The sequence below is a fragment of the Mytilus galloprovincialis genome, chromosome 13 (assembly GCF_965363235.1).
Source record: "Mytilus galloprovincialis chromosome 13, xbMytGall1.hap1.1, whole genome shotgun sequence".
In the NCBI taxonomy this organism is placed as follows: Eukaryota; Metazoa; Mollusca; class Bivalvia; order Mytilida; family Mytilidae; genus Mytilus; species Mytilus galloprovincialis.
In genome coordinates this window covers 46,969,744-47,041,832 of record NC_134850.1, presented here as the reverse complement: position 1 = coordinate 47,041,832, position 72,089 = coordinate 46,969,744, and the positions used below count along the sequence as shown (strand labels likewise).

Below are 72,089 nucleotides of genomic sequence, written 5' to 3'. Positions count from 1 at the left end.
GATGTTACATCCACGCGTATTTCAACAAGCCGAGCATACACTTTTAAAGATCAGCTCTTAGTGGCTCCTTATGTAGGACAGACATAAGGAAAATGACCGTCTACCCTTTACTCAATCGGGAATGTAACGCCTAACCCCTTACCATAAACACCACTGCGTGTTTTTGATAATGCAAGGCTCGGCTTTAAGGATAGCCAAAATTACTGTTTTTAAAGGGCACCTGTTTATAGGATTTTAGCTATCAAATATCTGTATATACTTAATTATTATTCTTGACTTAAAGCGGAACATAGTGGAAGAATATTTTGACAGTTTATTGTGGCCGCTGAACAGGGACAAGAAAATATGTGAAGAAGAATAAAATGAATATATATATCACATTTCTTTTATTAAAATGTGTCGATTTCGATGTCGAATGTGAACAGTGTGTTTTCTGTAGAATTATGATATAACCTCATGTTGCTCAATTTCGAAACAATTTTCAATGTTTTGATGAATGTTTTTTTATTGAAAGAGTTACTATCAAAAACGATGCAGAAGTGTGCTATCTCCTCTATTGTAGCTGCTCACAATGTGTCCTTTGCATGAACTATAATTTGAGACAGCAATGAATTAGTTGTTTGCATCATATTAGGTAACATGTCGAAACTTGGTATTGATAAGCATTGTAATAATAGATATGTGAAATAAAGAACAATTTCCGACGCTTCATGTACATTGTATGGTGTTCAGTCTGTTTGCTCTTTACAATGAAATAAATATTGATCAATTTCGTGCTTCCGAAGATTTTACTGAATTAACCTGCATTCGGAACGCTCAAGTAGTTGAAAGCCAGAGATGCCTAAATACGCTGAAACGTAAAAAAAAATATGTAACCAAAACGGGCATAAACAGAACAGCCAAACTGATCTGATGTCAAATTTGCCTTTACCTTTAATAATATCTTAATTTAAATTGATGTTATAAAATATGTCAGTACCGAAGCACTGATTACTGAGCTGATGATACCACCGGGGACTAAAAGTCCACCAGCAGTGGTATTGCTCCAGTGCTAGTAAATGAAATAAACACAATATATTTCGTGCATCCGAAGCGCTTTTCTGGATTAGCCTTCACACGAAATGTTTTAACCTAAACATTTAAAAGCCAGGGCTGCGTAAATACGCTGTAAGGTTTGAAACCCGACTTTTCTTTTCTGTTGAATTTCATTTGCGGTATTGATTGCTATGATAAAATTTATAAAAAAGTTAAAAGTAACCATTTGTCTGAAACAAAGTTTGATTAATTTATGAAGAACATTAATGTCAAATTGATTTTTTTTTTTCAGATTTCTAGAAAACAAAATACTAAAAGTTTTCATAATGCAAAGGGAAAATGCAAAACCATAAACGAATTTGTTCATGTCAAAAATGACAGAAATTCAAAACTGTATATATGAGACGTGACTAAATAGAATGAAAAACTGATGTTTTGTAAATGTTTGGTCATGGTTTATTGTTAAATAACCAGTCTGTAGTTGTAAGTTTACGCCTATCAATAACCAGTCTGTTGTTGTTCCTGTTGATGTTTTCTGTGTTGCCAATGCCTGACAATAAAAATAATAATTGTTAAGAAATTAGTGTGAGCTTTGCAGTTTTAAAAACGGACAATAAAAATCATGAGAGTTTTTTCAACTTAAAATTAAGACTTCATATTTTGGTGCTTATTATAAAAATAAGCTGTGGTATAATTGCTATTGAGATGACGACACTCCATCAGAGACCGTATGAGGTGACGACACTCCATCAGAGACCGTATGAAGTGACGACACTCCATCAGAAACCGTATGAAGTGACGACACTCCATCAGAGACCGTATGACACAGAAGTTAACGACTAGACTATAATACATTTTCTAAATAAAGTAAGATTTTTTATAATTGACATAATTTTTTTTATAAAAGATTGGAGGCCATTAATGTTTCGTTGTGTAAATGTTCTTTATAACGACATATCACAAGGAATCGTCGGAAATATTAAAACTGTGTGCGATTATACTTAAACCGTATACATTTTATCGATATATGTGTTATATATTTATATCAAAAGTATATATTACATTATAATAGTAGACGTCCATTCCATATTTCAAAATAGTTATATGACCAGCGTTTTCCAGTTATGGATAAAAAGAGATGAGGAAGAGAGTCAATGAATGATTGTTTCTTAGCGTCCAGTGATGATGAGACAATGTTGAATAAAATAGTATGATTGTACATATTGTGTCGACTGGGTTCGCGAATGGGGGAACTTGGACAAACAAAGGATTGTATCCGTGGCGGACATTAATTTGTTTTGTGAAAGGTTACTTTCAGACCCCTTAAAAGGTATTGTTTAGAGTTCTTTAAATGTGCAAAATGCCTAACATTCCAAAAATAGGTCTCTTAGGATTCAATTTAATATGACTTGGTTGCGTTTTATACATAAGGCACTCACTGCCAAACGAGCGTACGGCCTTAAATTTTGATAGCCTTTGTTTTGTCTCTCTCCTTCAGAATAGATCAAACACAAAGGTTTGACTCATTTCTCTTGTGGAGAGTTGTCATTGGCAATTATACCATATCTTCTTATTTTTATATCATCATAGATACCAGGATTAAAATTTTGTATGCCAGACATGTGTTTCGTCTACCCCCCCCCCTTCCCCCCCCCCAAAAAAAATAGTGACGCTCGAATCAAAAAAGTTAAAACGGAAGGTATATGGTCACCTGCGGTACAATCAAGGATACAAAATAACCAGAAAAAAGGAAAACAGTGACGGAGCAAAGAGTGATATTTCAGCAAGCAAGTGAAACATTTATTCTTCTACTTAAAAAAAAACATCAAAGATACCAGGCTTATAATTTTGTACGCCAGACGTGGAATCGAGGTATTTTTTTTTTATCGTTTTGAAAATTTACTGTGTTGTAAGCATTTTTTCCGAACAGAAGATGTCGAACAAACTATATATTTTATGTAATATGTACGAATAATCAATCAATGTTGAAAACTCAACGCCATCTTAAATCAAACTTGTAGTATGAATGCACGTAACAACGATCACAGGGGCGGATGCAGGAATTTTCGAAAGGGGGGTGCTAACCCAGGGCACCCAGGGCAAAGGGGGGGGTGCAAAACATATGTCCCGATACAAATGCATTGATCGGCAAAAATAAAGGGGGGTGCGCACCCCCGGAACCCCCCCCCCCCCCTGGATCCGCCACTGGATCAATACCTTTTACTTTCTAAATATCATTATATACATTGAAAATTGCACACAAAAGTATAAGTTTTATGCTATTTGTTACGTCTAAAGGAAATTATCTAATGTCTTTTATATAAGAAAAACCAAATAAATAACTGCCATTAAAACTTGGTTTCGGGAATCCAATTGCTATGCTTCATAGTTAATTTATGTTGAGTTTACACTTAATGTTAAAACAAAACAAATCTGAATAGGAACAATAAAATCATTAAACGCTTGATTAAGCAAACCACAACGACCGCATGTCCGACAATATAGTTGTTCTGATTGGTTTGGATAAAATATTTAATTTCGTTACAAATATAATCTTAATATTTTGTTAACTTTTATAACGATGTTTATGTAATGACGTAAAAAATGTAGGACAGACATATCCTAATTCTGAAAGTAATGATACATGGTGTTGGATATGGTATTTTTATACATAGGTGCACCGTGCGGGCAAATACATTTTGTACTGATTATTGGAGAATATAATATATGATGGCCATCTCTTTAACCATCTTAGACGGATAATAACTGTGATTGTCGTTTGTTGATGTCAATGTGGTTATTTATAAAGATTAGACCGTTGGTTTTCTTGTTTGAATGGTTTCACACTAGTAGTTTTGGGGCCCTTTATTACCTTTATAGCTTGCTGTTCGGTTTGAGCCAAGTTTTCGTGTTGAAGGTCGTACATTGACCTATATTGGTCTATTTTGCAAATTGTGACTTGGATGGAGAGATGCCTGCATGTGAACCTTCTTACGTCTATTGAATGAGAAAAAAGAGGTCATGTACATATCGTTCATATCAGCCGAATGAACAATCATTGCACTGTGAATAATATATACGCAATTTGTTTCATAACAAAATCGTATAAATGAAACTAATTATAAAATGTATACAAGTAATAGCTTTTCTAAAAAGCTTGCCGTATTTTAGCTGATTATATTGAGATCAGTGGTTTGTGAGTAGTTTTTTTTTAATTGGAATATTGCACTTCAAGCAATATGAAAACATAGCGCTTTTTTTCTACTAATTTGTCATTTTTGTTGTATTATTGGTGGACCCGTGTTATAATGGTAAGAGACTTTATAAAATTGAGAATGGAAATGGGGAATGATATTATAATAAAATGTATTCTGTGTCTATAATCAATGTGATAAAAATAGCATATAACCTACACGTACTTTTGAGGATTACTATTTGACAAAATGGACAATAACAGAAGGTAGTGGCGAATCCAGAGGGCGTACGCCCCATCCCCCCGCCCCCCATTTGCTCGTGTTTTTTTTGTTTTTTTTTAAATGATTAATCATACTAGACTATGTGAACTTTGCCATTTCCTGTGTACTCTATTATTTAATTTTTATGCGACAATTCTTTACTTATATAGACATTTTTCGCTGGAATTTACTGATTGTCAAAGTCATGTGATTCGCTATGGTGGAGTTGACCAGTGCTTCGAAAAATGTCGCTCAGTCATTTTGAAATTCAAATTACAGTAACACATTGCTTAAGCTGAGGATGACAATCATGACACCTTCAAAGCGACATAGGATTGAGCAAGAACGTATTGACTTCTATTTCACTATTCTACCAAACAAGAAGTAATACTCTATAGACTATAACACTCTCATGAAAAAAGTTCCATGGCAATATTATTTACCTACGAAAACATGTTTAACCCCAAACGCCATTGTCATGATTGATATGGACTATATAAAATTGCTGTTTGGTGTGAACCGAGCTTTGCGTTGAAGACCAAACTACAACCTTTAATAGTTTTCTTTTATAAATTGTGACTTGGATAGACAGTTGTCTTTGGTATTTACATGTATATGAGATCCTGTAATATCTAACTACAAGATTGAGAACACATTTTTTTGTAATAGATTTAAAACATATTTAATTCTGTAATATCTGATAATATGTATCAGTTATTTGTGTCATTTCATTTGATGTGTACTCTCTGGTAATGTCAGTATCAGCATGATCAGTTGAATGGTTGTGATAAAAAAAATGGGGCAGTTTGCAATTGTCATGTGCAGGTACACCACATGTGGATCTCCTTTCCCCTCTCATTTATAAAATTGTGCATGATATTTATCACAGAAACGCACCAGTATTTTGGTGAATGAAACACTTGTCATTAAATTAAAGTCAGAGGTGGAGTTTTGTTGTTTTTATAGGGAATCACTCAAGCATGACTGGAGTTGGTCCCTTTGTAGGCAGTCAGTGGGCTCCCGCTTATGAAAATTTCTTGATCCACCACTGAAAGTTTGAGTAAAGTTAGATAAGAATTTATGACAAATTATGTTGAAATTTGCACAGATAATGAATGAAATATCTAGTAAATTAAAAAATAGGCACTATTATTAAAAGCTTTCCTTGCTTATTCACAATCACATATAATATCCTCCATGCTATTCCGATCTGAGTGTTTATTCATACATACATGTAGTCTGGTGCTGTTCCAAGTAGTCTTCTTTTTTCTGTTTCTTGAGAAGTATTTGTTTTACCTGTTCAGTCACTGTAAAGTGTTACAATTTATATTTAAACGCAACACATAAATAGTGACCAAAAAGGTACGGCTACCACATGAGAGAAGCTAGAAAAAAGTAAAATGTAAACATTTTAAACATTTTTGTGGGACCATGAAAATGTGGTATATAGATAGATATTCATAGACCATAGAACAAATAGGCAAACAAATTCAAAGGAAATGTACATGTAAGATGAATTATGAAAAAATAGAGGCATGGACAATAAATATAGCCTTTGTTAGAGGTGACCCAGGTCGCCTTTCTCTAAATCAGCTATATTTTAAAAAGGTAACCACATATTTCTGGGCCGGGTTGAAAAATAAATGAAAATGACTTTGAAAAAAAGCTAATAGAAATACACCAAATTTGGGAGACATCTATTAAAATGTTTGAAATAATAAGAAAGTTGAGAAGAACTAAGCTTTTTCAGATAATATACAGACTATTGCAGTCAGCCTATAAAAGACTCTTTGCCTCCTGAAATGTTTGCTTAAACACTGTGCTTTCCTATAATGATTTAAAATCAGTGTGATAGTTTTCATGAAAAACACTGAGGTATTATGTCAAGATAAATGTTGTATAACATGTATCTACCCAAATAAGTAAAATATAAAAATTCTTGACTTCTAAAACCAGTGATTGATCTCCTGATTTATATCTCATCACTCTATGCAGATGCTGTGCGAAAAAAAAACAATTGACTTACCAGTATGCTTCTTTCCATTGAGTTGATTTATTATTAATTATTTTGCTTTGAATACACCTTATTGCTACAATATGTATATGTCCGCCATTACAAACTGTACATGTACATCACAAATATTTCATGTAAAATTTTGATGTTTTAATACAAAATATATGATGCCACAATGGAAAAGTAATTGTTGTATGACGTTAATGGTTAAAGAGGGACAGATTCTCAGGTCAGCTGGGACAATAAGGGGGGGGGGGGGCATCTCCACTCATGCTTCAGTGCTTCCCTACATAATCAACCAAATAGTAATGTTCATTACGAAAAAATATACTAAGCGTAAGACCTGAAGATGTGAATAAATTGAAATCAGACATATCAAATAGAGATTTCAGTGCTTTTGATATATCAATGGGCAATCTGATGAGTTAAGCCTTTTTTGACTGATTTTTATAGTTCGTTCTTATGCTGTACTGTTATACATGTACCACTGTCCAAGGTTAGGGGGAGGATCGGAATCCCGCTACAATGTTTTACCCCGCCACATTATTTATGTATGTGTCAGTCCCAAGTCAGGAGCCTGTAATTCAGTCACCGGTTGTCGTTTGTTTATATGTTACATATTTGTTTTTCGTTCATTTTTTCATATGAATAAGGCCGTTGGTTTTCTGGTTTGAATTGTTTTACATGTCATATCAGGGCCTTTTATAGCTGACTATGTTGTATAGGCTTTGATCATTGTTGAAGGCCGTACGGTGACCTATAGTTGTTTTAAAATGTCTATGTCATTTTGGTCACTTGTAGACAGTTGTCTCATTGGCAATCATACCACATCTTCTTTTTTATAATGACTGCTGATTACCACTGTGTCCATACTGGGACTATTATGGCCCAACAACCAGTGGCGAATCCAGAAATTTTCATTAGTTCAGACCAAATTTCCAAGAAAAGGATGGCACACCCCCTGGCCCCCTTCTAAATCAGACTCCTGACAACTCCAAAGAATAAAACATCATGTACGAGTACATCAAAGATCATCAAACTGTCTACCCCACATGAAAACATCTTTTTCGGAGTTCACTGAGTTGCAAGTTTTTTTGGTTTGAAGGATCGTATAAATGATTGCCTTGGGGGTCATTGTCAAATATAAAGCTAAATTATATAAGTTGCAACAGCTGACACTATAGTATCCTATAGTGCACTGAAACCCTTGCCAATAACAATACCGTGATGCTTGGTGTAGGCTTCTTTGCACATAAGAAACCATATTGCTCACCTTGTAATTTTTGTATTCTTCTAATCAGTAGCGTCGGGTTTGTTTATTTACACCAGAAATCAATGAAGCGATGAAAGTGCTGGAAACGAAATTACATCTTCGGTAAATTTCGTGATTTTAATATTTTCTAATCAATATGTCCAAGCAATGAAAAATAAATGGTTATTATTTTTATACATAGAGCATACGTGTATTCTAAGCTGACGAAGAAATCTAACACAAAAGTATCTCAATCATTTAACTAATCACTATAGCAAATGAACACTTTATCATAATATGTACCTATAACCTAGTATCATGATTTCAATCCGACCCCACTTACGGACGCGTAGAACATATAATGCATGCCACTCATTAATAGCCAATCAACGTTAAAATGACCTTCATTTCCCCCAGAATCATTCCGGAAACAGCCACGAAGCAGCCATTAGATAGTATTTATAACCAATGAAATAACAGAAATACCGTTAACAGATTTACCCGAACCTGACGTTTAGCCTCTGACTACTCAGACCGTATCACCATGTACTGTAATCAACCCTGGTGAAGCAAAAAGTAGATAATATATTAATTATTCAGTTCTTTATTTGATCCAACCAATATTTGAGGTTAATCAAGAAGAAAAGCATTTTTTTTTATCTTTCATAAACTATTATTTCAAATATAAAATCATTCTACCAAATCATTTGGAATCGCGATCTGTAAAATTTAACGATGTTTTTTTTTTTTTAAGTTTTCATTAAGATAAGTAATTACTTTTTATAAGTATCTGTTGCCAATTTCTGTTGAATTATCAAAGTGGAAAAATAACTGCAAAGAGATTATTTAATAAGAAAATTTAAATTGAAAAATATAATAAAATAATCAATAACTCTGACCTTGAAAAATACATGGGCCATATATGAGACAATATCTGAAAAAGTCTAGTTTTTGGCAATAAGAAAAAAAACAAAAAAAAAAATCTTTAGACCCGGTATTTTAATAACACAAATCGAAGAACACACATTGGGGATCTAGGAACTGTTGTCTGTAATTCAAATAATTGTTTAATAAGGAAACAATGGCAATTTAAAAAATGGTACACAAAAAATCCAGTTCTTTCCTGTTACCAAAGTGAATCAATTTTAAAAAGTTTCTAATGGGAATAAGGAATAAGTTTAAGACACTATTTGTGGTTTACTAGTATAACCTGCAATAGTTTATCAAATGCCAATTATTGATTTAAGCATTTGCAATACAAAAGGTTTAGAAATATACTTAAATATAGTCAGATATGTCGGTAACATGAAAGAATCTTGAGTAACAGGACAACGGTAACAGGACAGAGTTGGTAACAGAAAGGATTTTTCTGCTTTATTTTAAAGTTTAAGAAAAATAAATCATTTTAGATTGGTCACAATTGGAAGATAACAGCAAACAATGTCATTTATCCTTTGAAACTGTATTTGCAAGATGAAAAATCTGCCTAGGTAATGAAAAATTCTAAAATAAATTCCTTTCAGTTACTATCTACTATACTAGAATTGCACAATGTTCTCTGCTGTTATCAAAAGCAAAAAACCTATTTTTTTATTCAATATACTGTATATTATTTTGAAATTTATTTGATATGGTGGTGATAACTTATATTAAATGAAATGGTTGGCATATAGTAGATTAACTATTCGATTCTTCAGTGAAATTGTCTTGAACATCCTTCCTGTTACTGATGATGGTTATGCTGTTACTTTTGATCAGGTAACATGACAGAACGTAACAGAAAGGAATTACGCGATAGTTTTTGTCCTTTTTATCACATTAAATTTAAGTGTATTTCCTGTGACATATAACTTTTAAAAAGATGATATAAAAACACACTTAATGTTGTGGTGCACACTTAAAAATATTCTCAGAAAGTGTAAAAAAAAAGGCTATAACAGGATAGAACACAAATAAGTATTTTTCTATAAATTCTTACCTTGGATGGGCTTGAATTTTCAAACCTGGCCACCTTTCCAACTATTTCTTTGTACTAATACATTCAGGGAATGATGCTCTTCACAATACATAATGGGAAAATAACTCTTGGTCTTGTAAACGTTTCCACAGGTAAAAAAAACCAGTGGTAACAGGAGGGAAATCACCCCTGGGGACAAGTTTTTTTCTCTTAAAATTTGCAAAATTTTATTACCTGCTATAGTTATAATATAAAGACAAATTAGGGGCAAGTTTATTAAATAATATATCATATATGTGAGAATCGGACGCCTGTTTAATTAATTTGGATATTATTTGAATGATTTAGTTTTCAAAAAAACACAGGGGACAACATGATTTTAGGGGGTTGAACATTTAAATTACAATATTTTATTGGAAGAAATATAAGAATGAGTGTTTAATTGACAGGAGTTGGTACATTATATAATTTAGTTTATACTGAAACTTAAAATTTTCAAAAAAGATGGTTGAATAAAAAAATAATTGCTGGTGAAGTGAGGGACATGGAAATTAGACTTTTTCAGATATTGTCTCATATATATTTAAATAAGATTCACAAGATACTTTGCAAATTGTCTTGTCCTTACATTCTGGCTGTTAGATTGCAGAACTGAAACAAATCCATACCTAAATTTCTAAGAAACAGAATTAGCTACAGTTGGTTTCAACTTGACCTATTGGTGAATTTATGCTTCACTATTCTAATTTATGAATGTTTGTAATGATTGTATTATTGCGAATATTGAGGCTTGAATGCAAAAACAAAAATAACTACCAATTTTGATACATCAAATGTAGTTGACATTTTGTTTATGGTAATTGAAAAGAGACCAACAAACAAAAACAATGACATATGAATCATTAAAAATGTGATCAATGTCAGATGCCAGACAGACATGTACACCTTCTATTATTCCATACATTGAACATAGTGGACCAACTGCTTATGGTAATTGAAAGAAAAGACCAAAATACAAAACCTTACCTTTGACCCATGAAAATGAGTCAAAGGTCAGATGATACCTGCCAGACACCAAATATAATAAACCTACTGCTTATAGTACTTGGAACTCAGAGGAAAATCTAATCGGAAAGTCCATAATCACATGGCAAAATCAAATGACAAAACACATCAAAAACGATCATATTCCTGACTTGGTACAGGCATTTTCAAATGTAGAAAATGGTGGATTAAACCTGGTTTTATAGCGCTAAACCTCTCACTTGGTTGAGTCTTATCAAATTCAGTTAGATTTACAATGATGCGTGAATTAAACAGACATAAAAAATAAAATAGTCAAAATATGGGTACAGCAGTCATCATCGTGTAACAATTTTAAAAGGAACAATTTAACAGAACACAAAAACATCTAAAATCATGAAAATGAGGCCAGGCCACAGCCAGATCATTCCATTCACCACGTATTGTTGTCTTACAGTTTTACTGATTGTAGTATTTGAGAATTAGACATAATCACATAACCTTACTCTTAATCACTGATCCTCTGATAGACATGTAGATGTTACAAGGAACCAAATCTAGTTATCACCTTACTCATAAGTGAGAAATTAACATAACAAATAAAAACAATCATTTTTTTCAATCAGTCATTGAACCATCAAAATGAGATCAAGACAATGGACATATGACAGACAGAAACTTAATGTATCTGCATACAAGGTATGAAACAGCAAGGTCTTGTACCTTTGAAATAAAGCTCTATAAAATAATTTATGCTGCCTTCTGATAGTAATACATATATCTCGCATACTGAGACTTTTGTTGTAGGCGAGACAAAAATGTCAAAATTGAAAAGGATGACTAGTTACCTTTTCATTTGATTTGATTTAGTAATTTTCATTTCGAGGTATAGATATTTTCAGTGGGATGAGATATCTGAAAGTTTTTCTTTTCCTGCATTTCATTCCTAAATCTGAGAATGATTCTTAAAAGAAGTATTATTATGTTGACTTAAAATGTATTTTTGTGGGTGTATAAACAATGATGCTGTGCTATACATGATTGATTGTTGGTGTTAATGCCACTTCCAGCCCTATTCGCTATATCGTAGCCATCAGTTTTAATTAACGGAGGAATTTAAAGTGCCCTGAGAGAACCAACATCCTTTAGCAGAACTGACAATTCAAGTAAATAAATATTACGAGTTCTGTTGGATTCCAACTCTCAACCTCAGACTAAGTAACTCAGTGTTGACAGGCAGGAGAAACAGTAGATAAACTATTCAGAAACCAATATCCCCTGTGGTATACATCAAAACATCTAGTCAGTAAGCTAAATACTTTGAGATTGCTTTCAATAACTGAGTATTCCAGTCTTTTGTTTTGGTTAATTTTTTTTGTTGAATTGCTGTCTCATTGATCAATTGCTATATACAATGTATGCGTATCGAGAGATCAACGTTGGGTTTCAACAATGACAAGTGTCTTTACAATATTACAAACTATAAACCTGTATGTATGCATATTATCTATGTATATAATTATGAAAAACAAATATGAAAGTTATGCATCAATTATATATCTAAGTAATCTGACAGTTGTTGTTTATTACCACTTTAATCAATGTTAACTATATTGTGGCTGCGAGTTTTTATTGGTTGAGGAAACTGAAGTGCCGCTACAAGCCATTGGCAGAAAAACCCTACACGTGTATCAAAATACAAGCCTTTATTCAGTAAAAGGCTCTTCTGAACTAAAACTTTGTTGGAAAAAAAAATTTCAATAATAAAAAATCCCAGACTACTGTTACTACTTACTTGATGAGAATTCATTCATAATTTTTAATTGAACTTAAAAGAATTAGTTTTGGGAATATGCAGCCTCCTGTTTAAAAATAAATTGAATTTTAATACAAAATGTATTGCTATAAACCTATGATAAATATTCTGTCCAGAGAACACTTTGTGGAAAAGACAGATGGAATCTGGATTTATCTTTGAAAAGATAATATTTGCATACCTAACATTTGTCAAATCTTCAAATAAAAACTATTGGTCATAACTCAGATTGAGTCACAGCAAGTGTATGGCTTTCCTCTACATAAACATTTGGTTAAACAAGAATGCACAAATTGTTCTGCATAGCATACCCTCACTAGTTATTCAAAGTATCTGAAGACATGAAGCTAGTGTCTGACATATCCAAAAAGCAAACAGTTGTCACATCACTGTTAAACTACTAAACTGATTATCAAGTCATTCTGTTCAATACTTATTGGAGATGTAGTTGAAGAAAAATTAAAAGTTCATTTCAAATAACTGAAAATTTAAAAGAATTGAAAACTTGGTATAGATAGGAGATAAATAAAAAAAAAAGTGATCACATGTTCCAAGCCATCACTAACAAACAATCTGCTGACCTAATACAAAGTCATTCTGTTTATTAGTTTGTTACAAAAGTGTTATAAAAATATCTATTGTACAAACATACAAGGTGATTGCAGTACAATTCCTACTCCTAGATTTTGTGAAACAATATAGGGCCCATATTCGGACCCAAATATGAGGGTTGGAAAATCCCTGTAATTCTATTATAAATAAATATATATTGCATAATACAAAGTTCATATATATATATATATATTTATTGAGTATTACAATCATCAACTTTATATTTTGGTTCTGATGCTTTTTTTGTACAAACAGTTACTTTGCCATGAGAAGGTTTATCCCGAACAAGTCTTTTATAATTCTCATCATCTTTTAAAGATATTGTATTCATGTGTCCATCTGCATCAAAAACATCAACGTCATCTGACATTTTGACTGACCGTGACCTAATTTGATTTTTCTTTTTGTCTTCTTCTACCTTTTTTAATAGATTTAAAGCCCATTCTCTATCAGCACCTCTGTATTCGTTTTCACTTGTTGTTTTTTCTCGTAAAACTGACACATTTTTCTCTTTAATACCTTCTAGGCCTGTTGGTATCTGCTCTGTCCTTCCTACTGGCTTCTGTGCTTTTTTCATCTCTAAAAGAAAAGTGTAAACATAGAATAATTGACAGTTAATGCTAGATAAAGGCAACAGTAGTATACCGCTGTTCAAAACTCATAAATCCATGGACAAAAAACAAAATCGGGGTAACAAACCAAAACCGAGCGAAACGCATTAAATATAAGAGGAGAACAACGACACAACATGGAAACGCAACACACACAGAAACAGACCAATCATCAGACAAAACACCACGAGAATAACAAATGTAACATGAAAACCAAATACATGAATTTGGGATAGACAAGTACCGTGCCACGTCTTATCTCAATATCTCAAAAATAAGAGAAAACACAAACGACTCAACGTTAAAATGCAACACAAAGAGAAACGAACAATATATAACAATGACCATCTTCCTGACTTGGTACAGGACACTTTTAAAGGGGAATAAAAGTGGTGGGTTGAACCTGGTTTTAAGGCATGCCAAACCTCGCACTTTAATGGCAAAGTTAAATATAACATTGAAATGACAACATAATATTACAGGACTACAATACAAATAAATAGGAGAACATATTAGACACAGAAAAACATGATTAATAGATAACAAAAAGCATCAGGTTTAAAATTCAATACGCCAAAAACGCGCCTTGCCCACACAAGACTCACTAGTGACGCCAAGATATAAAAGATCTAAAGTGAAAAAAGTACAAAGTTGTACAGCACTGAAGATCAAAAGTTGAAAAGGTTTCGCAAAATACGGCATTGTTTTTATGCCCGGGATAAGAACATTCTTATTATATAGAACAATTCATGCTATTGCAAACAGTAAATTTAATCAAATGAATATGAAAGAGATATACACAAAGAAACTAAAGTATTAACTAATTACAGAAAACTAAACCTGAATACATAACGCCTAGATATAAAAGATCGAACGTGAAAAAGGTACAAAGTTGTACAGCACTGAAGATTAAAAGTTGAAAAGGTTTTGACAAATACGGCATTGTTTCTATGCACGGGATAAGAACATCCTTATTATATAGAATACTTAATGCTATTGCAAACAGTAAATGTTAACAAATGAATATGAAAGAGATATACATAATGAAACTGAAATATTAACTAATTACAGAAAACTAAACCCAAGTTTATCACAAAATAGACACACATCCGAATCAGTCCAAGCGTCAACGTAATTAAAAAAATTGTGACGTCACATACGATGGCGAAAAGGCAGAAACGTTATGCCACATTTGAATTTATGAAATTTAGAAACAGCATGACGTCACATATGAAAAACTATCATTCAAAAATGAGATAGAATTAGGATTGATTTAGAACTAAATACTGATAATTCATTTAAACAAAATGCATATTGCAATACTTATTAATAGCAATTAACTGTAATATATATATGTTCAGTTTGTTATGAATCCAACTTCAAACGTAAATAATCGTACAAAATTTAATATAATTAATAAAGAGGAGGTGGTTAATTTTTCTATACGTCATACCTAAATATATAATAAGAAGACGTCAACACATTTGACAAAATCTGATGAGAATTACAAATATAACATTAAACATGTAAACTAAATACATGAATTTGGGATAAACAAGTACAGAAACACGTCTTAGTTCATACCATAATTTTTTTATTATTGCGAAATAATGCGAAATAAATTCCAATAATTTGAACTCCCATTTACAAAAATGTATATGACTTGAACAGGATTTTTCTCAATATTACACAAATCGTGTTTTAGTCAAAAATGACAAAATCCTAATAATAAATGCACGCAATAATTTCTTAATTTACAGTAACTAAATACTCACAAGAGAATACACTCTGTCCCCATATAAATAAATGGGAATGTTTCTGACATGCTATCAGAAACCCATAAAATTCAGATAACCAAAGAGGGGTTTACAAACAATGTACAAAAAGAAATTTAATCAAAGTAGTCAAATGCATATCTGATCATGCTGATGGACATAACCCTCCTGTGAAAATCTGGATACACATTTATTTTTTTCTTCTCCTTAAACGTTTTTGAAAAAAAAGATTATTTAGATTTTTGTACATGGTTTCAATATTGCTGGTTTAAAGAAATGATACATTTTCATCATTTAATGTCATTACTCAATAAAAAAAGACATTTTTTGGACACATGTTTTGCTTAACCCGGCCACAATTAAAAATATTTTGGTTTGCCCAAACCCTACCTAAGTTTGAGACAGTGGGTAAGTAGGTAGGCATTTTTTTTTTCAAAAAGAGAAATTGAAGTATCGGGTGTTTATTATAGTCTTCATGCCTATCTGATTAAAATAAAACTTCTTCAAATCAGGACAATAAAAGAATTTGAGTAGGCAGCTTTTTTCTGGGTAGGTAGCGTTTGGGCAAACAAACCTATTCTTTTTTATGGCCCCGTAGTAATGGAAATTACAAGAGTAACGCTTTAGCAAATCAATTTTTCGAAACATCTTAATTGAAATAGGAAGATGTGGTATGATTGCTCATGAGACACCTCTCCACCAGAAACCAAATGGCCTAGTAAGCAACTATAAGTCATCATACAGCCTTCAACAAATTTCTTTGTTTAAAGCTCGTTTACTTAGATATCTTGATTTTGATCTCATATTTTTGTTGTTGCTAAGCTCTTATCTGGTTTCAGTTCTATTTCTAGTCCTTCTTTTTCCAGTTTTAACTGCTGAAACTTCCTCAACATTTCATCCTTCTTTGTCTCAGCTGCATACAATAATCTCTCTTTTTCCGTAACCTTATTTTTTTGGTCTAGTAAACACATGCTTTGTATACGTAATCTTCTTGACAAATCTTCTATCTCTCCTCTGTAAAGTAAAAACTCGACAGTGAAATCAAAATATGAAGATTGTTAAATCAAGAGTGGAAACATAATTCAAATTTTGTATAATTTTGTATAACTGTTTTGTCTTTTAAGCTTAGCTTGTGTATGTTTTACTGTCACAAAATGAGTTAACCTAGTGGCATGTAGAAGAGCCAATTTTATATTCACTCAAATTCAAATTCAAAACTTTTGAATTAGGGCTTGACTTAGTGTAAAAATCTCATTAAAAATTGAATTTTTCTAAAAAGAATATTTTGAAATGAGGCATCTGATAAGAATTTAAAGTATAAAAAAACACAAAAAACAATAAACCAGAATTCAAAATGGCTGTTTGACTTAGCAACAGACAGGTACAGATTTAATACCCTCAAAATATACAATGTTGTCGATTCAATTATTGTCATTAAGAACTCATGAAATGTTTGTTGTTACAGAGATTTGTCTCTTCAAGTACACTGTAATATAGAAGGTAATCAAACTTACTCTTTAGACTTCAACATATTGACCAAGTATTCAATGTAGTCCTTATCAACACCAGTTTGATTTGTTATCTGATGTGAAAATTCTGACAACTTTTCCGTCAACTTTTCTTTTGCCTGAAAAATATTGAATGAAAAGAAATATACTCATATACTTATATATGCCATCTAATCATAAATTGAGATTTATTAGTTTAGATTTTGTCAGAGGACAGGTTGCAATACAGGCCTTCTCTGGCCTAATATTTCACCGTTTTTATTCCTTTTTCTTAAGATTTCTATACAATGCCTGCAATGGTGGTAATTTTAAATGAAAACCAACAGTTCAGGAGCAATGATTACACAATACATAAGTGTTATTATGAAATCTACAAAAAGTCAAGAGGAAACAAGAATGTGTCGATAGTACATGGATGCCCCACTTGCACTATCATTTTCTATATTCAGTGGACCTTGAATTTTGAGTCAAAAATCTAATTTGGCATTTAAATTAGAAAGATCATATTATAGGGAACATGTGTACTAAGTTTCAAGTTGATTGGACTTCAACTTAATCAAAAACTACCTTGACCAAAAACTTTAACCTGAAACTTGCACTATCATTTTCTATATTCAGTGAACCTTGAAAATGGGGTCAAAAATCTAATAAGTCATTAAAATTAGAAAGATCATATCATAGGGAACATGTGTACTTCGTTTCAAGTTGATTGGACTTCAACTTCATCTACCTTGACCAAAAACTTAAACCTGAAGCAGGAAGGGCGAACAGACAAACAGACAAACGAACGCACAGACCAGAAAACATAATGTCCCAAACTTGATTGGACTTCAACTTCATTAAAATCTACCTTGTTGGCCAAACACTTTAACCCGAAGCGGGAGGGACGAACAGATACACAGACCAGAAACATAATGCCCCTCTATTATCGTAGGTGGGGCAAGAAAATCTTAATAATGTCACTTCTAATTTGATCAGGTATAACTAAAGTTGATTGGGTCATGATAAACTTCAGTTAATGGTAACATGAAATTTTGATATATTTGCTTTACAAAAGTACTATAACTAAATGTGTAAAGCAATATTTATCAATTTCAACTACATTAGTCCTTGCCTACTTATAGTTATTGAAGTGTAAATAAAAAGTCAGTTATTTCGGTAAAAAATGAAGGGGAATAAATCTGAAACATGTTATTCTAACCTGGCAACATACCTTAAATTTTGATAAATTAGTAGGCATCAACTTTTGCAAATATCACAATAGAATACACAAAATGCCATATAAAGGTAACATTTAATACTTTTGTTGTCAGTGATGGAATATAAATCCAAGTGCTACTGATATAAGAAAACTGAAATGATTTTAACATACAAGTATATTAGTGAAACTCCTAATTCTAAGATCATGCTGAACTAAATTTACCTGATTTTCCTCCAACTTATTAACTTTTTCTAATATCTTAGAGTGCCACGATTTTTGTTTGTACACTACCGTTGAGTGCCAAGGGGTAGGCCCTAGATTTGAAATTTCAACGGAAAATGTCACAAAGGAGGCGTAACAATGCATAACGTCATGCGATTGTTTCAGAGGGTTGGTGTTTGTCTGTTATATTTTTGTTAGGTAAATAGGTACGGAAACCGTAAATTTTACGGATGTATTTTGATATATGCAAAGTTGACATAACCATTAGAATAAAAAATATACAAAAAAAAAGGATTAAGTAAAATTCACAATTCTGGGGAAAGAACGAGATATTGTTTATAGTAGAAATCTTTTATATATAAAGACTTGGAGATAGAATTTGATGCACAATGCAGTCACTATGTTAACGCTTAATACTTTTACCGAGAAGAATATAAATATATCTTAAATGTGTAGTAAAATTTGAACGCGATAGCAAAAGATTATGAAGCAAGGAGGTGAAAAAAGGTTAACTGTGTTTTTTTTTTTTATTTTTATCAATTTTACCGTTCAATTCGACGCTTATTGTAGTGTATGAATGAATCGTATGAACGAATCGTGCATTGTTGAAGACCCTACATCAATTGTCAAGATGAAGAACAGGAATAAAAGCCCTGTTTATTGCTAATTTGATTTTCTAAGGGTGACTGGGGAAACGAAATATGGTCAATCGGTCTTCTCCCGACCAGTAAAACGCTTGCCGAAATGGTGCGTCCGTTTGGCTGTGCGGATGCATCAAGTTCGCAGTCACGTCCGATCAGAATGGGGACGTTAAATCCGATGCTTCGTATAAGAGAGTGCCACGCTCTTTGCACGTTGAGAACTCTTGCAACAACTCTTTAAGGGGTCCGTAGGTGGCCTGTTGCAAGACAAAATTTCTGTCCCTATCAAATATACCCTCATTTACTGTATTTATTGTAAACTTGTTCTCGTCCTGAACATGCATGAAATATTTGTTACTGGGCGTTAAGCAACCAACAATCAATCAATCAATTATATGTATTATGTGCGATTGTGTCAATTGTGCATTTAATCCATGTCCTTTTATTTTGTATACCTTTAAATAAAAGAAAAGGTTCGGTAACTTTAAAAGACTATATCAATAACACGGAAATTTCTATATCAAAAATCAAGAATGCACCATTTTTTAATAGAATTCATTAGACATGTTCTACCATCGTATTGCCAGTTTCTCTTGAACTTATGAGTTCTGTGTGATCCTGTGATATCTTGTTTTTCTTTTTCTTTCCATGTCATTCACATGCAGTTGCTGATCATTTATTAAAAGTTTGATATGATTACAAAATTTGTTAGAAAAAAAATCTTTTTAATGTCTTACCCTTTGCTTATTCTGGTAAGAAACAAATGTTTAGTTTTCAAATTGGGTTTAATCTTTGTGTAGTAGTAATCAAGTCCTACAATTTTTGGCACTGTTTTTCGACCCCTTTATATTTTTTTTTCATTTTTGAATCTTTGTTTGTTGTCTAGTGGTTGTCGTTTGTTTATGTGTTACAATGTACATTCCGGGGTATCTGTTTTCGTTCATTGTTTGTACATAATTAAGGCCGTTAATTTTCTCGTTTGATTGTTTTACATTGTCATTTCAGGGTATTTTTATAGCTGACTATGAGTCATGGGCTTTGCTCATTGTTGAAGGCCGTACGGAGACCTATCATAGTTGTTCATTTCTGTGTCATTTGGTCATTGTGGAGAGTTGTCTCATTGGCAATCATACCACATCTTTTTTTAAATGTACAGACACATTAAAGATAGTTTACGCATATGAATAACACTGTTTTGCACATAATAAATATTTATCTATTTATGTTAATTTGATTTAAAAAAACACTTCTCATTGATGATACTGTTCAACAAACATGTCTCCTCTTGCATTGATTATGCAACCCCTTCTTACATCGGACACATTCAGTTCTAGCCCTATGTCTAATCCCATTTTTTCGATCAGAGCACACAGTGCAGTCTTTTTGTTTGCCGCGTTGGAGTTTTCTGATACCTGGCTGAGGTGTTAAAGGATTACCTTTCTTTAGGAGATGTTCATTAGCTAAACTGTCAATTACACTTTGGATAAACTGAAGTCTTGTCAAAGGCGGACGTTCGTCGGTGTTTTGGTAGTATAGTATGTAAGAATTAAATAAAATGCGGTGAAATATATGAATTAGAACTTTTTTCCAAACTCTACAACTCTTTCTTTTATCATTGTATGTCACAATCATTTGATCTGCCAAATCAACACCTCCCATAAATGTGTTGTATGCGCACAGAACTTTTGGTTTGCCCGTATTTGAAAGTGCATTATAATTCGTTGAAACAACTATAACTGGTTTTCGACGACGTTCATTTTGTTTATAGGAACATATAAGGAGTGGTCCTTGCCTAACAAACACAGGCTCATCTACTTTAGGTTTGGCATCCTTTATCATTTTAGGAATTTTCCCAGATTTTCTAATGGTACCTGTGAGATACGTGTTATGTCTTAATAGGGTTTTAACCAGAGAAATCGAAGTGAAAAAACTATCAACAAATACGTGGTAACCTTTTCCTAATAGAGATGTAGAGCTCAAAAGGTTCATTACAACATTAGAACCTTGAAGTGTACCATTAGGAACAGGATCATATTTTTTGCCCTCGTAAACTTTCATATGTAATATGTAACCGGTTACGGCCTCGACCAACATCCAAAACTTTATTCCGAATCTAGAACGTTTACTAGGTATATATTGTAGCATAGCTGTTCTCCCTTTAGTACCTACAAGTGATTCGTCGATTGAAAGTTCCTTTCTTGGGCAATAATAAAACAGAAATTTGCGGTTTACAAAATCTATAAGTGGCTAAAATCTTTGTGCAGGACGATAGTTTTGGTTATTACGATTGGGGAGTCGGTTATCACAGACGAGTCGAAGAAATTTCAAGATGTTTTGAAAGCGGTTTCTTGAAAACATGCATTTGAACCAAGGTGTTGACTGCGATACTGATTTCGTATTCCAGTACTCGCTTATCGATACTTTTCGGATTAGACCCATATTGAAAAGGACCGAAAGAAAACCTTTAAATTCAAACATCGTAAGGTTTCCATTTCTCCTCCACCTAAGTTTTCTTGATTTTCTTCCAATATAGTGCCGAGCTGTGTTACACATATCATTGGCATAACTGAAAATAAATATAATAGAATTAATTATACTTGTATGTGTATCGTGTTTGAAACTTAATGTATTAATTTTATTTTCTGATCTATATTAAATTGTTTCTACTGTATTTTATATTTCAGTCGTGTTCTCACAGGAACTCGTTGCAGGACCGTTAAATTGGTTACAAAACTCTAATTTGACATTCATATCATAGGGAATATGTTTACTTAATTTCAAGTTGATTGGACTTCAACTTCATTAAAACTACTTTGGACAAAAACTTTAAATGGAGGCATCACAGACGGACGGACGAACGAACGAGCGAACAGACAGATCAACATCACACCCTCTGTTATCATTGGTGGGGGCATCAAAATGAAGTTATATAGATTTTTTTCTGAGACAAGTGCTTTACTGTAAATAGCCTTAATAATAATAAAAAAAAATAATAAGCACTCTGTTGTCACAATGTTGGTTTTTTTATTTCGTAATTAATCTTTTGCTATCTCTTTCAAATATTAACCCATTTTAGAATGTATTTTGGAGGCATTTACATTTTTATTTGAAAGAAAAAGTATTGTTTGAAGATTATTTGCAGATTTCAGAATTTACGCCTCAATTCTTTTGTGTGCTAGATTGTCAGATAGTTTGTTTTGTTAGGCTAATGAAACTATTTATATAAAATCATGCTACATTCAGTAAAGGTGTAGTGCATGGAGACCTAAAAATTGATATATATATCACGAGAAGACATCAAATATTTATAGGGAAATTTAAAGTTCTTGGTGCTTTTGTTAGTATAAATAAAAAAACAACCTTTCCAAAACTTAACAACGATCATGTTTCTTTTATAATCAGAAAATATAGAGTAAAACGAAGAGTTTCAAACATGTATCAAGCTATCAGGTGCTCTCTCTTGCTTTCAGCGCACGTTGTGTTAACCGATAAATCCTTCTTAGAATTTAAAAAAAAAGAAACTATTCCTTTTTGCGTTAGATTATTTCTGATAAAACTGATAAATTAGTTTTAATAATAAACATTATCAATATTTGTAGAAATACAGATTTTTCCTAAAACCAACCTGTTTGTTTGTCTCACAAACTCTTTCATCAGCTCAATGGAAAACAATAAATAAAAATACGCAATTGGCGGTGAGTTTGTATCTGGCATTCTTATTGGTCCTCGCTGATTTATATTAAATTCAGGTTCTTCGTCTTCCTCTGGTGGCAAAACCCGAAACCAAGGCGTTGGATTAGCGTTGACGCCGGCCATTTTCCTAATCGAGCACTCCGCTTTATGACGTCATACTTATTATTACGTAACGTCAAAATTCCGTTGGCCTTTGGGCCTCAGCGTGGCACTCAACGGTAGTGTTTTTGAATAGGCCGGATAGGCCGTATGGCAGAGAAAAGGTTAACCATCTTAGACGGATAATAACTGTGATTGTCGTTTGTTGATGTCAATGTGGTTATTTATAAAGATTAGACCGTTGTGTTTCCTGTTTGAATGGTTTCACACTAGTAGTTTTGAGGCCCTTTATTACCTTTATAGCTTGCTGTTCGGTTTGAGCCAAGTTTTCGTGTTGCAGGTCGTACATTGACCTATATTGGTCTATTTTGCAAATTGTGACTTGGATGGAGAGATGCCTGCATGTGAACCTTCTTACGTCTATTGAATGAGAAAAAGAGGTCATGTACATATCATTCATATCAGCCGAATGAACAATCATTGCACTGTGAATAATATATACGCAATTTGTTTCATAACAAAATCGTATAAATGAAACTAATTATAAAATGTATATCAACCCTGGTGAAGCAAAAAGTAGATAATATATGAATTATTCAGTTCTTCATTTGATCCAACCAATATTTGAGGTTAATCAAGAAGAAAAGCATTTTTTTTTATCTTTCATAAACTATCATTTCAAATATAAAATCATTCTACCAAATCATTTGGAATTGCGATCTGTAAAATTTAACGATGTTTTTTTTTTTTTTTTAAGTTTTCATTAAGATAAGTATCTACTTTTTATAAGTATCTGTTGCCAATTTCTGTTGAATTATCAAAGTGGAAAAATAACTGCAAAGAGATTATTTAATAAGAAAATTTAAATTGAAAAATATAATAAAATAATAACTCTGACCTTGAAAAATACATGGGCCATATGTATATTTAAATAAGATTCACAAGATACTTTGCAAATTGTCTTGTCCTTACATTCTGGCTGTTAGATTGCAGAACTGAAACAAATCCATACCTAAATTTCTAAGAAACAGAATTAACTACAGTTGGTTTCATCTTTACAAACAGAAAAGTGAAAGGCCAACTTTCACTGAATATATTCCACACCAGGATTTTTTTAAAACGTCTTTCTGTGTACATTTAGTCAAAAGTTGGTTTTGGTGTATTTAGGATAATATATACATAGGAATTGTACGATGTTAAATTGTAAATTGTAATAATGATAAAAATTGATAATATTTGTGATTTTTTATAATACAATCTGGCTTTAATCAAGAATGACGGGCTGTCGGACGGAAACTGCAATTACACAAATGCTGTGTATGTGATTAAAATCAACTTGACCTATTGGTGAATTTATACTTCACTATTCTAATTTATGAATGTTTGTAATGATTGTATTATTGCGAATATTGAGACTTGAATGCAAAAACAAAAATAACTACCAATTTTGATACATCAAATGTAGTTGACATTTTGTTTATGGTAATTGAAAAAGAGACCAACAAACAAAAACAATGACATATGAATCATTAAAAATGAGATCAATGTCAGATGCCAGACAGACATGTACACCTTCAATTATTCCATACACTGAACATAGTGGACCGACTGCTTATGGTAATTGAAAGAAAAGACCAAAATACAAAACTTTAACTTTGACCCATGAAAATGAGTCAAAGGTCAGATGATACCTGCCAGACACCAAATATACTAAACCTACTGCTTATAGTACTTGGAACTCAGAGGAAAATCTAATCGGAAAGTCCATAATCACATGGCAATATCAAATGACAAAACACATCAAAAACGAATGGACAAGAACTGTCATATTCCTGACTTGGTACAGGCATTTTCAAATGTAGAAAATGGTGGATTAAACCTGGTTTTATAGCGCTAAACCTCTCACTTTGTTGAGTCTTATCAAATTCCGTTATATTTACAATGATGCGTGAATTAAACAGACATAATAAATAAAATAGTCAAAATATGGGTGCAGCATCGTGTAACAATTTTAAAAGGAACAATTTAAGGGACGACATCAAAAGTTCAATGAAGGATAAAAAACTTAATTCACATAGTTAATTCACTGACCCACCCCCCTCGTAACTTAATTTGGAAAATTTTGATTGACCCATATGGATATATGTAAAAATCAATGTCGGATGACCAAATCTTGCAGCAATTCAACCCCCGCACCCCCAAACTATTTGAATTAAGTTTTTTATCTTACATTGATCTTTTGATGTCGTCCCTAACAGAACACAAACACATCTAAAATCATGAAAATGAGGCCAGGCCACAGCCAGATCATTCCATTCACCATGTATTGTTGTCTTACAGTTTTACTGCTTGTAGTATTTGAGAATTAGACATAATCACATAACCTTACTCTTAATCACTGATCCTCTGATAGACATGTAGATGTTACAAGGAATCATATCTAGTTATCACCTTACTCATAAGTGAGAAATTAACATAACAAATAAAAACAATCATTTTTTTCAATCAGTCATTGAACCATCAAAATGAAATCAAGACAATGGACATATGACAGACAGAAACTTAATGTATCTGCATACAAGGTATGAAACAGCAAGGTCTTGTACCTTTGAAATAAAGCTCTATAAAATAATTTATGCTGCCTTCTGATAGTAATACATATATCTCGCATACTGAGACTTTTGTTGTTGGTGAGACAAAAATGTCAAAATTGAACAGGAGATGACTAGTTACCTTTTCATTTGATTTGATTTAGTAATTTTCATTTCGAGGTATAGATATTTTCAGTGCGATGAGATATCTGAAAGTTTTTCTTTTCTTGCATTTCTTTTCTAAATCTGAGAATGATTCTTAAAACAAGTATTATTATGTTGACTTAAAATGTATTTTTGTGGTTGTATAAACAATGATGTTGTGCTATACATGATTGATTGTTGGTGATTAATGCCAATTCCAGCCCTATTCCCTATATCGTAGCCATCAGTTTTAATTAACAGAGGAATTTAAAGTGCCCTGAGAGAACCAACATCCTTTAGCAGAACTGACAATTCAAGTAAATTAATATTAGTCCTGTGGGGTTCCACTCTCAACCTCAGACTAAGTAACTCAGTGTTAACAGGCAAGAGAAACAGTAGATAAACTATTCAGAAACCAATATCCCCTGTGGTATACATCAAAACATCTAGTCAGTAAGCTAAATACTTTGAGATTGCTTTCAATAACTGAGTATTCCAGTCTTTTGTTTTGGTTAATTTTTTTGTTGTTGAATTGCTGTCTCATTCATCAATTGCTATATACAATGTATGCGTATCGAGAGATCAACATTGGGTTTCAACAATAGACAAGTGTCTTTACAATATTACAAACTATAAACCTGTATGTATGCATATTATCTATGTATATAATTATGAAAAACAAATATGAAAGTTATGCGTCAATTTTATATCTAAGTAATCTGACAGTTGTTGTTGTATTACCACTTAATCAATGTTAGCTATATTGTGGCTGCGAGTTTTTATTGGTTGAGGAAACTGAAGTGCCGCTACAAGCCATTGGCAGAAAAACCCTACATGTGTATCAAAATACAAGCCTTTATTCAATAAAAGGCTCTTCTTAACTAAAACTTTGTTGGAAAAAATAATTTTCAATAATAAAAAATCCCAGACTACTGTTACTACCGGTACTTACTGGATGAGAATTCATTCATAATTTTTAATTGAACTTAAAAGAATTAGTTTTGGGAATATGCAGCCTCCTGTTTAAAAATAAATTGAATTTTAATACAAAATGTATTGCTATAAACCTATGATAAATATTCTGTCCAGAGAACACTTTGTGGAAAAGACAGATGGAATCTGGATTTATCTTTGAAAAGATAATATTTGCATACCTAACATTTGTCAAATATTCAAATAAAAACTATTGATCATAACTCACATTGAGTCACAGCAAGTGTATGCCTTTCCTCTATATAAACATTTTGTTAAACAAGAATGCACAAATTGTTCTGCATAGCATACTCTCACTAGTTATTCAAAGTATCTGAAGACATGAAGCTAGTGTCTGACATATCCTAAAAGCAAACAGTTGTCACATCACTGTTGAACTACTAAACTGATTATCAAGTCATTCTGTTCAATACGTATTGGAGATGTAGTTGAAGAAAAATTAAAAGTTCATTTCAAATAACTGAAAATTTAAAAGAATTGAAAACTTGGTATAGATAGGAGATAAATAAAAAAAAAGTGATCACAGGTTCCAAGCCATCACTAACAAACAATCTGCTGACCTAATACAAAGTCATTCTGTTTATTAGTTTGTTACAAAAGTGTTACAAAAATATTTATTGTACAAACATACAAGGTGATTGCAGTACAATTCCTACTCCTAGATTTTGTAAAACAATATAGGGCCCATATTCGGACCCAAATATGAGGGTTGGAAAATCCCTGTAATTCTATAAATAAAAATATATTGCATAATACAAAGTTCACATATATATATATATTTATTGAGTATTACAATCATCAACTTTATATTTTGGTTCTGATGCTTTTTTTGTACAAACAGTTACTTTGCCATGAGAAGGTTTATCCCGAACAAGTCTTTTATAATTCTCATCATCTTTTAAAGATGTTGTATTCATGTGTCCATCTGCATCAAAAACATCAACGTCATCTGACATTTTGACTGACCGTGACCTAATTTGATTTTTCTTTTTGTCTTCTTCTACCTTTTTTAATAGATTTAAAGCCCATTCTCTATCAGCACCTCTGTATTCGTTTTCACTTGTTGTTTTTTCTCGTAAAACTGACACATTTTTCTCTTTAATACCTTCTAGGCCTGTTGGTATCTGCTCTGTCCTTCCTACTGGCTTCTGTGCTTTTTTCATCTCTAAAAGAAAAGTGTAAACATAGAATAATTGAAATCTAATGCTAGTTCATACCATAATTTTTTTATTATTGCGAAATAATGCGAAATAATGCAACAGGGTTAAAATTGCAATAATTTGAACTCCCATTTACAAAAATGTATATGACTTGAACAGGATTTTTCTCAATATTACACAAATCGTGTTTTAGTCAAAAATGACAAAATCGCAATAATAAATGCACGTAATAATTTACAGTAACTAAATACTCACAAGAGAATACACTCTGTCCCTATATAAATAAATGGGAAAGTTTCTGATATGCTATCAGAAACCCATAAAATTGAGATAAAAAAAGAGGGGTTTACAAACAATGTACAAAAAGGAATTTAATCAAAGTAGTCAATGCTGATGGACATAACCCTCCTGTGAAAATCTGGATACACATTTATTTTTTTCTTCTCCTTAAACGTTTTTGAAAAAATGATTATTTAGATTTTTGTACATGGTTTCAAATATTGCTGGTTTAAAGAAATGATACATTTTCATCATTTAATGTCATTACTCAATAAAAAAAGACATTTTTGGACACATGTTTTGCTTAACTGTAGTAATGGAAATTACAAGAGTAACGCTTTACCAAATCAATTTTTCGAAACATCTTAATTGAAATAGGAAGATGTGGTATGATTGCTAATGAGACACCTCTCCACCAGAAACCAAATGGCATAGAATTAAGCAACTATAAGTCATCATACAGCCTTCAACAAATTTCTTTGTTTAAAGTTCATTTACTTAGATATCTTGATTTTTTTATAGGCTTTGATCTCATATTTTTGTTGTTGCTAAGCTCTTACCTGGTTTCAGTTCTATTTCTAGTCCTTCTTTTTCCAGTTTTAACTGCTGAAACTTCCTCAACATTTCATCCTTCTTTGTCTCAGCTGCATACAATAATCTCTCTTTTTCTGTAACCTTATTTTTCTGGTCTAGTAAACACATGCTTTGTATACGCAATCTTCTTGACAAATCTTCTATCTCTCCTCTGTAAAGTAAAAACTCAACAGTGAAATCAAAATATGAAGATTGTTAAATCAAGAGTGGAAACATAATTCAAATTTTGTATAATTTTGTATAACTGTTTTGTCTTTTAAGCTTAGCTTGTGTATGTTTTACTGTCACAAAATGAGTTAACCTAGTGGCATGTAGAAGAGCCAATTTTATATTCACTCAAATTCAAATTCAAAACTTTTGAATTAGGGCTTGACTTAGTGTAAAAATCTCATTAAAAATTGAATTTTTCTAAAAAGAATATTTTGAAATGAGGCATCTGATAAGAATTTAAAGTATAAAAAAACACAAAAAACAATAAACCAGAATTCAAAATGGCTGTTTGACTTAGCAACAGACAGGTACAGATTTAATACCCTCAAAATATACAATGTTGTCGATTCAATTATTGTCATTAAGAACTCATGAAATGTTTGTTGTTACAGAGATTTGTCTCTTCAAGTACACTGTAATATAGAAGGTAATCAAACTTACTCTTTAGACTTCAACATATTGACCAAGTATTCAATGTAGTCCTTATCAACACCAGTTTGATTTGTTATCTGATGTGAAAATTCTGACAACTTTTCCGTCAACTTTTCTTTTGCCTGAAAAATATTGAATGAAAAGAAATATACTCATATACTTATATATGCCATCTAATCATAAATTGAGATTTATTAGTTTAGATGTTGTCAGAGGACAGGTTGCAATACAGGCCTTCTCTGGCCTAATATTTCACCGTTTTTATTCCTTTTTCTTAAGATTTCTATACAATGCCTGCAATGGTGGTAATTTTAAATGAAAACCAACAGTTGGCCCAAGGCCACAATTAATGACCCTGCTTTTCGTTGTCCACGAATATAGTTCCTTTTAATTAGAGTGTATTTTTCCTTAATTTTTTTTCTTTCCTTTCCTCACTCATTCCTTAAATCTTTTTGGGTGGAAATGAAAGAAGAGAGGTCAAATAAATTTTTGGAGGTTGTATTTTAACTGATTTTGATATGGAATGAGTGATTAGGTCAAGTGCAAAAAGGTGATATTTACAGTTTTCGGAACATCTCTTGACTTGTCAATAGGGGTATGGATGTGTATTGGCTAAATTTGTAAAAGTGATTGCTTCAATCTTTCTGAATTTTGGATATATATTTGGACTAGGACAATACATTACACACACAAAAAATTGGACAAAAGTGCATGGTGCAATTTTTTTAATGATGCAAAAGGTTATAAAGAACTGATAGAGGAATTAATTGTGGTCTGTGGCCATTTACAGTTTTCGGAACATCTCTTGACTTGTCAATAGGGGTATGGATGTGTATTGGCTAAATTTTAGTGGGAGATATTATGGACATAATTGTGCAAATCGTGATACAAGCATGAAATTTGGTATAAAGGTTGACTAAATGATAATTAAAAAAAATCCGCTGCTGGCCAGAAAAAAAAATCATTTTTTCAAGATGGCCACCACACATTTCGGAAATGGCGTCATTACAAATTGACAATAATTCGTTAATCCTTTAAAAGGTGTGTTATATGTAAAATCCATTGTTACATTTTATAAAAAGTAAAGGACAGCTCCTACATTACGACTAGACAATACATTAAAGAAACTAAAGGTGACTTCCGGTTTCAAAATGCTGGCAAAAAAGTCAAAAATTTCAATTTTTATACTTTCAAGCAACTTCACAAGGGATGTAAATCCTTGAAAGATGTGTTATAGGTATAATTCAATGTAAAAACGTTAAAAAAAAGTTCGTAAGTACGACAAAACAACACATAAATGAAGAAAAAAAGTGACTTCCGGTTCCAAAACGGCGGCAAATACGTAGAAAATATTTTTATAATTTCCATCAACTTAACAAGTGTTAACACTCTTTGTTAAGTTTAAATGCCTAGTTTGGTTAGAAAGACAGGTTGCTTATTTTATAATTATCTGATAGTTGCCTATCCAACAACCCGTACAAGGAAGACCAGAACGGTAGCATCTACAGTTACCAACACAGCTGGATTTTCGCCTCCGCATTTCAAAATTTTCTGACACGAGGATGCAACGGCAGCAGAGATGCAAACAGTTTTTTTTTTCCTGTCAGACAATGGGGCCTACAGGGTACCAAGTTTTGCCAGACCCATCAAATTTCTGCCAGACCCATATTTTCACTCAAAAATCAAATGAAATTATGCTATTGAACAAACGTTAATTTTGATTTTGTTGATATTATTATTATTTTAAAATAACCTGTGATTCATAACAATTGTAGTTTATTGAATAATACATTACATAATATTGATCTGATTAAAAGTTATTGTTCACAAGAGTACTTGGAAACAAGATAGTCATTGGTAGTTTCATTCTGTTCAAATTCAAAATCTGACTCATAGTTGTACAAAGACCGCTTTACAGCTTTATCAACTTGAATAGGTGACTGGTTTGGTCTTTTACCGGGTTTCGACCCACTTACAAATTTTATCGGCCATGACATATTTCCTGAACTTATCAACTATGCTTAATAGACCTCCTTCCTAGAGAGCGAATTTCTAAAACAAAAAACATGACGGAAATACGGAGAATTGTTCGGGGCGAGATGGACAAGGTACGAAAGACTATTACTGGGCGGAAATACTGGTTCCCGGAGTTAGAAAATGCGGGGGAACAGGACATTTACTTTTATTAAAGATGATCGCAATTTTATAAACAAAATACTCTGCCGGGGCCGACGGGGATTTCAGTTTTGGCGGACCCAAGCGGACTTAAATATTGCCGGCCATCAGGTCCTGCACAGCTACGAGTTTTGCCGGACCTGCATAAATTCTGCCCCTTAGGTCCGACGGGTCCGACGATTAGTTGCATCTCTGCGGCAGTCAAAAAAGTCCATTTTGGTTTCCAACTGTCATTGATTCTTTCTTTCATCCAACCCCAGTGTTCATGACATGGAACACGTACCTGTCGAATACATAAATCAGGCTAAGCTCAAACAACTCTTCTTGATATACTTCTGTTTTGATGTGCTCTGGAAAAGAACCTCTTGTAGGCGGAATTGCATTACAATGCCTCTGCTTCCTGGCAAATAATTCACATCGTGCCTCGCTTCATACTTAAGCCTAAACAAAAACGTCCTTTACACCTGAAAAACTTTCCATTGTTAGCCAAGCTGGCCTTTTGCCTTTTTCATGACAATTCGACAAAGTGCCACATCCACTAAATGAATAGACGAAAGGAAGAGCAGCTACACAAGGACCAAACGCATTTGATATGTCACGTGCAGGAAGCCATCAATTCGTTATTCCTTCCATAACCTATCCTCAATTTGTTCTACCTAATTTTGCGATTGCTGCAATTCTTGATACTATTACATCTGTGTCAGTACTACCTAAAATTACATTTTACAACACTTTTTATAATCATGCCGAACATGGACACACATTCGTGTATCTGCTGCTTCTTCATGATAACAAGGGAATAGATAGGAAGTATCTTTATTGAAATTGCAAAGGATATTTTCACCATGAGTAACATACACATTTTTATTAGTCTCTTAAGAAGCAATTTTGTCAAGCAATAAACTTGCACAATTTCGTTTTGTTGTCATCTTCACAGAGAAAACTACTCCATACCATTGGTGTTCTACTAGAACCAACACCTTTCCATCTGGCACAAGAACCTTGCCTTTGTCTTGTCACAGCCTTTAAATTATTCATTTAGTAAACATCAAATACAATGTCTACTTTTGAATACTTATCGATGCAAGATTTTATATAAGGCAGTATGACATCATTAGCATAATCATCAAATATTTTTGCCCAACTTTGTGACCTGGAATTAACCATTGCTGCCCCACCAACGATAAATGCGTCCAAATTTGGATCAGCAAATCGCAGAATGTTTCAAGTGAACCCATTTGCAGCGATTTAATGCCACTATTTCAAGTGACATCCTGAGATAAAGACGGAAGAGCAGTTTGGTTTCTATGGATAAAGAAATATTCCAAGTAAAACTGTCTACTGTGACAAAAAATTAAAAGTCTAGAAAAGATTTGCAATCACTTTTAAGGTTCTCTAGCTTTGTTTTTGTCAACGACGTTTCCAGTTTCATTTTGCGGCCAAAATAGGAAGTTGTTCTTTTTTATTTGGTTATAAAAAGCAGGTTCTGCTTCGTTTTGCATTTGCTTCAACAGATCTTCGTATTGTGTGGACCAATATCTTGGAGTTTATTTACATATCTTACTTGTTTCCGAATCAACAATTTCCAAATGGAGTATTTTTTCTTTACAAATCTGACGACTCTTTTAGAAATGAATTTCCAAACTCGTTTTGCAAAACCTTTAAAGCTGTTTAAAGAAATCTTTTTGTGTTTTCGTAGAGTCTTCATTATGTCGTTCGTCTGTTTTAGAATGACCCAAACCACTAGATCTTTCACATTAATCTTCTAGTATACTGACTCCTGGTCCAGCTATCATCCATTTGTATAAAAGGGAGCTTCGGTTAATCCTATGGCACCAACATTGCCCTCATCAATTGCATTATTCTGTTTTTGTGCCTGATCAATTGTGTAATAAGAAAGAAATTTGCTGGTCTTACGTACAGTGAAATTATCATTTTCAAATTCCATTGCCACCTGAGGGTGATGTTCGGGAAGGAAAGTCATATCTCGGAGATGAGTCGGTAACGATCGAGCATAATTTACATGATCAAGACCTAAAACAATCCGCTATCATGCTTTATACATGTTATATGGACTGTTTGAAAAGAAGGAAATCTCACTCATAAAATGAGCATAATACCAAAATCAGAAGAAGTCCTTAATTTATAATTGAACACCAGGAATTAAACTTTGGTCGAGATGACTCTATTTCCTTACACCAGTCTTTTAAATCGTTGAACGTCACAGAGTCATTACATAATTATATATTCTGAGTTTATCTTTCATAATCTAAAATTAACAATTTTTAAGCAAATACATGCAGTTGTCTGATGCGCCTGTCTAGTCCTAGGTACATTTGAACATACATAAAAAGAATCTGCCGTTCTTGGTGTTGCAATATTGGCTTCAGTAAGACATGTCTATCCCCTATCAAGCAATATAACCCAGAGTTTTATATTAAGTTATTTCAATGTGCAATCCACCAAACATGACGATACACTTATATATTTCCTTACAAATCAGGCCATTCCCACTGAATTTACTTAGGCATTTCCAAAAGTGGCTGATCTGCAGTTACAACTGATGTTTCTCCGGAATTAACCAAATTTTCGCCTTAACCATCGAATACCTGAGAATTGCCTGGTAGTGCATACAAATCGCTTTTGATGTCTATAAATAGTGTGCACATGCGCAAAAGTGTGAAACACATGTGTATCAAAACCTTGAAAAATGTTATTAAACCAATACATAATATCATTAGAAATCCAAAAACACTAAATATATGGTAAATAGTTCAAATATTTTTGAAAGAATTTTTTTACATTTTCGCGCATGCGCAAATACTGGATATGTCAAATATTCATTTTTGATAAATATGTGATGTAAGGAAGGTAGCCACCAAACCTGGTAATTGGTTTTTACTAAAAGAAGTTCAAAGAAAAGTTTTCGAGAAAAATCAGTATTTTCAAACTAAAGAAAACAGCCATTTTAGAAAATGGCCGTGGCCATCTTGAAAAAAATATTTTTTTTAATGGCCAGCAGTTATTTCTTACAAAGTATATAATAATGATGCTTTGTGGTAATTTTCATGCTTGTATCATCATTTGCACAATTCCCTCGATTTTGCTAGCTAATATCTTCCACTAATTTGTAAAAGTGATTGCTTCAATCTTTCTGAATTTTGGATATATATTTGGACTAGGACAATACATTACACACACAAAAAATTGGACAAAAGTGCATGGTGCAATTTTTTTAATGATGCAAAAGGTTATAAAGAACTGATAGAGGAATTAATTGTGGTCTGTGGCCAGTTCAGGAGCAATGATTACACAATACATAAGTGTTATTATGAAATCTACAAAAAATCAAGAGGAAACAAGAATGTGTCGATAGTACATGGATGCCCCACTTGCACTATCATTTTCTATATTCAGTGGACCTTGAATTTTGAGTCAAAAATCTAATTTGGCATTTAAATTAGAAAGATCATATTATAGGGAACATGTGTACTAAGTTTCAAGTTGATTGGACTTCAACTTCATCAAAAACTACCTTGACCAAAAACTTTAACCTGAAACTTGCACTATCATTTTCTATATTCAGTGAACCTTGAAAATGGGGTCAAAAAGCTAATAAGTTACTAAAATTAGAAAGATCATATCATAGGGAACATGTGTACTTCGTTTCAAGTTGATTGGACTTCAACTTCATCTACCTTGTCCAAAAACTTAAACCTGAAGCAGGAAGGGCGAACAGACAAACAGACAAACGAACGCACAGACCAGAAAACATAATGTCCCAAACTTGATTGGACCTCAACTTCATTAAAATCTACCTTGTTGGCCAAACACTTTAACCCGAAGCGGGAGGGACGAACAGATACACAGACCAGAAACATAATGCCCCTCTATTATCGTAGGTGGGGCAAGAAAATCTTAATAATGTCACTTCTAATTTGATCAGGTATAACTAAAGTTGATTGGGTCATGATAAACTTCAGTTAATGGTAACATGAAATTTTGATATATTTGCTTTACAAAAGTACTATAACTAAGTGTGTAAAGCAATATTTATCAATTTCAACTACATTAGTCCTTGCCTACTTATAGTTATTGAAGTGTAAATAAAAAGTCAGTAATTTCGGTAAAAAATGAAGGGGAATAAATCTGAAACATGTTATTCTAACCTGGAAACATACCTTAAATTTTGATAAATTAGTAGGCATCAACTTTTGCAAATATCACAATAGAATACACAAAATGCCATATAAAGGTAACATTTAATACTTTTGTTGTCAGTGATTGAATATAAATCCAAGTGCTACTGATATAAGAAAACTGAAATGATTTTAACATACAAGTATATTAGTGAAACTCCTAATTCTAAGATCACGCTGAACTAAATTTACCTGATTTTCCTCCAACTTATTAACTTTTTCTAATATCTGTTGTCTTTCTATTCTCTCCTGTTCCAGCTGTGCTTGCAGTTGTTGGACTCTCTCAGAATCATCATTTCCTCTACCCATAGCTGTAAATAACTGCATCTAGTTATAAAAAACAAATAAAAAATGTACAATTGTATATCTACAAGTTTATTATTACATTTGCATTTTATTGACGGAACATTAATTGAAATTATATGTATGTTAGTGTTTTAACTAAAGCAATTAAGTATGGTGCAATGCCCTGCCCATTTTTGTCCAAAAAAATTGACTCCATGTGCCCTTTTGTGTTATCTGTATCAAGATCGGGTCGTGGTATAGGTTTTTCACTGGTTGAAAAGCTACAACCACAATGAAGCATTGGCATTGGTTGCGTGTTATTTAATGAAGACGATTTTTATCACTTCTGCATGACGTAAGAGTGTACATCAAATCATTCCAACTTCTGCAAAATAAGTTTGTTACTGCATTAGAATGTGATGAAAGTTGCCAGAAGTAAACTTGTAATCTTTTTATTGCATTAAAAATGTCATTTTCCTTTCCATATTGAGTGCCAAACATGTGTATTTTGGTTTATTTTCTTCTTCCGCCATTGAAATAATTGATCGAACTACTAATCGGATTACAGATTAAGCAGAAACAGACAAGGTATGAACAAAATCCAGATTCTGAAAATAAATAGCCCAGCAATAAATTAACCAAAATCTTGTTTACCAACTCGCCTGTTATTTTGAAATAGTGTGAGCCCTGAATATGTGTTAATTATATTTTGTTGATCAGCCAGGGAGGGGACTTACTTAAATCAGTGATTTTATAAATCACTGATTCAAGTAACATTATGTCCATAAAGGTTGGAAGTAAGAGTTGTCTTTCTTTTACAATCACCTATTTAATCACTAGAAATAGAAGTGATTTTATTTTATTTTATTGCATCAAAGGCATAAACCTTGCTACTTAAAAAAAGAAAAAAAGTTATTTTTTTTTCAATTTTACTAATGAAAAGATATTATCTAAACCTATGTGTTTAAAATTTTGGTAAAAACTACAAATTCACAATTTGTGATAAAACTTCAAATTTGCTACTTTTAAAAAATAAGTGATTTAAAAATCACTTATTTCATTAAGTCCCCTGACTGTTTATGTGCCCTACTTGGTATAGTTGACACACAAAGTGCGTTTTTTGTAAAACAATATATGTGTATATATATGTAACAGTCTTCAACAAAAGCAGGCTTACGTCAAGTTACAATAATAAAGATGAATCCATTTAAAAATTAATCCACAATTCCAAGAACCTTAGTCGTTATGATGAGCCATAAAGTATTTATATACATCTTAAATTTTAAAAGGGTTGAGTCATCATCAATTTAAAAAATTACTATCCTATATTTGTGACATAAAAGTTAGCACTGATTCCACTAAAGAGCAGAAAATGTTGAAAGTCATGTTTTTAACCCAATTTTTACCCAGTATAAAAACATGTCTGAAAATGTGTAAAACAGTTTCATTGATAAATCTGGCAACTAAAAATATCTAAAAGAACGGTTTTGATTATTCAGTCTATAAATATATGTTTAGCTATCACTAACTTTCAGCTTCTGATTGTGTTGTTTTAACACCTCATTTTTCTTTTTCATTGTTTCAAATGTGTTCTTTTGGGACATAAGTGTCTTTTCTGCTTCCACTCTACGATCATCAAGCTGTGAATAGAGAAATAGAACATGTGAGGTACTGTCAGCATGCTTTAATCAACTGGTTATATTTTCTTAAATGTTATCATACATAATTTGTCTTTTTTCATGTTAGAGAAGCTGACCAAAATTGATAAACATGTGATTTGTGTTTTAGGTCTGTAAAATTTTGTAGTATGTTAGACCTTCATTTGTATCTTTTACTTATAATCAAAACTTCAATCGTCTTCCTTTTAGACAGTTAAAGAACATACATGTACATGGAGTCCATGCTTCTCTAAAATCATCATAGCGAACAATAATTGAGTTATGAGACAATTTTTATTGCAGACTTCAGTCAGAGTGTTGTTTTTTTTCTCTCGAATAAATTGTTTTTTGAAATTTTTAGTTTCTTATAATATGTAGTTTGTTTTAAGTGGATGTATTTTAAGGGTGTACACCTCTGAGGAGCCAAACATTTCTAGAACTAAACTTTTTTTCTTAACCTGATTTTTGGGTTTATATGACTGTAAACAAATAATTGGTGAAGAAAAAATCATATGGTGGTGCACTTATTTTTCTGCTACAGTCCTTTGAAAATACCAAATTTTGAAGATTTTCCCGTTTTTTATCAATTTTTCCTATTTTTGGGCTATAATCGCAAAAAAAAATTACAGTTCCACAATTAAACTTTTTTTCATCCTTTCAATAAAGATGAAGTGGACCAATCTGAATAAAATTAACTTAAAAAAAATACATATCTAAGAAATTTGAAGAGACAAAAATAATATGGGATGTACATGATTCTTGTAAAATCACTTTTTGTACCCTTCACCCATTTTCTCAAAATAATGGCTAAAAAGGCTGACTTGATTTGTCATAAAATTTGAAAACTGGATTACTAAAAAACAATTCATGTAAATACAGAGTTATGTTTGTTTATAATATTTATAAAATTCATTGATATTACCCACTTGTATCACATGTTTTTGAAATAATTCAAGAACGAGATTTCAACGAGACTGAAAAGTCAGAAGAATACATCCTTAAGGGAATTAAATAAAAGTTGTTTCTGCTGGAAATAAGCAAACAACATTAATTTAAAACAGATCATTCCTGTGTTTAAATGAATAAAAACAGTTTAATTTTTATTAATATTTGATTGAAATGAAAATGTAGTCTGGAAGAAAAAAACATGGTTAACTCTCATGCAAGGTTAGTTTGTGCCAGATTGAATCACAACAGTAAAACTTCTCAGTTTTTTTCCCCCAAAGTCATTGACATGAAAGTCTGACTAGCTGCTTAAATATAAAAAAATCTCTACTAATAACATTTCTTTAAAACTTTACTATAATTTTTTTTTTCAATGAGAAACCAAAGTCAGTTATTACCCCTGATAAGAATTCCAGGTGGCAGCACACTATAATACGGTCCTAGAGATTCTCTACTGATAAACAAATTATAAGAAAATTAAATATAGATATAAACAATGCCATCAACTTGCTGTTGTGTTCCAAATTGTTCCAATAGAGGAGGTCATATTTTTCCAAAAAATGAAAAAATAAAGAAGAAATGGATCAAAGCAATCAAAAGAAACATGGATGGAAATAGATATAGACTTTGGAAACCATCAAAAACAAGTGTTGTGTGTAAACTTCATTTTCTTCCATCAGATTACAAGTCAGAGACCACATGTGGTAAGTAATATTAATCTATCTAGATTATCTTGTAACTGTTTATAACATGCTGATAATATATTGATTAATTAGATTTTTAACATGCATGAGTTCTTTGTACATTTATATTATTATATTGCAGGATAAAATTTCTTACCAAAAATATGTAAACAAATCATTAATTTTAAAGAAATTTTGTTAAAACCTGTAAAAAGATATATTTATACAAAAAGTCATGCATATTTAGTAATCTTAAAATATTAATTTTGATTCTCCTTGGGATAGATATAAAAATGATATATGTAAATAATATGCTTTTTTTTCTTTTCTAAATTACAAAACCCCTCCCCCTTTTTTTGATAAAATTTAATAGAAAATCAAAAATATCCATTCATGTCTAACTGAAATTATAATATTATAAAAAAAATTGAATTTGTTATTTGTTTAATATGAAACTTTCGTTTTCAGGTACTGTTTCACTTGTAAAAAGATTGAAAAGTGATGCTTTTCCAAGTGTCTTCCCATGGATCAGTACTTCTACTTCTAATGACAGATCAGTACGACAGGCCAAATGAAGTGAGGCAAAAGTCAATGTTGACTCTGATAGTTCTGAAAGCAGTGAGGACATGCAGGCATATTTACCATGTGATGATTCTAATGTTGGAAATGAAATTTATTACACAGCTGAACCATGTGTAGATGCAGAAATGACTGTACCCAATGAAAGTATGAATGTTCCGTCTACTGACTCTTCACTTACACAAACTTTGACATGGCCATCACTTTGTGTGGAAAAGTTTATGTTTGACTCGCCTGGGATTATGTTTTATACAGGACTGCAGACATATGAAGATTTTACATTTGTCCTTGCAACTTTAGGAAATGCTGCTTATAAACTCAATTATTTGTACTATAGAAGTGATCAGCTTTCAGTTGAAAACCAGTTTTTTTTTAACACTGATTAAACTTCGGCAGCACAAAACTAATTTTGAACTCAGTCGTCTTTTTAATATTTCTGAAACAGCAGTTGTCAACATTTGGGTAACCTGGGTTAATTTCATGTCAAGACAGTGGCGAGAAGTAAAAACATTCCCTGAACGAGACATTGTTCGATTTTTCAGTCCGTGTGATTTTAAAACAAAATTTCCATCTACTAGAATTATAATTGATGGGACTGAATGCCCAGTGATGAAGCCAAAATCACCAATAGCTCAGCAGTCCACATTTTCAACTTATAAAAACAGGAATACTATCAAACTATTGGTTGGCGCAACTCCTGGTGGTTTGGTAAATTATGTTTCTCCAGCATACGGTGGTTCAACAAGTGATAGGCAAATAAGTGAAAGAAGTAATTTGTCCTCAATATGTGATAAAGGTGACTCGATAATGGCAGACAAAGGATTTAATGTACAAGATTTATTTGCACCATATGATGTATCAATTAATATTCCAACTTTTTTCCGAAAAAAGAACAGAATGACTGGCAAAACAGTTTTGAAAGACCGTGCTATTTCAAGCAAAAGGGTTCATATTGAAAGAATAATAGGGTTGGCAAAAACTTATAAAATCCTAAAAGCACCGTTGAATATTACTGAAACTAAACTAGCCAGTGAGATCACATTTGTATGTTTTATGTTGTGTAATTTCAAAACCTGCATCATCCCAGAAACAGCATGAATATGTAAACTTCAACAACATTCTAACCAACATTTTGAAATTTCATTTCAAGCCTTATTCAGCATTGCAGTATGAATCTCAGGATTTACAAACATGATAAACAAAGTACTAGATAGTGAAATATCATTATTTACGCATCATACTTAACATATATATATATATATATATATATCAATCAAATGTGTATTTGTTATATTCCTTGTAAAACAACCTTTGTAGAACAGCACTTTTGAAATAATTGTCATAGAATTCTTTTAATTTCTTCACCATGTTATCAATAAAGAAATCATCACGTTCAATACAAATACTTTTAAAGTCACAAAATGTATATATAACCAAGATGCATTTTTTAGCATTTGTACAAAATAATTGTCCCTGTATTTGGTAAAAATAATCATGGTTGTTATCTAGTATTAAAAGTCCATCTTTCTCCTTTAAGAATGGCACTGTTTTGGTTGTAATCATCTGGTTTCTTACTACAAATGGACATTTAATTTCAAGAAGGGTTTGGTCATCTATGACTGCATCTGGCGATGCCCCAATATATGGATGACTTGAACTGACAAAAATACCACACTGTCTGGTTCCACGGCCACATTCAGATTCATATTTTGCCAGTGCAATTGATTCATATTTTCTACCATGCAATATAGCAGAAGTTTTAATGTCCTTCATAACTGTCAGTGAATCAGCTAAATTATTGAAATTGGTTCTGTTTGTTGCTTTACAAATACGTCCGAAATTTGAAGCTGTAAGTCTTTTGCATCTCTCCTGTTTCCAAATCTTATTTTTAGATTGACCTGTTGTTGAAGATTCAATATATTTTACTCTATCTTCTGATATTTGTGAAATACTAGCATCTTTTAACCATCTATCTTCTGGATGTCCTTCAAGATAGTCATGATCTGATGCTACAGCATACACATTTGCAGGAGGATACAGTTGTGAAATTGGAAATTTGGAAACACCTCTGTGGTTCAAACAAACATTTCGAAAGTAATCATTATAATAAGCACAATTTCTGTATTTTTCTGGCCGTGGATCAAACTGAACTTCACTTCCCTTTTTGTTTGCCAGGGGCAGACTGTTTGCTTTTATAGGGGAGCCTTTATACGGTTTACTGTGGTGGAATGTCTGTAGCCTCTGTGTGCATGTTTCCTCAGATACAATTTCACCGTTGCTTGAAAAATTATGCAGTGCTAAAAGAAGGCAGCATACATGCTTGCAGTGTGCACTAGGTCCCATTCCCACTGCACATTCACATTGACACTCATCTACACTCCCATTTTCATTTATGGCAACATCTATTTTGTAGGACACTGTCCTTTTCATTTGAGCTCGGCATTCAGATTTAACAAAGAATGTATTATCATATTTGGCAAGACGAATATATCTTAAAAACTTTTCCTTGTACAAATATTTTGCATCCGAACCTAGAACCTTATCCATTGGTTTTAAATACACTTCTATAGTTTCCATTTTAAAGTCAACAAATTCAGTTCCACTATTAAAATCTTTGTAAAGGATAGAATCTGGAAGTGTCATTGAGTACTCCTCCCCAACTTCATCCTGATTTCCAAAATCTTTGTTTCTATCGTATGCCTCAAGCCTAAAAAAACATTTAAAATTTTGGTTCAGAAATTTTTACTTTTATTTATTAGGAGATATTTTTTAACTGTCAGACTGTAATGTATCTCATATCATGATTTTAATGGTTAAGATTTTAAATGAGAGTTTAGTATTCAAAGATTTAATGTAAATTTAAATAAGAAATGAAAAAATTATAAATATCTAATTAAATATAAAAGAGTAGATACTTCTATTTGCAAAATAATAATTCAAAGGATTAAATCTGATAATATTTCTATTTTATAAAAAAAATCAAAGGATAAAATCTGATAATCACCTTTCTATCAATTCATGTTTACGTCCAGAAATCCTTGCTTTCCTCTTTCTTAATTCTTCTTTTAATTGAGGGAGACTCCATGATCCATAATTAGACATTGTGATGAAAATAAAAAACTGCTTACAAAATAACTTGATAATTATGTGTACACCAGCAAATAGTGGGTAATTATTTATGAAATAAATATTATATGTGTGTAGACTTGATATAGATTACTGTAAACAAACGCTTTGTGTTATCAGCAGGAAGCTGATAAGGACCGCATTAAGCTATGCGCCATCTGGATTGATGAGGAGATAAATCTGACTTTGGTTTCTCATTGTTGAGATTATAAAATAACCAATTTGTTTTAAACATTTAAAATCTATGTTTCTAGAACTGATGTCAAACCTCAGAAAAAAGTGAATTTCCTTTCTTTTCATGACATTTTTCTTCATCCTCCATCATCAAAACGTCAAGCTGTGTGGTCAGTTCTAAATTTTCCATTCTGGCTTTCTGTTGTAAAAAAAGGCAAATATGGTTAATAATTTTAGAAATATGAGTTCATTCAAGTAAATGAATGTTGGGTAAATAAAATACCTGTTGGTTGCCAATCATCATGATCATGCCCTCTAAATTTTCAACTTTCAACAAAGAAAATACTAAACAGACCTAATATTTTTAACAGTCAAAGCTAGATAACATATTTTGCTTAATTTACCTACAAAATGTAAATCTTATTCTGTAGTTTTATCACATTCTTATTAGGAAAAAAAATGATGTCAACACATTTATTCTTATTTCATTTAAAGATTTGTCAAAACTGTTCAGAGGCATAACAATATTTGTTGATTACTCAAATCATAAAAAAGGACAACAATTTCCCCAAATAGACTTTATAAGGCTTAAAAAAGGGACTCTGCGGGCAGTAAAATCAGGAAATCCCTTCAGGCACAGAATTCTAAAAGGAATTATTTTAAATATAGATTTAAACCATATTTTGACACATTCCTCCTATTATGGCTAGATTTAAACCATATTTTGACACATTCCTCCTATTATGGCTAGATTTAAATCATGTTTTGAAACCTACTTCTAACAAATTACAGTAAGTTGTACATTCAGTTTTGACATTGACAAGTTCTTCATCCTTTTCCAAAAGGGCATATCTTAATTTGTCAGTTTCTTTCTTCAGAGAATCCAGTTCTATTTTATCAGTTCTAAACTTGGCCTTTAATGTTGTCTGAAAGAAAAAATGTAAAGAATTGCAGAGACTTTAATCAGCTGTTTGCTGCAGCTCAATCATTTGAATCCTAGAAATATAGTTAGGCATAGCATTCATGGGTAAGACTAAGACATGACATTATTTTTATACTTGTAGGCAACAAAATATATAATCTAATATTTTTCCTATACAAAGCTATACAAAAAGAATAAATTTAACAAGAGTGCACATGCCTGATTTACTGATGATGATTATCCATGAATCATTAAAAAATCATATTATGAGTTAACATGGTTAAGATTATTACAATTATTGCATTAAATATATAAAAAAACGTTCATGCGCTCAATGAGAAAATATCGAAATAGTTTATAAATTTTTAATTCTACAAAATATTTGATTTAAAAAACACAACATGTACACAAGCAGTCTCTATTTAAAATCTGCTCTAGCATGTTTACTTGTCAGATGAAACTTACAATTTCATCATGTAATTGAGCCACCTGTTCTCCGGTATTTATTCCCAAAGTTTCATCACAGTCCACCTTTGTATCATTACATTCCACATTGTGTCTTTGATTATCAGCTACAATCTTTTCTAGTTCTGCTATCCTATCTTGGTGTTGTTTCTCTGAATGCTGAGTTAACTCCAATTCATGCCTTAAAGAACTGACCTGTAACAAAGTAAACATTGTAAACAGAATGAAATACCTCCTCGAGCAAAAATAACAGAAACTATGAAATAATTTTAATTACTGAGAAACAAATTTCAATTGAACATATGAGCACAATGATCATGATAAAGATCAATAATTTGAAGACAGACATTGTAAAATTTAAAGTGGTTTCTCCTCAAATAATTCATATTTCATAATAATTAATCATGATAGGAGCTAAATTTTTTAAAACAGTTTAAATTTCTATTCCTTTTTTTATTGATTTATCTTAATCATGTAATTGGGACACTAGCAAAAAATAAGCCCTCCATGAAAGTTTCCCACTATACAACTGTCAACTCTCTGACATTGGACTCAAAATTCTTTTAAACTGAGTTTAACTGTGGGTATTGCTGATTTTGTTTTTCTACATTGGCTAGCCGTAAAGTGGGAGGGATGAGATCTCACCAAGATTTTAGTCTATATATATTTTTTGAAGTTTAGTATGATGTCCATTATCACTGAACTAGTACATATTTTTTTTAGGGGCCAGCTGAAGCATGTTTCAGGTGCGTGATTTTTTTTGTATTGATGACCCATTGGTGGCCTTCGGCTGTTTTCTGCTCTATCATGTCTATGGTCAGGTCGTTGTCTCTTTGACACATTCCCTATTTCCATTCTCAAATATTATGGTACAAATGTAAGTAATTAGATGTTGACATAAACTTTAAAAAGTATATAAAATTAATGAAATATAAAACTTTGTATAAAATACCTTTTCTTTCAGTTCTACTTCTTTCACTCTGAATTCCTTGTCATTTTTATCAGATCTTCCATGACCATGACTAGATGCCTGTTCATATTGTGAAATTTCCTCCTTATACCAGTTTTCTTTGCTTTTATACTCTTGTAAGGATGACTTCAATTGGTAATTCTCTTGTAAAAGGTCCTATAGTAATCATAGCATATAAATTAAATTACAAATGGAGGTAGAAATTCAAAGACAATATGATATTACATATGCAATGCTATATATATGTGTATTGAGAACTGAAAACATGATACAATGTACATATATGATATATATATCAGTACATGTACCTGTATCTTAAATTGTGATGGGCTGCTGTCTGTCATAATTGTTTATAATTGAAATATAAATTAGACCATTACTTTGAATTGTTTCTATTTTTTACTCTTATTTACAGGTAAGGTTTGTACCTTATATCAGGCCTTTCTTTTTCTTTATTGTATTATTTCACATTTTTTTATGAACTCTACATCATGTACATGTTTTATACAATTTAACTTTGGATGTAACGAGTCTTCTGATTGGATGAAGCTGTTTTGTTTATCAGCTCAAAGACATAATTTAGTCATTTGACTGTGACATCATCAACGTTTTTTCATGGTTTACTCTAGTTAATAAATAACTGTAATATTGTATCTGTCTATTCGAAATAACATAAAAAATGTGGTGCACACTTCAAAATAACCCGCAGTGTGCACCACATTTTTGATTGTTTTTTCTACATCATGTACATAGACAGAAAAAATATTACAGTCATTCCTTAAATAAATAAAACGACAGGATATTTGTTTTACTGTTTGTTGAAGGCCGTGAATGACCTTTAAGTGTTCCCATTTTTTTCTACCGATATATTCTTTGGTGGATAGGTATCTCACTGACCATCATCATGATCATACGTAATCTGGTTTCATTATACATGTTATACATGTAAATGTAAATGTGTTTTAATCATGCAAGGACAGTAAACTTGGTCATGTTAGTAAGAGCATAACATTCCTCATTGTAAATTTTATTCTAAAAATAACTCAGATTTTTCATGTTTTTGTTGTACTTACATCTATTTTCTTCTCATACTTAGATTCCATGGTCATGATGGTTGTATTTTACACTCATATAGTTCTGAAAAAAAAAAGCAAAAGATTCACATGACTAAATGGCTAACAAGATACATGTATTTAACAATGATTGATTCTTCTTCATTTATTCTTATTGTGAAGTAGCATGCAAATGAAATATTTGAGGAGCATAAACATTGATACATGTGATAAACACATACATGTATGAAGGTGTAATGTCACCATTGCTTAAATTCTTCTATTCGTCTTTGTTAATTTTGCGCTTTTCAATTTTTTTTTTATCATTGTTTCAAATAAACATGATGAAGAAATACTTGGCATGAGTTAAGTTTTATCCTCTCTTGTACGACTGACAAAATTTCACTTAATATTTCATTGCATACACATGCTCAAGAACTACTAAACGATGAAATCTATTGCACATGAACATGATGAATGTTAAGTAATTGCACAAGACACTTTAATATAGGCTCTTTAAAACATATAACATAATTATACAGTGCAGTCCAGTGTGTCCGCCCACCTAAGACTTATGACTTCACTTCATTCAACTGATAAAACCAATAATTGGATAATATTGTGTGAAGACATTCATATAGTCCTTTTATAACCATGACATACAATGACATATAGATCAAGAAATATTTCAATACACCAAATATCATGAATATAGTTGACCTATTGCATATAATATTAGACATGTCATGCATGTTATAGAAAAAAAGACCAAAACTCAAGAACTTAACTATAACCACTGAACAAATGCTGAACCATGAAAATGAGGTCAAGGTCAGATGACACACCTGCAAGCTAGACATGTTCACCTTACAATCATTCCATACACCAAATATAGTAGACCTATTGCATACAGTATAAGAAAAACATACCAAAACACAAAAACTTAACTTTAACCACTGAACCATGAAAATGAGGTCAAGGTCAGATGACACCTGCCAGTTTGACATGTACACCTTACAGTCTTTCCATACACCATTGTACACCAAATATAGTAGACCTATTGCTTATAGTTCACTTGACCACCAAAACTTAACCTTGTTCACTGATCCATGAAATGAGGTCGAGGTCAAGTGAAAACTGTCTGACGGGCATGAGGACCATGCAAGCTACGCACATACCAAATATAGTTATCTTACTACTTATAATAAGAGATTATTTAACATAACAAAAAATCTTAACTTTTTTTCAAGTAGTTACTGAACCATGAAAATGAGGTCAAGGACATTGGACATGTGACTGAAGGAAACTTCGTAAAATGAGGCATTCATATAAAAAGTATGCAGCATCCAGGTCTTCCACCTTCTAAAATATAAAGCTTTTAAGAAGTTAAAGCTAACACCGCCTCCGGATCACTATCCCTATGTCGAGCTTTCTGCGACAAAAGTCTCAGGCTCGACAATATAAAAATATACAACGATATGTTGTTCACACCTGGAATGGTGAACCGTGAAGGCTAGAATTCACTGATTGAAGATCAAAAGATCAGAATTACATAATTCTAATCTTTTATTTACCTTGATTTTAACCACGCATTCAACATTGGCTAAGTGTCACATAACAATACACATTGTACAACATGTTGTATTTCCCCAGTAACATGAGTAATAGCAGAAAATGTTTGCTGGACTGAAGCAAAATGGTCAGAATACAAACATGCATTTTTAATACACTATCGATCATGTCAGTTTCATATGTTTGTTGAAAGTGTTTGTAGAAAAAAATCATAAAAATGTTCTTTTGTACAGTCAGGGGACTTACTGAAATAAGTGATTTTTAAATCACTTATTTGAGTAGCAAATTCGAGGTTTTGTCACAAATTGGGATTTTGTAGTTTTTTCAAAATTTTAAACACATAGGTTTAAATAACATCTTTTAATTAGTAAAATGAAAAAATATAAACTTTTTGCTTCTTTTAAGTAGCAAGGTTTATGCCTTTAATGCTATCATTTACCTGAAAATTCTATTTTAGTTGAAAAAATGCTATAATAATGGCTTGACATAATGAACTGATACTTTCTTCAAAGATTTTTCACAGCAGTGGGAGTATTTTTCCTGTGAAGTTCAAGGTTTCATCTTTCAGATTATGTAATAAATTTCTACTGTTCGCGATAAAAATTTCACTGTTCGGGGGTATTGAAATTAGTGGGGGTTATTAAAAGAATGATACTTAAAGAAGTGATTTTTGGGAAATAAATTGAGGTCTGATACTTAAACAAGTGATTTTTATGTCATTATCCTAGATTCAGTACAAGGTCATCACCTGAAATGACCTGGTCATCCTAGACAACACAGATGTTGGTTCTGATAAGTTTAGAAACATAATTAGTCCCTGGATCATTAGTATTCTATATTTAAAGCTACACTTATATTAAATCACTTCTTCTAGTGATTAATTTGTACTACTTAAAAAGGTGATTATTAAAGAAAGACAACTCTAACTTCAAACCTTTATGGAAATAATGTTACTTGAATCAGTGATTTAGAAAATCACTTGTTTAAGTAAGTCCCCTGACTGTTGTATGATTTATTACTTTTATCATGTTTATTACTAAAATTTGTATCAAAAATCCATACATAAATCCTACAATCTAATTCTAAAAGGTGCATAGCTGTCACTTTTTTTTTTATTAGTTAATAGCTACACCAAAAGTCGTTTTAAATTGCGTTATTCGTTATTAGATGGTTAACGAACACGACTTAAATGAGATTAATTTCACTCCCGGCTTGCAAAAAGACTTTAACTATCATGACTATGTCACATTAATAATTCAAATTATTTTTCTTTATTAGTTTTCATTTAAAAATAAAACTTGGTGAATATGTTTTTTTTTATGGTATTATGAACATGATGAACATAATAAGATGATAAGAGAAAAATTGCAAATTTTCCCTTTAAGTCAAAAATTCTTTAGAAGTGAAATTTTCAAAGGATTTGTATAGATGATACAGTAGTAGCACTATAAAAATCCTTGGTATTTCTATTTTCTTTTCTACAACAGTAAAATGACCCCATGACTGAGGGTACATGTAAGTTGTTCCCAACTTGATAATAACAATTATCATATACTAAGACTAAATAACATATGATTTTTACTGTATGATAATAGCATAAAATTAACGTAAATTCCATATTTTTTCGAAGTGGTGATATGAAATAATAGCATTAAATTAACATAAATTCCATATTTTTTCGAAGTGGTGATGATAGCGGGCTGATATGAAAAGTTTATCACATGCTTCGATTGTTATCACATGCCTTTCCGTAACGTTATCACATGGCATTCTGGTGATACTCAGCACATTCTGGAAAATACACCTCAATGCTATGTTTTCTATGAAAAACATTACAAAGTAGTGTACAAAAACAATTATTTGGATACTGGAAAGTATATTGTGTAAATTAATAAAAAAAAAAAAAACAAAACAAAACTAACAAACAAATTATTAAATAAATGCATTTTTAAAAGTTTCAAACATAATTAAGAAAGTTACTTTAAAAAAGTTGACTTTTCCAAACAGTGTTCATTATGTATATATTTTTGTCGATTCATCTATATCAAAATATGTTTCTTCTCTGTTGAGGCATATGATAGAAAGATTTTATATGTAATGTACTAAATTTGGGGTCCGGCATCTGTGAACTTTTCACTCTTTAAAGTTCTATCTGGGAACCACGTAAAAGGATCAATATATGAATCTGTTATTTTTCTCCATTGTTGAAGCATATGATAAAAAGATCATAACATGTCATTTTTCATATCGCATGTATTATCAGCCCTCAGTCAATATCAGCCCTCGATCCATGCGGCTCTTGGGCTGATATTGAACCTAGGGCGGATAATACATGCGATATGAGAAATGCCAGTAATAATAATAATCTGATAATACAGGTCCTAGTACGGCCTTTACCACAGGGCTATGACCCAGACCAAACAGCAAACTATAAGAGACCCCAAAATTATTAGTGTACACAATTCGAACAAGAAAACCAACAAACAAATTTATATATACAAACTGGAAATAGCCTACCAATGAACAACATCAACAAATGATAACTGCTGAATGACAGGCAACTGAATCAATCAGGACAGTTGCATAAACATGCAGAGGGTATGGATAGTTTTGTATCTCCAGCATACAATATAATTGCAGTTGAAGGCTGGATGTGGTGAGCAGGAATATAAAAATAATATTTTTTTCTGTTTTGATGTGGCCTTATAAATTTATTTTATTTGTGTAATTGTGTGGATATGATGATATCAGCAAATGTTCAATATCACCGGCTGCAGGGACACCGTGGACTCAACTGTACATATGTAAATTATGTTATCGCAGTTCTTTGATTTTTAAGTCCACAATAACAAATGTATGTTATTTTTCTCTAATTTCCCAAATTAGAGTTATGATAAATTAAATTTCAGTCTGTGCCAAACTGTTTTAGGGTTTGACTGACCTTAAGAGATATTTAAGACTTTTCTACTATATATTGTGACGCTGCTGATAATGCCTGCTCTCATCTCAAAACCATGAAACCAAATGGACAGACTGACAGAGGTGGGTAATATTAAAGGTAGGGAAGGAGGTTTACCTGTTTGTTATATTATAGGATTAAATGCCTTTTTAAAGGAATGTATTGGTGTATAAACTCGACCAATTCACTCACAAACAAATAAAAGACTTTTATGATATGTTTGTGAGTGACTTGGTCCAGTTATTACACCAAAACATTCCTTTAAAAATACGTTTAATCCTTATAATTCTTTAAAATTGGAGATAGGGAATATATTTTTCCATATTTGTTATATTATAGGATTAAACGCCTTTTTTAAAGGAATGTATTGGTGTATAAACTCGACCAATTCACTCACAAACAAATAAAAGACTTTTATGATATGTTTGTGAGTGACTTGGTCCAGTTATTACACCAAAACATTCCTTTAAAAATACGTTTAATCCTTATAATTCTTTAAAATTGGAGATAGGGAATATATTTTTCCACACTCGTTACCTCTATAACACATAAGTTTTATATATTATGTCATTAAATAGGCCTGGCGCATGAATATATTTGTTGGTTAATGCAAAAATATGTACTCAATGAAATTTGATATCTGATAAAAAGGTAAACTGCAAAAACAAACTCTTATTATCATTCAAACGAATGTTTTTGTGTATTGTCTTATAAATTTAACAGTCAAAAGTCAAACATAAACAAGTTGATTTTTGTTTTTGACTTGAAGAAATCAAAACATGTATTTATTATAAAAATGTGATTTCATTTTAGACTTATCTAAGTCAGAAAATGACAGACTTGTTAAGGTCTATTTATGTTGATGAAAAAACTTAATTTTACTTGGTGGCCAAAGTACACCACCTATGACAGCAAAAATCTGTCTGAGAGTTCACAAGGACTTGAGCTATCTATATTCAATTATCTAATTGAACATCCTTACTAAACACAGATGTTTTACCTCATTAAGTGTGGTTCCAGGTGGTTGCATTGTAACGTTAATTAACATTATCTCCGATTTTTTAGACTCTCATTCATATTTTTCTTTAGAAGACAAAGCATTGTCTTTCAATGTTGTCATTATTTGATTTAGATGCATGACCTTTTTATAAATATGCGTGGGTCTTGAAGTTAACCAATTTTGATAACTTATCGACTTGTAGGAGTCGATATTTGCAACTTTTTGATTCTTGTAAATTATTTTATGCTTAACAATACTTGACTAATTAAAGTCGTATTTTGTCTTGCATTAAAGGGAGACAAATCCTAAAACTTACATATTTAGACCTCTATGAGTCAAAAGCAGATTCAGACTTATTTATGTCTGAGCTCTGACTGTTTTAACGATTAACGTGCAGTGAAATTAAATTTGGTAACATCTGTGTTATTATTGCCATTGTCTTGTTTACATTGGTCATGAAAAGAAGTTCAGTCAACGTCATCTATTGAAAAATAACCAACGTCAAGATCAACTACCGGAAGCTCTCTCGACCAATCATATCAATGTATTCCCTAATATGCAAATCATATACAAATTATATATATAAATATTGAAATTAATAATTTTCCTCTTCTTCTTTAGTTACGGAATACCATCAACTTTTTGAGGATTACTTTCCGGCACATGCCTGTATGAGGTCGTTTACGTTCATTTCATTTGTTTTCTTTCCTTTTATTTATTTATGAAATTTACAATTTTTTAAGTTTCAATTTTTACATTTTTTATATATGTTTTTTACAACTATAAGATAAAAACAATAAGCACATTTAATTTAGATGAGAGTATGTTTTAAGAAGCACCTCATGAGTGAGTGCATTCTTAAAGTTGTCTGACACTCTGTAGAGGTTTGGTTTGAGATATATCAGGTGGTAATTTGTTCTTTGATTGTTTGGCTGAAAAAAGAAAATTTAAAGGTGTCTTTATAACACTGAAGTTGTCTGTATGTCTCTTGATGGGTAGTTCTTGTTCTAGACTGGCTTTTTATGAGTATATCTTGCGATGGTCTTGCAATTTCATTGTTAATGACTTTGTGCAACATTTGGAGTCTGGTTTTTAGTCTGCATTCTTGTAAGGGTTGCCATTTTAGATGTTCTATCATTTCAGATACACTGCTGGTATTGTGGTATCTGTTGCAAGTATATCTTTTTTGTACTTGTTCCATTTATATATATTTTCTGAGGTGTGTGGATCCCAAACTGTACAGCAGTATTCTAGTTTTGGACTATTGTTAGGTAGGCTCTTTCCTTAACTAATTTTGAATTCATTTTTAGATTACGTCTGATGAATGCTAAATTATGATTGGTTTGCTTTTGCTGCTGATTTTAGTATCAAAATAATTATCTTTAGACTTTACGGATTTCGTACTCTTTCATTGATGAAACCTGACTCTTATTGTTTAAACTTGACAATCCATGTTTGTCTTCAATCACCATTTTTGATTTGTTTGTTTTATTCGTGATTACCTATTTGTGTTTTGGTCTTCGTAATTTTGAAATTTCCGCCTTACAATTTCGCTGCAACTAAAACCCCACGTTCTATTCCGTACTTGGAATTTCTTTTAAATGCATAAATTTATAAATATTACAATATAAAGAATTCTGCTTTATCGTGTTATATCTTACAACTGAAATATAATAAATAAAACGAACAAAATTTTTAATGAAAAAAAGGTAAATACCGCGATCAGATTGAGAGAAATTAAAGATTATATCTCAAAATATCGGACATAAATTAGAAAGTTTCTAATATCAAAATTAATAACAGAGTCGTAATGGGCCTTTACTCCGGAATTGAATTTTTTTATTTTCTATCCAAGGTTCTAGGTTCTTGGCAAAAAAAAAAATAAGGTCGAGGGATGATACCCAGGCTGATATGGAAAAGGCCATGTATTAATCGCTTTATCATATACTTCCGACAATAGTTTTATTAGAAGGCAAATAAACAAATGCAATAACTAAAACGAGTCAAAAACTGTATAAAGAAGTTAAATTATGAATCAAATATACTATAATTGTCCAACAACAGCATCACTACCTTCATAGTGGGTCTCATTGGGGTCTAAGCGTGACGCGGGATTGCCGATTGTTTATAAGCGTGAAACATGAAAGTCGAATTATTGTGCCGTGAAAACGGGAACTGAAGTCTAGCGGGACACGGGAAATTACAAAAAAAAAAAAATGAAAATTGCTTACGTACATAGCGTAATCGAATGCTTTCATGTCGATCATGCCCAACGTCGATCCGTCCCACGTCGATCCGGACCCAATAAGAAATATATTTATAAGGATATAAATAATTCATAAATGTTAATGAATTTTGTAATAATGTAAAAGCTGTACCGTATAAAAAAGTTGGCCTTTGACCAATATTTTCATTGGATGACTTTTCAAGATTATTGGGTATAATTATAATAAAACATATATCAAAGAATTTAGTACAATCATCAGCCATCAACATGATGATTAATCAGCATTATTTTCAATTCACTGTGATCCTAACAAGTTTATCCTGTGTAATAACAAATAGTTCAGTACATAAACAATCATTATGGTACAAGCCGATCCCCAAGCTATTTTTTCACACTTTATTTTTGTTCAAGTTCTAAAAACTTCTTAAATTGAGAAATGTTGTTTGATTTGCTGAATCCTTTCTATGAAAGTGGAGACAGAATGCGTTTTCTTTTAATATCACAAATAATTAATATAACATCAAACAAAAGACAAAACTATAAAGACGTGGTTAAATACTAAAGTTTACGACTTACAATGCAACATACTTAAACAGATTGAACGTTTTCCATTGAGAACGTTTCATTAACTCAATGTAACAACATTTTTAAATGAAATCGCATTGACAGAACATCATTATAGTAAGCTTTTATGACTAAAATCAATATTTATTTTATTAACCTTAACCATCGGCCATATCGGCCCATTGGCAGTTAAAGAACAACTGAATCGGCCCAATCGGCCCTTTGTCAGTTAAAGACAACGTCAATCAGCCCGATCGGCTCATTGGCAGTTAAAGGTAACGTCAATCGGCCCAGATCGGCCCGCTGGCAGTATAAGGGAAAATTTGACTGTGTTGTTCAGTATAATAAAACACCTAATGACTGGTTGTGCGGGTAATAGCAAGTTTGTTGTCCCTTCGCATACCAACTATTGCTCTCGGCTTTGCCTCGAGCAATAGTTGGTATCTCAGGGACATCAAACTTGCTATTACCCTCACACCCAGTCAATGTTAATACATTTCTTGATTTTCTGTCAATAATTTCGTTATTTTGGGCCCCAGCTACTGCTGACAAGGAAGCTACAACACAAATAGTTATCAAAAGTACCAGGATTATAATTTAGTACGCCAGACGCGAGTTTCGTCTACATAAGACTCATCAGTGACGCTCATATCAAAAAAGTTATAAAGCCAAACAAGTACAAAGTTGAAGAGCATTGAGGATCCAAAATTCCAATAAATTGTGCCAAATACGGCTAAGGTAATCTATTCCTGGGACAAGAAAATCCTTAGTTTTACGAAAAATTCAAAGTTTTGTATCAGGAAATTCAAAAAAATGACCACATAATTGATATTCCTGTCAACACCGAAGTGCTGACTACTGGGCTGGTGATACCCTCGGGGACGAAACGTCCACCAGCAGTGGCATCAACCCAGTGGTGTAAATAGTTATCAAAAGTACCAGGATTATAATTTAGTAAGGCCAGACGCGCGTTTCGTCTACATAAGACACAAAGTTTGTTATAGTAAAGTTGAAGCTATCAATGCAAAAATGAAACGGAACATCATGATGATTTGGTTGATCATGAACGTTTTTGAAAATTTGTATCGCAAGGCAAAGATAGAGGATACTTTCTATTGTCGTATAAGATAAGTCATCTGTTCCCTTGATTATCACATCCCTGATATACGTATGTATGCCATGAGCAACACGACGGGTGTTACTTTAGAAGAGCAGAAACTACTTAAAGATTTCCATAACATTTATGCTCTGACACCTTGGTTTTTGATTGGGTTCGTGAACATTGCATATTTTTTTTATTTTATTTTCTGTGATGTAGTGAGAACTGTTGTTTGTCTTTCGTAGTTTTATGCTTTTCCTTCAAGATGTCTTCTTAGTTCTCCTTTGTTAAAATGCTTGACCTCACAGTAAATCTTAACTATGACCTCTCACACCAGCTAACATGAGACCAATGAATTGTTACCACAATGTATTTTTTTTTTATTACATAATTATTTTATAACTTACCCGGCAGGGATATACAAGCAGACACGTCAGTCAAACAGATGAACAAAGTTAAAACTAAATGGCTATCAAATCTTGAATGCCTTGACCTATTAAGTCAACATTATGACTAGACGAGGTATAACAGTTGTTGATAAAATTGGATTGTTTGGGTAAAGTTGAAACACATGCAAAAACACAGAATGGACATGTTCAATGAGAACAATTTATAGTAAAACACCCTTTTGTTTATTTCCCGAATACCGTCTAAAATTTATTTGATAATTAAAGAAGTTCTTATTTCATTGACATACAAAACATCAATCACAAGGGACAAGTCAGGAGAACTATACCAGCAGTATGTAAATATTCAAATGCAAGAACTTTTTAATGAATTTTATTGTGAAAACTGCAGTAAATTAAATACAAAATGAAAACAGTGCAATCTCCTATTATCACCAATACAACATAGTATACTAGTGAGAAAAAAAATACCCCATCCTTTGGTAGACGTAAAAAGCTAAAAAAGAGTATCAAATAAAATTCAAAAGACATCATAAACTTTCTTTTATAAATTCTTTCCATTCTAATATTGAGGTTGATGCCTCTAATAATAAAGCTTTTGAATAAACTCGTAATATGTAAAAGAGATTGACAAAATCTGTAGTACTAAATAAAGTGTCAGCTAAAGCAAAGCCCAGTGTGGATGGAATAAAGCCTCGAGCATATTCTACCATCCATGTTCCTTCCTCCCACTGTACAGCTGTCACTTCTCCCCATTCATGGTAAACAGTGTCACCTTGAAAGAAAATATGTAGTAGTAAGTATTAAGATGACACCATATTTGCTATGGTGTCTTATATTTCATATCTATGTTATTCTCCTGTAACAGAGAAGACAGAATCAGAAAGATGTCGTTAAGATGCATGCAATGAGATATAACTTTTAGTTTCTATTCTTTAGTTTTCTATGTTGTGTCATGTGTGCTCTTTTTTGTTTGTCTTTTTCATTTTTAGCCATGGCGTTGTCAGTTTGTTTTAGATTTATGAGTTTGACTGTCCCTTTGGTATCTTTCGTTCCCCTTTTTTAGCAGATCCTTCTGCATATCCTTGTATTTATTTAAATTTTCAGGCGGAGTTAGTTGAAGCTGGAAAGTTTAAGATGAAGACATCCAAGTAAGTGTGCATTGTATGATATCAAATAATAACATTCAATGGCATCTTTCATACATTTAAAATGGTAAAATAATAATACAGTCTGATTGTCAATTAATGGGACTGGTGTGGTTATAAGTCTGAAAATCATTCATTCACACAAGTTCATTAACAAAAATTGTCATAACTTTACACACATTCTAAACTAGACGAGGAACTATATATATTTAATAAATTACATCATTATACTATACATATGTATGACCATATATTGATATAGATATAGGAAGATGTCGTGTGAGTGCCAATGAGACAACTCTCCATCCAAGTAACAATTTATAAAAAAAAAGTAAACCATTATAGGTCAATGTACGGCCTTCAACATGCAGCCTTGGCTCACACCTATCATCAAGCTATAAAGGGCCCCAAAATTACTAGTGTAAAACCATACAAACGGGAAAACCAACGGTCTAATCTATATAAAATAAAAAAAACGAGAAACGAGAAACATGTATAAATTACATAAACAAGTGCAAACATTTGCAGCGGGATCAAACATTTTAATGGATCCAAACCTTCTCCCTTTTTATGAAACAATAGCATAACATCACAACATAGAAAAACACACGATAAAATATCAATTGGCAATCGATATACCTGGTTTGAACATTCGGCTTTCCAGCTCCCCTTCCTTCCACTGTCTAAATGAACCTTTCAGTATTGTATCAGATATATTTGCCCAATATCGACCTACAGAAAAACATGATTATTTAATTATATACATTTTGGAAAGACAGAATTTATAAATCACCCACATAGGCATACAATTTAGATAGATTTTTCAGTTGGTTAGTAACTTGAAAAAACAATGTACTATTAAGTCATGTGCACTGCTTTATTCTTACAGAAAGCACTATAGATTAAGACAGTCATGTTCAGTTAATAGTATACATCATAGTATGGTCCAAACTTAAAGGAAACAAGTACGCTTTTCAATGAGGGATGTATAAATACACAGTCGCACAAGGTTGCATTGGAGAAACGGATGTCAAAAAACCCTTACAACATAATACCGAGGATATGTGGTATGATTGCCAATGAAACAGCTATATCCATCAAAATTCAAATTAAGTTGGTATAAGCAATTATCTGCAACCGTTCTGATTTCAGCAATAATAAAATCCATACCGTAAAGTCGGTGATAAAACGACTATTTTCAAGAAATCAACGAAAAAAAAAGCTATCAAAATTAAAATTTTACGAGCTGCATCCTGGTTGACATATCCTGCCAAATCTACTGTTCAAATTGTTTTCGTACTTAATTTCCAAAACTGGACGTTTCACAAATATTATCCAATTTGCCGGGCCTGATTTGCATACGTCGACCTAATATATGACACGATTCACAACCGGCACATATTATAACTACAATGTTTCCATAAACATGATGAACAGAGATTTTGCTATATATATGTCAATGAGACAAAAACCAAACAACAAATTAAAAAAATCACAGAGCATTTAGAGACCAATCTACAGTCTAAAACACACTGTATTTTAAATTTTCAAACTGTAGTTGCGAACAAACTTTTCGATGATCTGTAATCAACCCTTAATTCCCAAAATTGACATAAAAACAACAACACAAAAAAAAAAAAAAAAAAAAAAAAACACACACCGCAGACACGCACTACACGTCCTTTGACCGCTGCCTTCAATATGATAAAGTTATTAATCATTTTATCTATTCAAAAGTCATGAGGCGACCGATTTGCACGCAATGTTGTATGTCAGATGTTTTTTTTTGTTCTATTAGGTTGTTAATTCATCATGTTCTTTGACGTATGCTTCAACATCAGTGTTTATTCAAACAGATTGGACTGTGGATAGACAAATCTTGTCTTATAGCATGTGATTGTGTTCTTTATTCATATTAATCTTAACAGAATTGTTACAATTTTCAAATTACTAGTTTGGTTATAGGGAAATACATAAGCGGGGGCGCTACTTTGTATTGTACGAACGCTCTCAATCTCTATATCATAAAGTTATTGTATACATAGGCCATTTTAAAAAGATTTGATCACATCAATGTATGTGGTTTTCAACAATCATACATGAATTTAAAACGTACTTCGTAGTTCTGAAAGACTATTTACAAAAAGCTTCGATCACTTTATAGGACTCCGGTTTAAACTTACCAGAATTCCCAGACGTATCAATGGCTGTACCGAAGAAGAGTATATACTCAGTTAAAGAAGCATATAAAATACACATGCTCCCCATCCATCCCCCGGCGTTCATAAACAGCCATTCTGTATCCTCCTCTGCTAATATATGGCCAGGAAATCGCCTTTTCAACTCTTTATAAATCTGTTTATACGATACCTGTATATCGTTGGTCCCTATAATAAAAGATGACTTTAAATGAAGGGTCTCGAAAGAACGAACTAATGCCTCGTTCACACGGACATTTAATTCAAATGCGAATCGAATTCGCAAATCGCGTTCACACACTCTTCTTTTTTAATTCGAATTGATTCGAATTGACTATTTCGAATTATCTAATTCGCATTAGAAATACGCTTTTGTGAACATGGTGAATACAAATTAAAAGTTAAGGTGGTACCCAACACTTGCACTAAAATCAATTTGGCTCGTTTAATTTTCATAAAATTTTGTCAAAGTACTTACTTTGATCCTTTAACAAAAATATAAAAGTTTCAAAAATTTTGAACCAACCGTTTTGTCAGAAAAATTACACTGGTTATATAGCAGTTTGACAAACACCAATTTTGATCATTGAGAAGCTTAATATTCCTTTTACAACACAACGTAATTAAAACGTTTAGCTGACTTTACAGAATTATCTCCCTGTAGTGTTAGGTACCACCTTAACGTCGTTTGGACAGAAAAGCGAATTTGAAGCGCATTGTAATTCGAATTAGAGTTGACGTTTGGACGTAACACTTTTCGAATGCGAATTAAACTGACTCGAATTAGCTAATGCGAATCGAATTCGAATTACGTGTGAACTCAGCATAAGACAGTTACTAAATATGATGCACGATGACACTGTAATTTTAAAGGCTATTTTGGATTTAAAAAATGGATTTCACATTGTTTTATTAAATACGAAAGTCAAAAATCTTGACTTAACTACAGGTTAAATATTTAGGACCACTTCGTTTTATAGTTTTCAGCTTTTTATTTATTATCATCTGTACCTGGAGAGGCTTTACTCTATCAAATACCATCTTAGTAATACCATTAAACGGTTTTAAATTGACACATTTTTATGCAAATTTTGTAATTGGCTTCCATCATTGTCCATAAAGAATGCAACTACATGTACATCATCATGACCATGCAACGTTGCTAGCCGAGAAAGGTGACACGTCTTTGGGTTCTGGATTATTACGGTGATATTCAAGTGATTTGCTGAATAAATGGCTCAGAAATCAAAATTAAGTTGCTTTCATTATAATTGATATAATTGCCGCATGCATTTTCATTTTTATTTACATGTATTAGAATTTGCTTGAAGCTGCATAATTCTTTTTTGATAGTCGTTTGAAGAGCTCACCAGAACTCATATTATGTATATGTTAGTATACATGTGTGTATATGTATGCCGACTTTACATGCAAAATTGACTAACTTACTTTCAGTAAAAAAATATAGGACTGAATGTGAGACATAACCATTTAAAATAAGTGATCATAGGGAGGTGTAGGCCTACCCCAAGTAAACTTTAAGTGTGGATATATAAAGCTAGAATACATTATATACAAAAATTAATGAGCTGGACCTAAAAAAATGCATTTTCTGTCACCCACAACCACGAAAAATATATAAGGAGTCCATTTAACATCCCGCCTGTATAACATATGTAACAGTGGGGGAGGGGAGGGGGTCAACAGTGTATAAAGAACACATGGTTTTGTTACTATTTGCCGGGATTACCGTCTATAGGAACACCTAAGGTCCCAAGGATCGTTAAACCGGCAAATGATAACACACTCCGTAGTAAGATAGACTAAGAGACACTGGTTGTGGGAGGAAAAAATGAATGAAAATAAAGACGAAAGTTAAATGAAAAGACAGAAGGTCCCCTAGCTGCTATAATTTATAAAGTTATAGAATATATCAGAATAGGATATTTACCAAATTAGGGCCTCAGTAGTGCATATACCATACTAACAATATCATTATAAACAATAATATATGCAAGACGCACGCCAGGCAATATCTGAATAGAAATGTAATGTGTGTAATGTTAGATATAACGTCCTATTTATTAACCTTATTCTCCGCAATTACTTACCAGTATGTTTTCGAGCTATTTCTGCAATCTCTTTATGATCAGTTAAAAATGTTTTGTTCTGCATCCAATACTGCACACAAAATACAACAAAGCACATGAAAAATATAATCTTAATAGCTGATATAAGTGAGAACATTTTGATTTTTCAACATTAACGACAAGTGTAAACAAAGAAAAGTTAAGTTATAAAAACAGTCCGGTAACATGTAATTGTTGACCTAAATCCGTGTTTCCTTTTCCTGTTATGATGTTATTTAAAAACTTAACAAATTTTAGATATAATTTTTTTAGATATTATCTTAGATATAAAATATGTATTTTAACAATATCCAAGATCTCTCGTCTTCATTTAACGGTCAACAATACGAATTTATATATATTATATAAATTCTGTACTATTGAGGGAATATGAGATAAGGTAAAGTTAAATTTTGAAAAATAAATAATTATATTATTAAAGAAAAAGACTCAGATTTTTCGGTGGAAATCCCTCTCCTTAAAAGATGTCTTAGTTCAGATATCGTCCTTCGAGGAAACGAAACATTTTTACCGAATACATGGAATAAGTATACTAATTTATCTTACAGACGTTTATTTCTTACATTCAGGAAAATTGAGTTATTCCTCTTTTTCTATGAGTGAGATATTTTTTTTTTAATAAATCGAACGCTGCAAAATTTAGGAAGGAAATGTGCAATTAATATAACCACAATTTTCAAGACATTGTATTAAGTTTCATTACGTTAGATAAACTCAGATAGAAAATTTGAATTTTTATTGTCATCTATCGAATTGTGGAGATTGTGCACATGTTGTGCGTTCGATTAATCCTGCTGGGTCAAATCTTGAGACTTTGAAATTAGTTTTCGCTGCTTTTCCACTTATATACTTAGTCGGAGCAAAGATTGGCGATCCTTTTTTTTTTATTGGCAGAAGGAAGCCCGGAGAGAAGCACTAACTCTCAGTAGGAAAACTGACTATCCAAATCAATTTAGATTACTTATTTAGCCACAAAGAACTTTTATACATCTGAATAGCTCTTACTTTTGCTGTTTTTCAATTCATATAATGTCTGTTTATCTCAATTCCTAAATCGTTTCTTAGAATTAATTTCAACTTAAGAATAGAATTGAAATACCTTCGTATGTAAAATCATTAGAGGACAATGTTAAAAAATTCATTACCAGAAATAATTACACCATTTGACTACTCTAAAACTATGATTTACATATTGTATCTTTTCAAATAGTAAATTAATCCAACCACAATGTATGAGTTCCTGTTTTGTGATCACAACTGTAGTTCAAAATATGTCTAATCAGACACATGTCCAATACTCTTGAATGTATTTTGCTTATTGTTGAACTTAAGGCCGTACGGCGACATGAATATTTCTCATCTTATTCCTTTTGTCTTCATTGTGTTTTTCTTTTATTGGCAATGCATACCACTTCCTTCTTTCAAATTGTATTAACAATACCTGGTTTATGTATAAGAACAGTGGCAAATATTTCATGCATATTCAGGACGAAAACAAATGAACAATAAATGTTATTGGTAGCCTCTGCAAAGTAGGTTGAACGAAATGTATGGCGGGATTCGACTGCCATTGGGTAAAACGAGGGTAATTTTAAAATAGATCGATCAAATTGAGAATGAAAATAGTGAATGTGTCAAAGAGACAACAATCTGACCAAAGAGCAAATAGAAGCAAACATTTTGCGTTGAACCAGTCCATCTATACATCCAAGGAAAACCCCGTATTCAGAATGCTGTTGACTGTTCACTCTTGGATGGCAGAAATCAATGGGGTCACCGTTCTTTCTATAATCAGTGGTGTATCTGTACCCGATGGAAAGACATATAACAGAACTCAGTTAAAACCAGACAGACGAATTCGTTCGATTGCTGATTTATTGATTTAATCCCCATATATATAATAATATTTTTAAATTTGCAAACTACATTTCACATCAAATAATATCTGTTATTATTTGATGTGAAATGTAGTTTGCAAATTTAAAAATATTATTATATACATTCTGTACACCGTGTTTATTTACTTTTGCTATTATATATATATATATATATATGGTACTGATATAAGATGTTATAATACGAAAATGTTGTTATTAAATCGTGTTGACAAATATTTCGGCTCAACAAATGGCCTTCTTCAAGTGTCACAAGTTTTAACAATACTGATACATAATGTATAAGGTGTAAAAATAGATCAGTAATAATACAGGTAAGTTGTGGTCGATTGATTTTAATCCAAAATCCTGAATATCATAATATAAACAAAACACTATAATTCAATATACGTGACTGTGTATATTAACAATAAAAATGAGTGAAAAACAAAACCGTTAGTATTTCTTATTGATGCCGTTTGGATGATGTACATTAAGTTCCTTTATCCAAAAGCTTTCCCGAACCTGTCGCTGGGCATCACTCCAGTGAATGTTCTGTTCAATCACTAGAATTTTCATGCGGTTAAAGTCATCAGGTTTGTGACCCGACTGTCTGAAGTGCTGAGAAACTGGGAGAAGTGGCTTCATAGAGATATCACTCCTATGGCCATTGAGGCGTTTGTGGAAAGGCTGCTTTGACTCACCAACATATTGGAGGCCACAAACCGAACATTCTAGTATGTAAATAACATTCATACTTCTGCAGGTAACATTGCAAAATATCTTATAGTTGTTTTCGGTTGCCTTACTGTGAAATGTTGATGAATGCTGCATCTGTAGGCAGCATTTGCAGCGTTTTTCTTCACACGAACGACATTCTCCAGAAGTACTTCTATTATCAGACACTTCAGCCCGCACCAGCAGGTTCCGCAGACTACTAGGTTGCATAAAAGCTATCATTAGAGGCTCGGGAAAAATCTTGGATAGTTTGGAATTCTTTTCAACTGATTTCCAATGCTCACGAATGACACCAAAGCTGTTTTTGAGAGATGGGTGGTAAGTAAGAACACATGGAGTCCTTTTATTTTTCTTTTTAACTTTGTATTCCAAAAGTTCACTCCTGGGAATTGACTCCGCTTTCTGAAAGCTTTTTTTGATATTTCTGTGTTTGTAGCCCCTTTTCTTCAAGCGAGTTTCAAGTTGACGTAGTTGTCTTTTAGTTGTTTCTGTGTTGGAACATATTCGCTTGACTCTAAGTGCCTGACTGTATGGAATGCTCTTGGTAAGATGAGCAGGATGGCAACTTTTAGGGGACAAATATTGATGAGTGTCAGTAGGTTTAGAATATAAATCTGTAGATATGATGCCCTCTGTGAGCGAACTTGAAGTATCGAGGAAGGCGATTTTGGATTTAGACTTCTCATGAGTAAATTTGATACTAGGATGTATGTTGTTGGCATGAGTGATAAAAGTATCTAAATCCTCGTCGCTTTTATTCCATTTCATATCCACATCATCTATAAATCTAAACCAGGAAAGCGGTTTTTCGATGGAAGTTTCAAGGAGTTGTTTCTCTAATTTGCCCATAAAGATGTTGGCATATGACGGAGCCATTTTGGTGCCCATGGCAGTTCCATTTACTTGCAAATAATGATCTCCATCAAAAGTGAAGTTATTTTTCTTAAGTACCAGCGTGAGCATTTTGACCAGGCATTCGGTCGGTGGATATTTCACTGGTCTGGAATTCCAAACTTCTTTACATGCATCGATGCCATCTGCATGTGGAATATTAGTGTAGAGGGAGGTGACATCCATGGAAACAAGAGTCGTGTCGGAGGGGAGTGGATTTAAGGCCTGCATTTTTCTTAGATAATCGGTTGTATCTTTGATGTGAGATGGTAAGTCTTCAACATGTTGACGAAGATGGAAGTCAACAAATTCCGATATTTTTTCCGTCGGATGACCGTTCGCTGAAACTATAGGTCTTCCTGGGTTATTGGCCTTATGAATTTTAGGTAAAAGATAAAATCTGCCCGGTTTTGGATTTTCTGGTTTCAAATATTCAAGAGTTACTGATCTATTTTTACACCTTATACATTATGTATCAGTATTGTTAAAACTTGTGACACTTGAAGAAGGCCATTTGTTGAGCCGAAATATTTGTCAACACGATTTAATAACAACATTTTCGTATTATAACATCTTATATCAGTACCGTTGTGCAAATCTTTAGACCGATATAATTTTTTCCTTATCTGCATAGTATCGCCTATTCTAGACGATCCGGTACATAGTAAATTTGATGGTTGGTCGTTTTTATAGACTTTTATATATATATATATATATATATATATATTCATACTAATTATTAATACTAGCAAGCTCAAAATACTCCAAATAATGACATAGGAGTTATGGCTGTGTACACCTCAATTTTAAAGCTGTACTTCCATATATGATTCTAAAAGGTACGCATGCACTGGTAGTATTACAAAAACTCACGGACTAGCAGATGGACAATCTGTAAAATTAAAAACAATTCAGTAGCGGTTCTGACAAACATGAGACGACAACTTGAAATGGAGACGCTAAAGGACAGAAGACACAGCCTCCGTCTTATTCTGATTTACAAGGTGGTTGAGGACCTGGTGCCGGCTCTGCCAGCCGACAATTTTGTCATACCAGCACGACCTAAACGAACGATAAAAGCCAAAACGTATTCAAATTGTGAAACTGACAATATCATCGAACGACAAGTCATCAATAACACCAGAGGACTAAAAGTACCAAACAGAAACAAACCACAATATAAACATTCATCTTTTGTAGAAACAACTATTCACTGGATCCAAATACCAGATAAAGTTGTGCAGGTAGGTTCTGTAGAGGCATTTAAGACCGCTCTACAAGAACACCGCCCATAACAACGGCGCTCTTCTCCACCGTGTATAAAAGCCTAAACAGGATTCTACACGTACCAATACAGATACAGACAGACAAGGGGCACTGACTGATCCGCCCTCACCAGATCCGTCTATGCAAACATCCGACCAGCGAAACTTCGATGACAAAGCTGAGTTAATAAATCATCGCAATATAATCAGTTCGTTGATTGTGGCCATCATCTGGCAGAAGCAGAAGCAGAAACAAAGATTTAGCAAAAGCTTTCAATTGTATAACGTAATGTTAAGGGAAAAAATATAATCAATTGTTCTATAAAACAATTAAGATGCACTTTTTATTTTTTGGTTCAGATACAACACATTTATCGTTACAGTACATCTTGCGACGGCGAAAACCGAATTTAATCTCATAGAACTGTTCAGAAAGAGTTTCATCAGTTTGCGAAAAATTGTTGTGTAAAATACACAAACGAAGTGAGACAGAGCCCTTTCAAGTGCAAACCAATTTATCATGGTTTATTGGTATATATGTAAACTTGTTACTTAGTTTAAAAATCAGTCATCCAGTATATCAGTGGTCACGACTGGAACGCATGATACCTATGTCGCATGATTCAATTGCATGATTCACAATTTTTCTGAATTACAGTAAGTCATTTTTTAAACCCCTTAAAAATCCAAACTATTAAATAATTTACCCGCTTCAGATGAACATTATACATTAGTAGTTCTGATACCGTGTAGTATCTTTGGAATTGTATTTTACACATTTGCTTTTGTATTTCATGTATGTAGCAACAATTTCGAACGTACAAGAAAAGCCTCCTTTTCAGATTGTTCATTTATACAAAAAAAAGGAGTAATGAGCAACATCAACCTTGTCATATTTTTGGTGAAATGTTAGGTTTAAATACCAAGAACAAAGGCATTTTGATGTATGAAATAAAAAAAAAATAATATCAATGGCATATGATTGCTAGATATTTATATATCAGTAATACACTTTGTGTCATGCAGTACTGTCTTTATTACATCGTGCTCAATTATCAATTTAACGTTAAATACCTTCACTAAACATTATCAACTGCAAAGGGTTTTCAAGTTGCAAAACAGGTAAGGAACAAAGAGATAGAGAGTTCATTTAACGCCTCTGCATGTGAAATCAAACAAAAGTTACAACAATGCCGTTATGGCTTTATAGCTTTTGCATTAAGCACATTACCTAAGAATGGGTTCATTACCAGAGAGCATTCCACACTGATGGTGATTATAAACGGTTTACAATTAAACCACAAAAGACCAGCTTAATACAGGATTGATTGAATGGTAATGAAAAGACAATACCCTTAAATTTTATTTCCCATGATGTTTGATCCATATTTTCAGGAAATATGCCGGTGTCTATTTAACTGTTCTTTTTAAAAAACATGCACGAGCTCGTACAAAAATAGAACGAAATGGCTTAGAGACATAAAATGGCATAACGACATCGAGTGTAAAGTAGGTAAAATTGAGAATGGAAATGGGGAAAGTGCCTAAGAGACAACAACCCGACCATAGAAAAAAACAACAGCAGAAGGTCACCAACAGGTCTTCAATGTAGCGAGAAATTCCCTCACCCGGAGGCGTCCTTCAGCTGGCCCCAAAAACAAATATATACTAGTTCAGTGATACAGCCCGTAACAGAGAAGTGATCGAATTGATGTTTCTTTACCGTCAAAATTAGCTACGTTATCGACAAACTTAATTGAGTAGTAACCGAACTATTGGTACTTTAACGTTAAAATGATTGACAATGCTGACAAACTTTCATGTGTCGATAATCAAGTTTAATACCGATAATATTGAAAATAATTCTAAAAATATGAAACAAAATATGTCCATGCACCATTTCGATTGGGCGAAAAGTAGTCATTTCTTCAAAGTCAGAACAGAAAAAAAAAAGATTTATGGAAGGACGTCTTGATAGTATTATTTCCTTTACAATTTTACCCAAAACTAAAAGAAATATACTGGTAAACAATTAAAAAGGTGTTTGATAGGAATGAAGTCCTTTATTTTTCGGACTACAATGTGTACCGTATGTGTGATGGATTTGAATTCAATCAATAACTTTGAAATGTTTTCTCATATGTATACACAAAAGGGAGGACTGGTATTTGAACTTCTGTTAGAATATGTCTTCGTCCGTTTCACATGCCAAACTTTTTTCTAGTTCAGTTTAAACGGGAAAATTTTGTTGAGAATTTGTTTTAATATGACAAAATAACGAGCAAAACTATTTCTTGCAATGGCACACACAGAGAATATTTTTTTTAGTAAAAATCAGTAAAATAAAATTTCTCCAAAATATACCATGGCCAGGACCTGACAGTTTTTAGCAGTGTACAAATGAAAATCGTCCGGAAAACTGCGCTTGCTGTCATTTTGAGGGATCATGCAACATTTCACATATTACCCATAAACAACATACATGTAGGTTCTCAATTATTAAAAAAAGTTCTAAAAGATAATTTCAAATCAGAGTAAACATATTAACTTCCTTATATCCAGTCGAATTTGTCTATAGGTTACACAAAGCTGGTTCTTAAAACGTTTGTACAAAATGTATCAGGGAAAACATTTTTCTTTGACTTTTAAAACATGTAGGGGAAACGGATTTCCTAACCATTCACATATAATATTCCGTATTTCTGATTTTTTGTTCGATAACGTAAATTATACGACTTTTTTTATGACTACGTCAACTTGTGCCATTTATTTTTGCTGGTCTTTAGGAAGACAATTTACAATTGTGCAGTGAACGGAGGCACTTATACATAACCTTATAATTCTGTTTGGAAACAAAAATAAATTCCCAATATATAAATATACATGTATGAATATACATGTATTATATGTCGTGTACATGATTGGATTTTGTAGATATAACTACCGCACAGAAAACGTATCATGGATTTCGAGGCTTTCATATTCAAGGTTTTGAATTCTACCCTTGTTGAAAACCTGTGGAGACCTCTACAGTTCCTTAAAACATCAATTATTTTTTTGTAAATTGAGTGCCGTCTCCCTGAACATGCTAACACTTAAGTCATATCTTTTCATTTTCATATTTTTTTCCCTGTTTGTCTCTGTTGTCTTGATTGTTGGAACGGTTAGTGGTATCTAACAATATTTATGATAACTTTCTGAGAATTATGAGTATTTCTTCTCTGTCAGATATGGATCATTACCAATGATAAAAATGAAATGCCGTATATCACATCTTATAGAGGTTTAAATTTCAAATATTCGTCAATAACGTAAGATATAGAGCAATTTTGTCTTCAACATTTCAAATGTTAAAGGGTACATTTGTATTTTTTACTTCGATTTGAAGGAAATTTATTTCAGTTTTTTCTGTGGCAAAGTACAAGCATATCGGTATTGCAACAATGTATTATTGACATAATCCCGGGGACATAATAAACAGATAGGTATGAAAAAGAAAAGATATGGGGTATTCTGTATCAGACGAAAGAAAAACTATTACAGTGTTGAATCCCATAAATATGTGTCATGAACAAAGACATATGTTCGATTGAATAATGATTTCCTCGTAACAAATGATAGAAATTTCGGAGATCCCGTGTTTGATCCTTTACCGTTAAAATGAAAATGCCAATGACAGAGGTTGAATATAAAAAATGTTTTACTGTGTTAAAAAAACTTATACTTAAACTATGAAAACTTACACGTTGGACATGAAATATTTTGTCGATGAAGAAAATTAAATTATGTCACTTCTGAAATAAGTTTGTCGATAACGTAACTAATTCTGACGGTAAAGAAACGCGAATTCGATCACTACTCTGTTACGGGCTGTAATGAACGCCATACTAATTTCCAAATTGTACACAAGAAACTAAAATTAAAATAATACAAGACTAACAAAGGCCAGAGGCTCCTGTTTTAGGACAGGCGCAAAAATGCGGCGGGGTTAAACATGTTTGTGAGATCTCAACCCTCCCCCTATACCTCTAGCCAATGTAGAAAAGTAAACGCATAACAATACACACATTAAAATTCAGTCCAAGAGAAGTCCGAGTCTGATGTCAGAAAATGTAACCAAAGAAAATAAACAAAATGACAATAATACATAAATAACAACAGACTACTAGCAGTTAACTGACATGCCAGCTCCAGACTTCAATTAAACTGACTGAAAGATTATGATTTCATCATATGAACATCAGGCACAATCCTTCCCGTTAGGGTTTAGTATCATACCATCATAACATAAATGAGAAGAACATAACCCGTGTCATGCCAACAACTGTTTTTAGAATAAATGTGTTTAGTTCCGATGCAAAGACCCTATAAGTGAATCAATATTAACGCCAAAATATGCAATCTTTAATGACCTGACAACAGTATCGTAACTATATCCCTTCTTAATAAGTCTATTCAAAGGTTTTGTTAGTTTTTGAGGTGAATACTGACACCTTTGTGCTTTATAAAGAATATTTCCATAAAAAATTGGATGTGAAATACCTGAACGTATAAGAAGTCTGCATGTTGAGCTATATTTACGAATGATGTCCTTATACCGATTATAAAATTTAGTAAATGTTTTGACTAGTTTGTGATATCGAAAACCCTGGTGTAATAATTTTTCAGTAATACATAAATTTCTCTCGTTAAAATCTAAAACATTGTTACATACACGAGCGAATCGTACAAGTTGAGATATATAAACACCGTAAGATGGTGACAAGGGAACGTCACCATCTAAAAATGGATAATTAACGATAGGAAATGAAAAATCATCTCTTTTATCATAAATTTTAGTATTCAGCTTTCTGTTAGGGATATAGATATCAAGATCGAGGAAAGGACAGTGGTCATTGTTAGTATTAGCTTTATTTAAAGTAAGTTCAGCAGGATAAATGTCTTTAATATACATACTGAAGTCGTCATTATTGAGAGCCAAAATATCATCCAAATTTCTAAAAGTATTATTAAATTTGTTTATCAGATGTTGTTTCGATGGGTCTTTGCTTATTTTTGTCATAAATTGTAACTCATAGCAATACAAAAACAGGTCCGCAATAAGTGGTGCACAGTAAGTCCCCATTGGAATTCCGATAATCTGACGATATACGGAATTCCCAAAGCGAACAAAAATGTTATCTAGTAAAAATTCAAGGGCATATATACAGGTACATGTTCTTTTATACAATCGATAAAAACACACTCGTTTGACTTGCTGAATTAAATTTTTTGAGAAACAATTGTTTCCGTTTCATATATGATACCAACTTTAACAGTATTTCACATAGAGAAAACAATATACCCCGGTTTTTATTTTTTATTGTAACAGTGGTTATTCACAGTTAGTAAAATCAAGTGGATTAAATAATGATATAGAATGTTTCATTCCCAATGTTCTTTCAGTC

The 72,089-nt window shown here is 32.3% G+C and overlaps 3 protein-coding genes and 1 pseudogene across 4 annotated transcripts; 1 reads left to right on the top strand and 3 right to left on the bottom strand.

The window, feature by feature from the left end:
* Window positions 1-27,402: 27,402 nt before the first annotated feature.
* Window positions 27,403-53,646, bottom strand: LOC143055936 (protein Spindly-B-like). Of its 2 annotated transcripts, none has more exons than XM_076228991.1 (11): window positions 53,584-53,646; window positions 46,572-46,635; window positions 45,481-45,654; window positions 44,529-44,723; window positions 43,918-44,067; window positions 43,236-43,340; window positions 37,506-37,616; window positions 35,884-36,018; window positions 29,327-29,439; window positions 28,642-28,826; window positions 27,403-27,807 (listed from the first exon to the last, which is right to left on the bottom strand). In XM_076228991.1, exons 2-11 carry the CDS (start codon window positions 46,605-46,607, stop codon window positions 27,422-27,424), a joined length of 1,590 nt encoding a protein of 529 aa, XP_076085106.1. In that variant the 5' UTR covers window positions 46,608-46,635; window positions 53,584-53,646; the 3' UTR covers window positions 27,403-27,421. The 2 variants fall into 2 exon arrangements, with proteins under 2 accessions (XP_076085106.1, XP_076085107.1); XM_076228992.1 differs by lacking the exon at window positions 53,584-53,646 and adding an exon at window positions 53,486-53,583.
* LOC143056342 (uncharacterized) lies at window positions 38,959-40,950 on the top strand (annotated as a pseudogene).
* On the bottom strand, window positions 41,006-43,158 carry LOC143056341 (uncharacterized). Its single transcript, XM_076229430.1, has 2 exons — window positions 42,846-43,158; window positions 41,006-42,548 (listed from the first exon to the last, which is right to left on the bottom strand). Exons 1-2 carry the CDS (start codon window positions 42,941-42,943, stop codon window positions 41,111-41,113), a joined length of 1,536 nt encoding a protein of 511 aa, XP_076085545.1. The 5' UTR covers window positions 42,944-43,158; the 3' UTR covers window positions 41,006-41,110.
* A 3,089-nt stretch (window positions 53,647-56,735) lies between the features above and the next one.
* LOC143056361 (sigma non-opioid intracellular receptor 1-like) lies at window positions 56,736-62,075 on the bottom strand. The gene is made up of 4 exons (XM_076229450.1): window positions 61,836-62,075; window positions 59,710-59,913; window positions 58,166-58,258; window positions 56,736-57,153 (listed from the first exon to the last, which is right to left on the bottom strand). Exons 1-4 carry the CDS (start codon window positions 61,969-61,971, stop codon window positions 56,909-56,911), a joined length of 678 nt encoding a protein of 225 aa, XP_076085565.1. The 5' UTR covers window positions 61,972-62,075; the 3' UTR covers window positions 56,736-56,908.
* Window positions 62,076-72,089: the final 10,014 nt, after the last annotated feature.

What these genes read in the sequence shown, in the direction of transcription:
- LOC143056361 (XM_076229450.1), bottom strand. Translation starts at nt 61,971, where the DNA reads ATGTTCTCACTTATATCAGCTATTAAGATTATATTTTTCATGTGCTTT. An exon ending in AATAGCTCGAAAACATACTG is followed by an intron (nt 59,914 to 61,835) that starts GTAAGTAATTGC and finishes CTTTTATTATAG; the next exon opens with GGACCAACGATATACAGGTA. An exon ending in AAGCCGAATGTTCAAACCAG is followed by an intron (nt 57,154 to 58,165) that starts GTATATCGATTG and finishes TTTTCTTTCAAG; the next exon opens with GTGACACTGTTTACCATGAA.
- LOC143055936 (XM_076228991.1), bottom strand. Translation starts at nt 46,607, where the DNA reads ATGACCATGGAATCTAAGTATGAGAAGAAAATAGAT. An exon ending in AAGTAGAACTGAAAGAAAAG is followed by an intron (nt 44,724 to 45,480) that starts GTATTTTATACA and finishes ACTTTGTTACAG; the next exon opens with GTCAGTTCTTTAAGGCATGA. An exon ending in CTTACTGTAATTTGTTAGAA is followed by an intron (nt 43,341 to 43,917) that starts GTAGGTTTCAAA and finishes TTTTTACAACAG; the next exon opens with AAAGCCAGAATGGAAAATTT.
- LOC143056341 (XM_076229430.1), bottom strand. Translation starts at nt 42,943, where the DNA reads ATGTCTAATTATGGATCATGGAGTCTCCCTCAATTAAAAGAAGAATTA. An exon ending in AAACATGAATTGATAGAAAG is followed by an intron (nt 42,549 to 42,845) that starts GTGATTATCAGA and finishes ATGTTTTTTTAG; the next exon opens with GCTTGAGGCATACGATAGAA.